This window comes from Podarcis vaucheri, assembly GCF_965113315.1.
Source record: "Podarcis vaucheri genome assembly, chromosome: 2".
NCBI classification, from domain to species: domain Eukaryota; kingdom Metazoa; phylum Chordata; class Lepidosauria; order Squamata; family Lacertidae; genus Podarcis; species Podarcis vaucheri.
In genome coordinates this window covers 36,077,115-36,143,047 of record NC_138760.1, presented here as the reverse complement: position 1 = coordinate 36,143,047, position 65,933 = coordinate 36,077,115, and the positions used below count along the sequence as shown (strand labels likewise).

The 65,933-nt window shown below is 45.2% G+C and overlaps 5 protein-coding genes and 1 pseudogene across 10 annotated transcripts in view; 3 read left to right on the top strand and 3 right to left on the bottom strand.

The window, feature by feature from the left end:
- Nucleotides 1-6,070, top strand: part of DUS1L (dihydrouridine synthase 1 like) — a 14,675-nt gene extending 8,605 nt beyond the window's left edge. The window contains exons 8-13 of the mRNA XM_082214426.1: nucleotides 63-188; nucleotides 523-611; nucleotides 1,715-1,881; nucleotides 2,434-2,471; nucleotides 3,842-3,917; nucleotides 5,580-6,070. Of these exons, the coding sequence (XP_082070552.1) occupies nucleotides 63-188; nucleotides 523-611; nucleotides 1,715-1,881; nucleotides 2,434-2,471; nucleotides 3,842-3,917; nucleotides 5,580-5,728 (645 nt within the window). The 3' untranslated portion in view covers nucleotides 5,729-6,070. The remainder of the gene's footprint in view (nucleotides 1-62; nucleotides 189-522; nucleotides 612-1,714; nucleotides 1,882-2,433; nucleotides 2,472-3,841; nucleotides 3,918-5,579) is intronic.
- Nucleotides 6,071-13,210: 7,140 nt separating this feature from the next.
- On the bottom strand, nucleotides 13,211-33,221 carry GPS1 (G protein pathway suppressor 1). Of its 4 annotated transcripts, none has more exons than XM_082211082.1 (15): nucleotides 33,094-33,221; nucleotides 29,904-30,107; nucleotides 26,941-27,033; nucleotides 25,312-25,493; nucleotides 24,088-24,252; nucleotides 23,177-23,312; nucleotides 22,324-22,401; nucleotides 21,658-21,718; nucleotides 21,275-21,360; nucleotides 20,917-21,011; nucleotides 19,884-19,989; nucleotides 18,412-18,492; nucleotides 18,182-18,319; nucleotides 17,284-17,418; nucleotides 13,211-14,273 (listed from the first exon to the last, which is right to left on the bottom strand). In XM_082211082.1, the coding sequence occupies exons 1-15, from the start codon at nucleotides 33,124-33,126 to the stop codon at nucleotides 14,199-14,201; spliced, it is 1,668 nt and encodes a 555-aa protein (XP_082067208.1). In that variant the 5' UTR covers nucleotides 33,127-33,221; the 3' UTR covers nucleotides 13,211-14,198. The 4 variants fall into 4 exon arrangements, with proteins under 4 accessions (XP_082067208.1, XP_082067209.1, XP_082067210.1 ...); XM_082211083.1 differs by having other exon boundaries at nucleotides 29,904-30,104; nucleotides 33,094-33,206; XM_082211084.1 differs by lacking the exon at nucleotides 29,904-30,107 and having other exon boundaries at nucleotides 33,094-33,218.
- RFNG (RFNG O-fucosylpeptide 3-beta-N-acetylglucosaminyltransferase) lies at nucleotides 33,204-41,862 on the top strand. Of its 2 annotated transcripts, none has more exons than XM_082211138.1 (9): nucleotides 33,204-33,340; nucleotides 35,058-36,202; nucleotides 36,828-36,876; nucleotides 37,273-37,375; nucleotides 37,719-37,872; nucleotides 38,994-39,079; nucleotides 39,168-39,333; nucleotides 40,220-40,305; nucleotides 40,500-41,862. In XM_082211138.1, exons 2-9 carry the CDS (start codon nucleotides 35,702-35,704, stop codon nucleotides 40,564-40,566), a joined length of 1,212 nt encoding a protein of 403 aa, XP_082067264.1. In that variant the 5' UTR covers nucleotides 33,204-33,340; nucleotides 35,058-35,701; the 3' UTR covers nucleotides 40,567-41,862. The 2 variants fall into 2 exon arrangements, with proteins under 2 accessions (XP_082067264.1, XP_082067265.1); XM_082211139.1 differs by having other exon boundaries at nucleotides 33,267-33,403.
- A 3,638-nt stretch (nucleotides 41,863-45,500) lies between these two features.
- Nucleotides 45,501-46,596, bottom strand: LOC309525703 (14-3-3 protein gamma pseudogene; annotated as a pseudogene). The gene has a single exon. The product of its transcript is annotated as a 14-3-3 protein gamma pseudogene (transcript).
- Nucleotides 46,597-48,490: 1,894 nt separating this feature from the next.
- DCXR (dicarbonyl and L-xylulose reductase) lies at nucleotides 48,491-53,080 on the top strand. Its single transcript, XM_082211158.1, has 8 exons — nucleotides 48,491-48,651; nucleotides 48,742-48,839; nucleotides 49,611-49,765; nucleotides 50,255-50,297; nucleotides 50,646-50,745; nucleotides 50,946-51,010; nucleotides 51,524-51,641; nucleotides 52,259-53,080. Exons 1-8 carry the CDS (start codon nucleotides 48,528-48,530, stop codon nucleotides 52,360-52,362), a joined length of 807 nt encoding a protein of 268 aa, XP_082067284.1. The 5' UTR covers nucleotides 48,491-48,527; the 3' UTR covers nucleotides 52,363-53,080.
- Nucleotides 52,654-59,869, bottom strand: RAC3 (Rac family small GTPase 3). The gene is made up of 6 exons (XM_082211176.1): nucleotides 59,518-59,869; nucleotides 56,429-56,500; nucleotides 54,706-54,823; nucleotides 54,271-54,333; nucleotides 53,820-53,979; nucleotides 52,654-53,584 (listed from the first exon to the last, which is right to left on the bottom strand). Exons 1-6 carry the CDS (start codon nucleotides 59,550-59,552, stop codon nucleotides 53,454-53,456), a joined length of 579 nt encoding a protein of 192 aa, XP_082067302.1. The 5' UTR covers nucleotides 59,553-59,869; the 3' UTR covers nucleotides 52,654-53,453.
- Between the last annotated feature and the right edge of the window lie 6,064 nt (nucleotides 59,870-65,933).

Below are 65,933 nucleotides of genomic sequence, written 5' to 3'. Positions count from 1 at the left end.
GTGCTCCACTTGTTTGCATCTATCTTCTGTGCATATTAGTCCTTAGAGAGGGAATAGAATAGAATGTCTCAAGAGTGTTTCTTCCCCTCAGGTTGCAAGTTCACCAGCACCTGCGTGATGAGCTGGCAAAAGTGAAGACCCTGGAGGGACTTGTGGCTGTCAATAGAGAGCTGAAGTTGCATTGCCAGGTATCAGAAGAGGTTTTACTTTGTCGGGGCAAGCCTAATTCTGCTTGGGGAAGAGACTCTTAGGCTCCCTCACTTGGCCAACCAGATGTGTTGACTCTCTTAATCACCATACTGCCCTCTACTGCCTGTCTTATCTCTTTGAGAGAGGAACAGCACTATTTTCAGAATGAGTTTGCTAAGTTCACAGGTTTATTATTATTAGTAGTAGTATTATCATCATCATCATTATTATCATTTTCATTATTATTATTTTCATCTCCATGTTTGTTCTCCCTGTGAATTGAGGACATTAACTTGTGGCTGAATTTGTCATTACTCAATCATTTCTCCACAGGAAGAAATAGCCAGTTTGAAGGAAGACGAGAAGCCAAAAGGAGGATTGCCTTTCTTCCATTGGATTTGTCAGCCATATGTCAGACCTGGGTGAGTAGCTAAGCGTTAACCCAAAACAAAGCTTGTGCAATACATACAGCACACATTCTTCTACCCTAAGTATTATTTATGGTCTTTGAATTATAACTTAGCAAACCACTGTTGCATTCTCTTACACCCTGCCTTGCAACAAAAAGGAGCAAGGTGTGTGTGGGGGGTCATTGCAAATGCTTGGGCACTTTATTCCCTTTCCTTCTGAATACTTACCCTTTCCCTACAACATGTAGAGGATATGCATGCCGCCTTACTCTGGAAGCTCGCTTAAGATTTGAGGACTCCATACACACACACACACACAGCCCTTAGACTTCTAAGTTGTGTTACACAGGTTAAACATGTCGCATTGCCTGGAGACAGACAGTGTCCTTACCAGTGACCAGAGGAGGAATGGTTGGTGGGAGGAGAGCAGAGAGAAGAAATGGCATGGTTCATCTGCAGCAGCGCAACCGTACGCCTTCATCTGCCCCTGCTGCAACAAAACATGTCTCTCCCGTATCAGTCTCTCTAGCCACAGCAGGCGCTGTAACCTTCAAACAGTTTGAACTCGCCCTCAAAGACACACTCCTCCATTGCCTCCCAAGACAGATGGATACCAACATCAATCACACACAGTCACGTTGCTTTATTATGTCTGGGTGCTAGGCAGGAATGTGCTGCAGCTATAAGATAAACAGACACTGTCATCTTTTTATTTACTAGAGCAGCACTGAAAACCCTTTATTTTAGCATCTTGAAGGCTATAGACTCCTCAACCCAAATCTAAAGTCTTCATTTACCATCTCTCTTGAAGAGGACTGGGCTGTGGAATGGGATGTTCCAATGTGTTGGAACTTTAGGTGCCTGATGAAATTACTGTTCCCAAGAATAGTTTGCATGATCTTATCTGGCTCTCTCTGAGTGTTAGTTCCTACTTGCTTCCCCCAGTCAGCAACTAGCCATTTTATGATTGCACATTCTTTCATAGCATAGCATTATCTTTGCTTTTATTATTTTTAAGGTGCCCATGCCATATACAGACTTCTATAACCGTGGGGTTAGCAAAAAAACTAATGATTGGCTTTTGTTTTAAATGCTCTGGTGTTGAACCATCACAGGCCCAAGGAGGTGTGCAAGGAAAATGGCACTAGTGGCATGGAAGGAAGCACCCGGGGTAAACGAGCTTTGGAGGATGAGGATGATGGGAACTCGGACGGTCTCTCAAAGAACAAGCAAAAGAAGAAATTGAGAAATCCTAATAAAAGCTTTGATCCATCCTTAAAACGTAAGTCTATGGGGCTGCAATATTTAGCCTATGGGAAATGGATAGTAATCCCTTTGACCAACGTAAGATGTGTTTCTGACTAATTGGGCAGCACATTTTATTTTCTTATTACCAGTTTCTTTTAATATAAAGATTTTAAAAAGCTGCAAATTGCAAGTGCCATTTTAGAAGGGGCATTCCCTTCTTATTCAGGAGGGAATGCCTCCAGGTTTATTCCTTCTGAATACATGTGCATCCTCTGAAAACAGAGTGTGTTCTTTTAGGATTGGGAGGAACCCCAGAACAGATTTAGGAGGCAGCTGGAGGAGAGGAGGGCAAAATCCAGTTGCTCAGCATAAGTCGTTCTGCTTGTGCAAAGCACTACTTAATGCTGTGTTGAATACAACCCTTCGTTGTTGTTGTTGTTGTTGAGCTTCGTCTCCTGTAGATTTTTTAAAAAATGATGTAAACATTGTCAATACCCAAGATGGAGAAAAATGCTCTTCCTCTGCACATCAGCAGCAGTTCGAAATGACTAAAACTTTTTTTAAAAGTCTTTTTTCCTCCTTTCAGCTAAATATGCAAAGTGTGATCAGTGTGGAAACCCAAAGGTAGGTCTGTCTTCATTTGGTTTTCTCCTTCTAATTCTCCCTGTAATGTAATTCATACATTAATCATTAAATCCCTGGGTAAAATTACATGTACTATAACCCTTCCTTGAGCAAAGGGCTCTGTCATAGTTAAAATGGCAAAAAAACAGCCCGGTGAGAAGTTTAAAGAACTAAGTAGTTTTAACTGATTTACCCTATCTCTCCTGAAAGAGCATTCTTAGTAGTTGTTTTGTCAGTGGGTTCATACCTGTGTTGTCTCCTGCTGAATGAATATCCCTAATGGCTGATGGAGACAACTTACTTTACTGTGAGTTATGTAGGTGTTCATACAAGATCTGAAAGTACAGGTAGTGGTCCTATAATTTTTGTGTACACTTGTGTATGTTCCATGGAGTGATTTTATTACATCATTAATTTCTGTGTTTGGTTATTTAAATAAGGTAGCTGTTTAGAGTGTTAATCTATATGTGTTTAGCATTTTTTTTCTTTTTTCTTTTTTTGCATCCCAAATTGAAATTTTTTCCTTAAAATAATTCAGTTGAAATGAAATCATGGAGAGGATCAGGCTTGGTTGGCACCCTGCAGTGATCCAAGTAATATTGCAGGTTAATAGCCACTTGTGATTTTTGCTCTGCCTGTTCATTCATGCATCCTCAAGACACACACTTCTCACCATACACTTGCATATACACATGTACCCCTCACTCCTTACATTGTTACATACTTCTCGCCTTTACACACACGGCTCACATTCCATACATGCCCAGGATCTCCCACAGTGGTGTACTGCTGACCTTAGTCACTCGCGTTCCTCTGTATATTTGCGTATTCCTCTATAAGGTTTTCTCCCCCTCCATGTACACTTATAATGATGATCCCTTCCTTGCATACAGATAAACTCACCAGCCTTTTTCATTGTTGGTGTGTCCTCTTTGTCACTTTCCTAGAGGTTTGGAGGTGTGCCAGAAGGGATCAAGGAGAGATAGGAAACTACCTAGAAAACATGCTGCTGATATGTGGTTTTCTCAACCTATATGACCAGGCTGTGCTTCTAAAGGTTTCAGAAGGGCCTGGGCAGTATTTAAGCAGTTTAAATGGATTACTTGCAGCTCATGCGCACACCTCATTTAAGTCCCATAAAGCCAGCCTTGTCCTCTTTAATAGGGCACACAACACATGCAACTTGGGGTTGGGTCCTTTTTTCTTATGAAAGGGAAAATCTCTTACCAAAAAATATTCTGAGAAACCTTTGGGGTTTGAAATGCCTTTCATACCCCTGACAAAGCACTTTATCTACAATGCCACATGTTCACTGGCAACTTGGGATGAATATGTAAACTTCGAGCTAATTAGTTTGTCTCTCTTCCCAGGGTAACAAATGTGTATTTAATCTGTGCCGAGGCTGCTGTAAGAAAAGGGCTTTTAGAGAGACAGCAGATTGTCCAGGTAAGCGAAACCCAGTTCAGTTTTCCAGAATACTAGAGCATTTTTTAAAAAAATAACAGAGTATAGATTTCAAATCCTGACTGATTTGGTTTTTAAGTAAAAGCAGCATACTTATTGATGTTGTGCTGGCACTTGTGAATTAACCAAATAAATGTAAGGAATGGGGTTTTCTTGAGCTGCTTTTTAAAATCTTCATAATAGCTAGCTGAGCATTGATTGTTTAAGTCAAGTTATGGTGAACCATTGAAACATTACATTTCCTCTTTTCCATAGACCTTGGCCACTTTTGACATAGGCCCATCTCTCACTGATTACCCCTGAGGAAAGGCATTCCTTGATGGAAAAATGGGTTTCTTCAACCCTGTGTTAAAGCCTAAGCCAAGGACTGATGCCTATGGGACCATTGTGCCAGCAAAGGTCTTATTTGGTGCCCCTGGGATGAATCATAATCTCCAGATTCCCAGCTTTCATTTTTTTAAAGAAAGTCTCTAGCATTTTTAGAACTTGTGATATGATAAAAAATGTGAACACACCATTCTTCTCAATTTTTTTAGTTAGAAATTAGCCTTCTGGACCTTTTCAGTGTTTACTTTGCTTCCTTCTCCCCATGTCTGAGAGAATAATTCCTATGGACACCCATGTATGGGAGAGAGGGGAGAAGAATGGGAGAGCAGGAGGGAGGAGAGTTTATGTAAGAGAGAGCGAGAGCGAGGAGAGCTATGAATGTGATATCTCTCTCTCTCTCTCTGTGTGTGTGTGTGTGTGTGTGTGTGTGTGTGTGTGTGAGAGAGAGAGAGAGAGAGAGAGAGAGAGAGAGAGGTATACATGAAGTGTGTGTATATGAATGAGTGAGAGAAAAAGTATGTGTGTGTCTGAGTCCACATGCATGAGGTATATGTGTGTATGTGCACATGAGAGTAGTATACATGGTAATGGGGAAAGCTCCCTCCTATTCTTAGATAGGAACAGCATGGGGGGGTGAAAGAGAGATCAATACAGTGGTACCTCGGGTTAAGTACTTAATTTGTTCCAGAGGTCTGTTCTTAACCTGAAACTGTTCTTAACCTGAAGCACCACTTTAGCTAATGGGGCCTCCTGCTGCTGCCGCGCCGCCGGAGCACGATTTCTGTTCTCATCCTGAAGCAAAGGTCTTAACCCAAGGTACTATTTCTGGGTTAGCGGAGTCTGTAACCTGAAGCGTATGTAGCCCAAGGTACCACTGTACTGTATAATCTCTACAATCAGAACCAGCAGAAGGTAGCTGACTTCCTATGGTAAACCTGAGGTCATCCAGGGATCAGGGAAGCAGCAGTCACTCATTTTGGGTTATGACATCCCCCATCCCATCCCACCCACACCATGGCAGCCATTTTATGACTGGTGTTGCATAGCACTTTCCCAAAATCAAACATGTGCCCGCTGGCCCAAAAAGGTTGGCGATTCCTTTTCTAAGCTATAACTTTATTCCACTTAAAAAAAGAAAAGTCATTGGCTGATGGCAATTATGTAATATCACTTGATACAGGTTGGAAGATTTTTATTTTTTTTAGTTCTCTGCTCAACCCCTCATTCTCTTAAAGAGTGTTTCTTTCTCTAATGGCTCCACTTTAGCTGCTAATTAACCCAGGCACATTTACCATTTCCCTCCCCCCCCCCCTGCAGGTCATGGTCTGCTTTTTAAAACCAAATATGAGAAGTCCCTTTCATGGAAGAATGGCGAGTCCAGTCTGGAGAATATTGAAGTGGCGGCACAGAAAGGAGAGGTGGAGGAGACTATATTGCTCAAAGAAGCTATTGATGGTGTAGCGTGAGGCATGGAGACTCCTCCTGGTTGCGCTTCCCAGCCACTTGTCTCCTCGGGCCAAAGAAATAATCTGCTTCCAGAACACAACAGTTGACTCCACAGACCTGTTCTTAAACGACAGACAAGTCTTACCTAAGGAAACATGTCTTTCTCAGGGAAATATCCTGTAATGGAAATAAAAGGATGCAACGAAAGCTTTTCATCCTGTGTTCGAAAAACTTCAAAGACTGAGCCAGGAGAGCTGGCCTTAAAATGCTGCATTGGAGACACCTCTACAGATTTGACCTGCCTGTTTTTAAACTGTGTGTGGTTTTAAAATTGGCAAATAAAACTTTTATATCAGAACGTATTTTTGGTACATCATAAGTAAATTGGTGTGGATGTGGGCCAGCCCTAGGCACAGAACAATAGCAAGTCAGCAGCTGTTAAAGGGCACTGAGAATCTTGGGGAGAGCTGCTTCAAGGTTCCTAAATGGAAGGCACACCTATGTAGTAATTGATTTAAAAAAAACCTCCCTCTTGGATTGTAGCTTGCTATGCTTGTACTTAGTGCATAAAAAGTGTGTGCCCTGTGTTGGGATGCAGCAAATGATCCTATGAATGGTAAATGTTTTACACTAGTTTTGAATACCTATAAAACCCTGAATCTGTACACTTATAAGATGCATCAGTTAGCACAAATTTATGTCTAGGTTCAAAGTAGGTCTTTCTAACGGCGGGCACAGAATACAACTCCTGTGGTAGCCTTGGAACAGGAGAATATGAAATGTAAAATTACCGTATTTTTTGCACCATAACACTCACTTTTTTCCTCCTAAAAAGTAAGGGGAAATGTCTGTGCGTGTTATGGAGGGAATGCCTATGGGTGGCATGCCTACGGATTTTCCTCCTCTAAAAACTACGTGCGTGTTATGCTCGGGTGCGTGTTATAGAGCGAAAAATACGGTATTTCATAATTGATATACAAAAAAAAAAATTAGAACAGAGAGAAATCAGGGATAGTGGCATCAAGCGGATGTGCTCGAACCACCAACCTTCTGGTTAACAACCAGATGCACTGATCCATTGCACCACAGGTGCATTGCGGCTCCTTTTGACCGTCTAAAAAGGCAGCCTGCAGTAATAAGTGCTCTTTGGGCTTCAAGACAATCCTTGTCAGTTCATGGTTGGATGTTCTTCCAAGTCTTTTACTAAGAGTGGGAATGTTTTTGCCCCTCCTTCCCTTTTTTCTTTTTCTTAGCAAAAGCTGTCCAGAGTCACATTGCAGGTGGCGCTGTGGTTGCAGGTGGCGCTGTGGTCTAAGCCACCGAGCCTCTTGGGCTTGCCGATCTGGTCAGCGGTTTGAATCCCCGTGATGGGGTGAGCTCCCGTTGCTCTGTCCCAGCTGCTGCCAACCTAGCAGTTTGAAAGCACGCCAGTGCAAGTAGATAAATAGATACCACTGCGGTGGGAAGGTAAACGGTGTTTCCGTGCGCTCTGGCTTCTGTCAGTCACAGTGTTCAGTTGCACCAGAAGTGGTTTAGTCCTGGAAAGCTGTCTGTGGATAAACATTGGCTCTTTTGGCCTGAAGCAAGATGAGTTCTGCAGCCCCATAGTCATCTTTGCCTGGACTTAACCGACCAGGGGTCCTTTACCTTTATTGATCAAGTTAATATTGTCAGCTCCAAACTTCTTAAGAAATATTGTGGTATTTGCCAATTGAGCTGAACATGCCCTTAGGCTATTTAGCTGATTCCCAGTAGAGGTTCCCTCTAATGGCTGTGATTCCCTGTATGTGTTATTTGGAGGCATCTCAAGTATATTTTATGATGGTTCACCCCCTTGAGCTGCACTAGGTATCCCTCCTCCCCGATAATGAAACTGCTTCGTTCTGATGAAGAGTTTGGAGTTTGGATTTGATATCCCGCTTTATCACTACCCGAACGAGTCTCAAAGCGGCTAACATTCTCCTTTCCCTTCCTCCTCCACAACAAACACTGTGTGAGGTGAGTGGGGCTGAGAGACTTCAGAGAAGTGTGACTAGCCCAAGGTCACCCAGCAGCTGCATGTGGAGGAGCGGGGAAGCGAACCCGGTTCACCAGATTACGAGACTCTTAACCACTACACCACACTGAGCAGCATACAGGGTATGATGGTACTTTTGAAGATGAGCAGCAGTCTCCAGGTTCGCTTAGTACCAGGGAGTTTCTCATACTATTCAAGATCTATGGAATACCATCTAATGAATGAGTAACTGTCCTTTTCTTTCCCCATCTTCCTTGGTGTAAAGGGATATTTGCAGTGTTACTTTGTTGTATTAAAATACTAGGACTGATCTCAGTGGAAGCTTGTTGCTTGACTTCAGAAAGCCGGTGTTAGCCTTGGAGTTAAAAGGCCTACAGTTGGTGTGGGCTGCTTGTCATCAAAAGAGGTCAGCTCATCTGAAGTAGCTCCTGTGTGGAGGTGAGCCAAAATTCCTGCCTCCTTAATTGTTATGTCGTGTCCTCTTAGAGAAGTACTTAATCCCTCTAACAATAGGGTGATTTTAGTAAGCTGCTGGAAAATTGACACAGTCAGAAAAGTTGCACAGGCAGTAAAACTTACCAGTTTGTAACTAAGCTAACAGTTCATAAATTATTGGGAGAGCAACATAAGAGAAAGGCTTGTGAGAGCCATGCAGCTGAGCTGGAGCAAGCAGCTTAGATTTCTTCACAAACTGAGCTTCTCAGGTAGACTGAGAAGCTACGCCAATAGGCTTGATTACCTATTTCTTCCCAAAGTGAGTTGACGTGGCATAGTTAAGCCTGGCAGGAGAGCTTAGTCTGTGGTACTAACCCCTTCATGCATTAATTTGACTTAAGCATGTTAGTTATATGAGGCTTGTTATCCTACATGTTGGAACTGTTTTTAGTTGTTTTTAGTTTGTGTGTTTGACACTCTGGGCTGTTCTTGAAGGACGGGTAAATAAGTAACCACATACATACATAGGCACAAAAACCAATAGTCAGGCAGCTGTCTGCCTTAATTGAGCCTCAGTATGCCTTTGGCAAGTTCCCCTGATCTCATACAACCAGCAAATTGGGTGCATTTGAAAATGAAAACAGCTTACAATGTTGGGGTGCATATACTTCCCACCACCACCACCCAATGGCTTTGATAAGGTGGGGAAATACTCTCACTATTTTTATTTATTAAGATTCTAAGGCAGCTGATTGCAGCATCCCAATTCTCCCTTGTGGATGCAAAATAAACTCAATTTTGAAAAATGCCAGGCTCAGCTTTCTTCAGAACAGTGACTTACATCTTAATAAATAACAAGGTAAGGGGGACCATTTATGAATTAGTGTTTATTGTGCAAGAGAAAATATAAGCCACCTGTCACCTATATCCCACATGCCTGCACCTATGTTAATTTCGATGTTTGCTTTCGGCCTTAAGGGACTGTAGCTATTGCTCTGGTGACTGCAACATTTGTTCATTGTCCTTTATAGGGTGAATAGTCATACAACTTGGGTGTTACAGGGCAGGCATTGCATGTGGGCAGGGGAGTATGTTTATCAGTTTCTGGGTACATCAGGTACTCTTTAAAGAAGCAGCCCTTCTTTCCAAACACAGTTGCGTCATGACCTACAGTATGTGTTTAGGGTTACATACTGCAGCATAATTTTCCCTGATGCAGAACCAGGAGCCGCAAAACACAACCCTGGGAACATTGTTTCTGCTTTGTGGACTAAACACTTTAGTCCTCAGCTCCATTTTTAATTTTTGCCCACAGTGGAAGTGAAGAGAGAAATCATGAAGCCACATACAGAGTTAGGTGAGCAAACAGGCCGCAGTGTTCTTGACCCCAATTCTGGTTGCATTGGCACACAAGTACAGTGATTAACTCTCCAGCTAAGGGGTCTTGCCCAAGTGCAGGGAGGCAACTACTGAAGAAATAATGCCAGCAGAGGCTGGAAGCAGTTGGGTTCCCATACCTTTGACCATCTCACCAAAGGTGAGGCAGAAGCTTATTTCAGTTGCAAAACAGGTTTAGGATTGTATGTTAAGCAGACACTCCTAAGAGTTACTGCAGGGTGATCCAACCTACTCACTCCAAAAACCAAGTCTCTACCCACAGCAAAGCATTGTGGGATGAACCATACCAAAGGAAGGTCAAAGTGCCTCAGCAAACCTAGCCTCAGAGCCAAACCTCATTCAAAGTTCATAGTGTACTTTGCACATGATATTGAAGCCATCTTGCTCACATAGATCATGAACATGTAGCTACATCACCCACACGCCTGGGTGCCCCAATTTCACAAACTCCAAAGCCACAAATAGGCAAGGTTTCTCCCAGCCCATGCCTCTCCCATCAAATAACATGATGTGTACTAATTCTCCATCGCTGGGCTGCAAGTAGGGCTAGTTCCAGGGAGACTGCAGCTCCAATTTTGCAATTGATTATTGATGTGTTTTCAGGCGCAGCTCAGAAATTTATTACTTGCAAAGCCCTACATGAATTGGGACAAAGTTTTCCAAGAGACCAGATTTTCTATAAGTTTTTTCAGGACACCTTTTTGTCCTACCAAAATTTTGAAGCATGTCTGGCAATAGCTTACTCAAGAGATGGCCTTCCTTCTATGTGGTTGCTCCAGGGCTCAGACTCCAATTGCCTGGGGAAGCCTGTCCAGCCCCATTTCCGATGTCCTTTTGCTGGTAGTCAGTGTCTTTATTCAGGTGGGTCTTTGGCCTCATAAATTTATGTATTATGGCCATTGTAAAACTGGCTGCTATAAGTTCACACTGGCTATTGATTTGATTGCTGTGTTTTACCAGCCTAATTTTTATGGTAGTTTGATTTCTGTGGGTACTGATGGGTAGCGATTGCACACCCAGTCCTTAACCACACCAGGACAATTTCCTCTATAAGTGATATATTTGACAACCAAGTACTAGTTTCAATTTAAGTTGCCTCTAAATGGTCTAGTCTTCCCACAGCCCTTGGCAACCTGGATTTCAAAACAGAGGTTGGGATAAAGTCACTTGATGGAACTTTAGTGTGCTTTAAAAGTAGCGCCATGTTGTCAGCCTGCTGATCTTCTGAGAGGAACATTGGCTGAAAGGACTACGGAAGCTAGAATAAATAGGATACCTAAAACAGGCGAAGCTACAGTGGTGCCCCGCAAGACGAATGCCTCGCAAGACGGAAAACTCGCTAGACAAAAGGGTTTTGCGGTTTTTGAGCTGCTTCGCAAGACAAATTTCCCTATGGGCTTGCTTCGCAAGACGAAAACGTCTTGCAAGTTTGTTTCCTTTTTTTTAACACCGTTAATACAGTTGCGACTTGACTTCGAGGAGCAACTCATAGAACGCGGTGTGGTAGCCTTTTTTGAGGTTTTTGAAGACTTTGGTGATTTTTGAAGCTTTTCCAAAACTTTTCCGACACCGTGCTTCGCAAGACGAAAAATTCGCTAGACGAAAAAACTCGTGGAACGAATTAATTTCGTTTTGAGAGGCACCACTGTATATGCTATTTCCATAAACAATTAATATCAGGTAATTAAATGCTTCCTGTAAATATTAATTTGTTTCCTAAATAAGTGAAGACTGTAAACTGGACCAATGAAATTTAAACTAAAAATCACTTAGCTCTTTTAGTTTACAGTGGTACCTCGGGTTAAGTACTTAATTCGTTCCGGAGGTCCATACTTAACCTGAAGCACCACTTTAGCTAATGGGGCCTCCTGCTGCCGCCATGCCGCTAGAGCCCGACTTCTGTTCTTATCCTGAAGCAAAATTTCTGGGTTAGTGGAGTCTGTAACCTGAAGCGTATGTAACCTGAGGTACCACCGGATATGGAACTTTTAAAAAAGATTCTTTGCGGGATTCCCCCCCCCCCTATTTCCTCCCTGGTGTTTCTTAAATGGTGACTCTTATCTTTTTCTGTTGGCCCTATCAGGCAAGTGAAGGCTGTTTTCAAGTGCTTTAGGCAACAATGTAAGTTGTTATGTAGTAATTTTTGTCACGTTACCCATTTACTTAGGCAGCCTCATGTTCTGACAACAGTGGTGTAGTCATTCACCACTGTGGCTACAGTCCCTCACAGACTGCTACATTACATAATGTGGGACCCAGAGAGAAATGACTAAACACTGTAGTGTTCTGACGCTATAGTCTTCTGCACACTTAGCCTGAATTTATTTGGATTTTCAGGTATCTTGGGCTGTTAACGAGGCTGTATCTTATTGTGATTACTTAGTAAACAATGCAAGCTACACTTGAATGCTGTCAACACAACCCCAATGTAATAGAAGGCCTAAATGCACATTCTTTCCAATACAAGGCCAGAGCTTGAAATGTTTGGTGTCATTCAAATTGAAGATCATTGTTGTTTTTATTGCAGTTTGCTGTGGGGACCATAGTGGGCTAAAGATGAGGATAGCAATAAAGAAGTCGGAAAAACAAGTTTCCGGAAGGTCTGGCATCTTAATTCTGAGCTCTCTTGTATTTGCTAATAATTCTGCCTTTAAGCAGCATTGGGCAGAGGTCACCACATTAAAAAACTGAACCTATCCTGCAAAAGGCTTCTAAAGAAGCCAGAGAAAACAGCAGTTACACAAGTGTTTCTATTACTCTTCCTCTTTTACTTGCCATCTGAGACGTAGCACACTGTCTGTAAAAGATAATGGAGAATTCTAGCCTCTTGCCTTTAGGTTTCGCCACACACTGCCATGTTTTGAAATAGAAGCTGGTTGACACATCCTCTTGAAACAACCACAGAGGCATTTTTTCTAGTTATCATCCCTGCAAGGACTTGATAATGTGATGCCAAGAAGTGTTAAGCAGGGCTAGCCCATGACATTCTGGTATTTGAGGCAAAGCAACAAATGGTGTTCTCTCCCTTGCCCAATGCTGCAAAAAATAGTGTCAAGGTGCATAGTGCCAAAAGTAAATTATTTTGGCACTTGAGGCAAAAAAATCCCACCTGAGCTGTGTCTGGGTGAGATAATTTCCAGGGGAGGGGGAGAAAGAGAGAAGCAGGACCAAAGCTTTCTTAAACTCCTTTTGTCTCACACTTAAGAGCATATGCAAGAAACAAAAACCAATGGAAGAAATACAGGCCATGTAAATAGATGTCGTGCTACTGATTCTCTTTCATGATGCTTTTCTATGGGAATGACTTAGTCTTCCTAATGCCTGGTCAAGTGCTGGACAAGAGGACTCCAGAGTGTGTTTCTAATTCCAAACCTTGTTCAGAAAAAAATGTGTTCAACACCATTTGAAAGAGCTGTTTTCTTAGATCACAGTAGTTTCTAAAATAGCGTACTACTATTTTAGCTTACTGTATGTAAGCTATGTATGAGGGGGCTATGTATGTATACACTATGTATGAGGGGGTTACTTTCCAGGGATCACACCTAATACAGCTGTTTTTTCCACGGATCCTGTGCAAGGGTATTGTCTTGTTTCCAGTTTTAGGAAAGAAAAAGAGGAGAAGGGAAAAAAGAACCAATGCTCCAATCTGCAGTTTATCTTTACAATTATGCTTTTTAATGCATAGGAGAGAACTTTGATTTAAACTAAACAGCATTAACAGTGCCTGTAGAAAGTTGAGTTGTCAAGGGCTAGGTTCAAATTTGTAACTTTTGTCCTTGGGATAAACACCAACGAATGAACCCCAAACGGAAGTCACTGTGGAATATTCAAACATTTAAACAATGCTCATTAAGAGAAGACAGTCCCGAGTCTGGCCTGTGACCCACAACCCTTTTTCTGTAAGGGATAAATAAAAAGTGGTGTCAGGAGTGCCGACACCCGGGCAAGCAGGTTCCTGCCTAGACGCAGATGGATGTAATTTAATGTCATTTTACTCTCTCTATTAGCGCCCCCAAAGGCTAGAAAGCCACCATACACTACAGCAGTAAAATTGGGTGACGAACATTGAAAACCACAGTCAAAACCAGGCCAGGGATGTGAGAACAAGCCAGAGCGCACACTTTTTAAAACGGGAAGAACAGATTGAAATGGAGCCGACCCAGGGTAAATGCAAACACAAGCCTTGGAGAGTGAGGGAATGGAGCTGACGCTAGGTTTCCTGCTGGATGTTGCCCGAGGGGGACTCTCCGGGTCTGAGACGTGTCGGTGTGAATGAAGTTCTACAGGAACGCACTTGTTCCTCCAGATTCAGGCTACATATCATTTACGGAAAGGAAACCCCAGAAAGCTCTGTTGGCAGCTTAAGATAAGCCCCTGTTTGTGAAATACCCTGGGGGAAGGAGAAGGTGCACCCCGGCACTCTCACATGCTCGCGTATTCTCGACGTGCTGCATCTAATGGAAGTTTCTGTTCTAAGAGGAATTATCAGACTCTAAAGGCAGACTCCCCTGACAGTCCTGCCCCTCCCACACCTAGAGAGTCCGAAAAGGCACCAAGGAACAGTTGGTGGCTTGGATGCTGGATACACATGGCCCTGGGTGTGTGGGGGAAGGAAGAGTCTCTTGGAGATTCAGAGAGCTTCACATGTTGGTGCTCATCCGGGACTGGCTGTTTGCTGGAGTGAGTTCCCCTTGGCTTCCTTCTCTCGGAGGAGACTGCAAGAAAAAGAGAGAGAGAGGGGCTGCAGGCTGCAGGGAGCGATGAGACGGGAAGACACCTTCTCTCCCCAACCCACAAGGGTCCATGGTTGCAGGCAAGTGGAGGAAAACCCCAGACCGGGGCCGAATGAGCAGCAACTACCTTCCCCCAAAACATCAGAATGGTTAGAGGCGGGATTATTCCCTGTATCCAGTTATTCCAATGAGTTGTCCTTTGAGGAAAGGGCTTCCTACCTCAGCAGTGAGCTGCAGGAATCGGTGGTTAAATATGGAAAAGTTTATAGACTTTTCATCTTGGGAGAAAATAACAGGAGATTAGCAATCCAGGCCTTGCACATCTCACATTCTGGTTGGTCCCATGATAAACTGTGGTCAAACTGAATGACCCTTGGCACTTCCTCACCCTGAAGAGGAGCATGGCACAAACGCCTTGCCTCGCAGCAAGATGAGCTTTCCCCTTGTAAACCAGCCAACAAGACTCTGCATTTTGACGACGCTCAGTTTGCTGTGAAAACATCTTGAGGCTCCCCAACCCTGTTTAAGATTTCCCATTCCTGCCTTAAATATTGCAGCTACTACATGAACTGTCATTTTGCCCTGAAGCAAATTTATTTATTTTTAGTCTTATAAATTTATTTTTTTAAGGGGGATCGATTGTATCCAATGCTCTGTGCATTTGGTTGTGCTGGCACAACGGGACTTCTGTTTCCCCTCGCCCTCCTAGAGGGGAGTAGGGGAGCTGGGGGAAAAATAACCTCTGGCAACCAATGTGCCCCTTTGGTTTTGGATACTACATGGGTAGTCAAGTCTAAAAAGCCTCAAATTTCCACGGCCCTCTAGCAGCTATTGGTGGCTCATTTACCAAAAGCAATGTATTTAATGTTGACTCTGGAAGTGTATACTTGATTCTGACTAAACTGACTCCTCTACCCATGTACTACCTGAAACCAAAGAGGTGCATTGGTTGCCAGATGTGAAAAATATTGGTATTATTTTCAGCTCTACTCCCCCACAATCCAAAATAGCCCAAAAATGTGCTCTGGAAGGTTCCCCAAATATCGTCTCTTGAGGACACACGAGAGACTGGACAGAAGAGAAAGAAGAGGTTCCACAGCATTCCCAGAGTTTTGTTACGGCAGCAGAGTTGGAGAATTGGCTACTGCTGTCAGTTTGCATTTCTTGGTACAGAAAGTATTGATTTGATATGTAGAGATCTTTCCTATTCTAATTACCGTATTTTTGGCTCTATAGGACTTAACTTTTCCCTCCTAAAAAGTAAGGGGAAATGTGTGTGCGTCTTATGGAGCGAATGCAGGCTGCGCAGCTATCCCAGAAGCCAGAACAGCAAGAGGGATTGCTGCTTTCACTGCGCAGCGATCCCTCTTGCTGTTCTGGCTTCTGAGATTCAGAATATATTTTTTCTTGTCTTCCTCCTCCAAAAACTAGGTCCGTCTTGTGGTCTGGTGCGCCTTATAGAGCGAAAAATACGGTAATTCAAGAGGGTTCTGAAAGCTTCTCTCTGTGAAAGAAACTGGTGCAAGCTGGAAGTTTCTAGCTGACACACAAAGTTTCTATTCTGCCTAGAAAAAAGCAGAAGGTTCATGATGTTTGGGTTATTCCTTCAGAGAAGCCGAGTACAGCTGGCTTAAACTGGTTCTGTCATCTCTTTCTGTCAAGGTCATGCTGACTATAATAAGGCGGGGACTCAGACGGAGCTTACTGTCAGAGCTGCTTCCAGATCCCAGCTCACAGAGGATCACGCTAGCCAGCGTCCACTTTATAAAAGTCTTTATTGAGTTACAGTTTCCATTTCCAAGCTGCAGCGTGCAGCTCTACGTCTTAGAAGCTAGACCGGCGAAGCTCCGTCTGAGTCCCCGCCTCCTGTACACCAACTTAATACTCTAGCCTTACTCCACCTCTTCCGCCTTTCCTTCCTTCTCTGGGTCCCTCTGCCCCCTGTGGTCTCTTCCTTCCTGGACTCTTCCGACGCCGACCCCCCGGACCCTTCTCCCTCTTTGCGGCGGGCTTTAGGACCTGGCTCCCTTTCCGGGCTGCTTACTGTGCCGCCTTCCTGCGCATTTGAACTTGGCGCGCGCGCCCAACTTTTCACCTTCCTCTTGACCGTTTCCTCACTCCCCGACGGAGGTGTGGCCAATCCTGACTCAAGCCCTCCCGCCTGTGGCGAGTCGCCGGATCCCGATACCTGGGACCCTTCCTCCCTACTGCGCTCTGGTGGGGAAGCTGGCCCCGATTTCCAACTGCTGCTCCCCTCTGGTCCCTTCTTCCTGGGGTGTCCCCCTAGGTGCCCCCCTTGCTCTGACCACTGGCGCTCCTTTCTGTGAATCTTCCGATTCACTGGAAAGACTCGGAGATCTCGGGCCGCTGTCATCGCTCATATTTCCTTCGGATTCCCCCCCTTCGCTCTCTGTTTCCTCCCTTTCCTGTGCCTCAGCTCCTGAACCCCTGACAAGTATGCTTAGTGTTATAAGTTATTCTAAGTTTAAGTTGTTTGCTGCAACTGGATTTCTTATGGACAGTGCCAATCCTGAATGTATTGGATTTTTGCCCATTATGTTCATTTGCCTTTAGTAGCAGTAAAGCTCTGCTGGATGAAATATTAATTGCCTCTGGTCTATATTTTTCAGAATCCTGCAATGTGTTTAAGTTTTGACTCTGCTAACTATATGTTGGAATCTGCTCTGGATCAATATGAGTAGAATTCATGAAAACTGCCCCCTCCCATGTTTACCTTAGTTGCTTGTAAATAGCTACATTTTTAAGGTAAAGCCATTCAGGGCATGTAAGGGAAAAGCTGGCTCAAATGGTATGTATCAGCTTGACCCCAATGCTTCTGACTTATATTCACACACAAAACTCTGCCAGAGTACGTTTAGAAGTAGCAAGCCCCTGCCCAGAATTTAGAGCCTCTTTATTTATTAAATATTTATATGCCGCTAGGTCTGCAATTTACAGCAATGAAACATTAAAAAGTTAACCCTTTGCTGACCTTCACATGGATCTGGTTACGCAGGACAGCTGCTCGTAGGATCATAGCTTTGGCGCGACGCTGAAACTCCTTCCCCATCAGCAAGGACTTCTCAAAGGTAGTACTACGCTGATCGACATCCCGTGCATATAAAATCTACAAAAAAACAGGAAAGTTGAAGGGCTCACAGCACCCTTTAGGACAGCAGCCACCCAAGCCCCTGATGCTCACTGGAGGGACAGTGTCTGATTTGCTGGAAACAAGGACACTGTGAAGTTGCCTTTGTGGAAGAGAGTTTAAAATGAAAAGAGTGGCAGTTTCTAGCATTCAAAAATGAAACAACATGCCTGACGGAGGCTCAGAAGCCAGAATGGAACTGAGGGAGGAGTTCCAGGGACAAGGAGGTATGGCTTGCGCATCTGGGAGAACTCCCTTTCCTCTCCATTGTTTATAACCCCCCCCCAACTAAATCCTCTTTGATAAAAAAACAGCCTTCTGCAATTCCTGTACTAGCCTAAATATCATGAAAACTTTTGTGCAGCATTTAGGATTTTAACCAGGCCTTTTTTAGCACCCAGTTTGGGCTTTAATGTGGCACTGGCTTATTTTTAAATTGGTTTACAGCGAAAGAAATGCATGGAGCATTCAGGGTGATCATCGTGCTATGGCAAAAGTCCCATCTATGCAAGCGTTGCAGCTTGCCAGATAGAACAACGCCCCCAATCCCCTCTTCCAGAGGTTGTCCCAATTTCCCCCACCAGCCAATATCAAGGGTAGGGGGAATCCTCATTGTGCAAGCAGAAGCCCTTATGCAGGCCTTGCATTGGTAATTCCCCCCTCGGGGTTTTATCACTACCAAGCCAATAGCTTTCAGCAGCAGCAGTCAGGGAGGTTTAGTTTGGATGTGACCGGTACTCACTTTGCTGTGAGAGTCTATTCTGGCATTAATCAATCCTTCTAGAATCAGCTGAGTGAGCTCGTCCTCCAAAGCTGCCACCGTGGTGTTGAAGGCGGTGGCCATCTTCCGCATGTCTGCTGACACATAGGGGCTGAAATACTGAGAATGAGAAAGGAGCAGAGAATGAACATGTCCATTAATGGCCCTCTATGCTAGGACAAAAGGAGAGCAGTTATTAGGATGGCAATTACCTGGATGAGGGCGCGGTTTCGAATCTGCGTATAAAGTGTTCTCACGTGAGGTGCCAGGTACATATCCAGTAGCAGATTATCCTGTGCAGAATTGAGTATGTTAGGAAGAGTTGACACATAAAGCTCTCCCCAACCCTTCACCCCCGACACAGCAAGAGACATGTATTTGTGGAGTCAGCAAAATACAAATGAAAAATAATAATCAGGTCTAGCTATCAAAGGCTACAAGGGCATTGTCAGATGCACCTCATAGCCTGAGTGGTGGCTATAGCAACCACACAACATTTATAGTGACTGCACAACATTTGTAGTGACTGCTATTAACCTAGAGAAAACTGAACCCAGCTAGTACTGAGGAGAGAGAGGAATTCTGCCCTCTCTATTTTGACCATTTCCAAACAAGCAACAGTCTTCACAAAACAGCTAAAGAGAGTAGGGAGATGATAAATAAGCATTTATTTTATGTAACTGCTTTCACCATCAGGGCAGTGTAATTTCAGACCAGCAACTAAAGCTACATATGCAAGCAGAGCCTTTTCCTCAAGCGACATTTGTCCCCGTCCCCCCTTTTCTTTATTTAGACACGGAAAAGATCTCTCTATGAATGCAGGTATTTACACACATAGCTTTAAATATTCCTGTGTTTTATTTTGCTGCCAGTCTGAGCTTAGCAGATGCAGGTAGTTTGCAATAAAGCTACTTGGAGAGGCTAACCTATTGGGCTCAGTTCAGACATAATGCCAAACCATGGTTTTGGCACTAGGGGACAAGCCTGGAAGGCACGTTGGGACTCCTTTTAATTAATCAGTTCTTCCTGGTTTGAGGAAACCATAGCTTGACATTACATCTGTCACTATTGTTTGCACTTGGTCTGCATCGTGCGCTGGTATGGATGTAATGTCAAGCTACGGTTTGCCTCAAGCCAGGAATAACTTATTAAGTGGAACACACCATGGAAGGAGGGTGTGCACAAGCCCAATGCTCATTCATCTTGCACCAAGCCATATTTTGCCACCTTGTTTCTGTCCCTCCCTCTGCCTCTCACTGCCTCATTTTCAGTGCCTTCATTTGGTGCTTGTATACTAGGAATAAGTATGCCTGCCAGGAAAGGGCCACCAAGGGCTCACCAATATAAATACTGCTGCTGCAGCCCCTTCTCAAATCACACAGAGGCTAAGCAATACATCTTACTGTACATCATTTCCTATCTGTAATAACGGTAATATTTTTTTGAATATACACTTCTACACAACTTTGTTACTAGATTCAGAAATGTTTATCTGAGTGTTTATGGTTGTTTTATTTTTATTTTTAACCAAACTGTTGTATGCCATATGCTCCAAAGGAAACAAAGATACATCTCAATGCAACCATGTTAAGCAGTTTAAAGATGAAAATGAATAAAAACTATGCTGCAAAAAACCAAACAAACCCAGGAACACACAGAGAGAGCTCAGCTCTCTAGGACTCACCTTCATCTCGTCCAGCATCTTGAGACATGAGGCGTATTTGGATTCGTAGAACTTGAAGATGATGTCCCGCACCTGTGGCTCCAGCTCTAAGAAGAGTTTGAAGGAGCTGCAGATACAGTGCTTTGTCAGAGCACAAAGTCATCCACTTCCCACACCCTTTTAAAAAGAGGCTAGGATCCCTCTCCCCTACAAGAATGACACGTGTTGGTTTCTATGGCGATTGTGCAAAAAAGGTTGAAAAAGGATGAGTCAATAAACCGATAGGCCATCTATCGGGCTGGTGGGCGTTGCAGTCCAAATCTTCCCCTCAGGTTAGGGAAGGCCGCAATAGGTTCCTCTGCATCTTGGGAGATGTGATCCCTAGTTATGGGAAGGCATGTCTGCCCAGAACTCAGCCTTGCTCAGGGGCCAGACAGTTCTATCATTCTTCTTTCAGACTTTTATTTTTTTAATTTGAAAAGAAGTCACAGGATGGATATTGGGAGTAGAGGACTGGTGGGAGGAGAGAAACTGCCTAATCTCTCCTCACCATTGGTTTGCTCCAAGTTCCACACACCCACTGGAAATCAAATGCAATTGCCCTGTATTCTTCCTTTCAACTCGCAAGGGCTTCACCATCCTTTTCTTGTTCTCTCTCACAGTAGCACAGTGCAGACATGTCATTGTTCTCTATTCTCAAAGAGGGAAATTAACACCTAGACACAGTGGCTTAGGAACATAAGTTCATTTAGTCCAGCATGCTGTTTTCAGCAGTGGGCAACTAAATGCCTCTGGGAAATCCACAAACAGGGTCCGACAGCACCAGTCCTCTCCTGTTGCTGCTCCTCAGCCACTGGTCCTCAAGAGTCCTGCCCAAGGGACTCAAACGACGAGCTAGAAATCAAATCCAGGACCTTCGGGGAGTCATCTAACTAAATTGCTTACCAAAGACTAAGAGCAACTCAGAACCCAAAAGGCAAAAAACAAAACAAAACAAAACACAGCTCCAATTCAGTTGGCCTATTTCATGCCCAAGGTCCTGCAAAGCTCTCACCTGCTGGAGATGACATTTCGCTGCAATTCCTGACGGTCAAAGGTGGCTAATGCACAGAGGCCACCATACACGGCCACATTGCTAGGGGACAGCAGCTAGAAAAAGAGAGGAGAGGAAGCCTCTGAAGAAGCAATCTTCAAGGATAGCTACAGGTGTAGACCGCTAGGTAGTCTGAACCCTGCTCTGTTCACATGCTCACAGAAAAGCTGGTCTTCAAGACACTCAGAAAAATCAAGGAAGAACATGGTCCCTCCTCGCAAATCAGGCCATATTAGGAATAGGCCGCAGCTATCTGGCATCTCTCCCCTACCCAACGCCCCAGCTTCCCCAGCTCTCAATATCTCTGCCTATTGCTTACCTCAGGGAAATCACAGTGATCAAATGAGGCCAACAGGAAGCACTTTGCTGCTTGCTTGTATTTCCGGGCAGCAAGTTCCGCCAAGCCTAGAAACCAGACTTAACAATTAGTCTTCTGTCCAAGACATTGCTTGCATGTGTTAGGAGATACACACAGAAGCCTAGAAGAGGAGCTCCACACCTTTCCACAGATCTAAGGCCAGAAGAAGGGGAACTAAAACTCAGCAGCTGTACTTGGGAATTTGCCCTGCTCTATCATGGGGTAGAAAAAGCAAGAAAGGAAGTTTGTTATGCCTAAATGCTGTGCTGTTTCTGCACACAGCAAGTCTGAACAGCACTAAGGGCATACGTTGTCTCTATGAGGCATGCAATTCACTCACTCACCTGCAGCACACTTCAATTTGGTGAGGATTGCCTGTGTCTGGCTGTCACGTTCTCCTCTTTGCTAGAGAGGGAGGAGGCAGAGAATCAGCAAATAAACAGCAGCTTTATTTTTTGGTTAATTCCTTCTGTTAAACCCATCTGAGGAAGCGCGTCTGCTCTGCAATCTCCTTGGCTCCCAACATGACCCAAGTCTGAAAAGGCACCCAGAGCCCAACAAGGAACACCAAGCAGGATGAAAAGGAAACAGGGTCTCTGTTCAAGGGGTACATTAGAACCCCTCAAAACACAGTATTAGTTCATTTGCCGCCACAATCCTGCTGTGGGGCACCGAGGTCCAATGTTTGACAAGGAAATTATGAAGCCTCAGGGCATAAATCCAGGGCCCCACATACCATACTGAAAGCTAACACAGCATAGCAGTTTAGAGTAGAAGTGGGGAGACCTGGCTTAAAAATTCCCATTCAGCCATGAATCCTGCTGGGTGGCCTTTCTCAGCCTGTGCTACCTCACAGGGCTGTTGTGAGGGTAAAATGAGGGGAGGGGACCTCTACTCTCTCTTGCATGTGGCTGGAAGAATGGCTAGATACAGCTGTTAAAAAATGAAGTAAAAATAAATGGCACGGACCTGGCTTGGTGGCAATAGTCATGTTGTAAAAAGCTTACTACCTCTGCAATTTCTGGCGTGGACTCGGCTTTGCTCACATAGCTCAGGACGTGGGACCAGTTCTGGAGGTAAACACTGACCTGCAAGAGGAAGAAAACAGACTGCAGCACTGCAATAAAAGCTGAGTATCAGGCTTTGGGGAATCGGATCCCTTCCCCGGTGGCAGTGATTAAGAAGATCACACAAAAGGAGCGTTCTTACCAGAGTTTCTTTAATAATCACAGCGAGAGTCAAAGGAATGCATATCCCTCTAAAAATGGCGTTGCTCCCACTTAAGGTTCACCCCCTCCATCTCCATTAATCTACGTCAGTGCTACGTCGGGTAACCTGAGCTTGTTGCCTCTGCGCTTTCTTTTCTATCACTCTCAGAGCCTGTCTAGTCCTAGGCGAGGGGGGGGGCAGGAATGTTGTCCAAGGACACTGAATCTGCCAGCTCGCTCTCTCCCGGTGTGCCTTCTTCTAGCTGTTCCTCACCCAGTATTTCCCAGCTTCTCCCCTCTGGACTATGCCCCTCTGCAAACCACTGTTCTAAATCAATACTGTCCTCCTGCCCTTCAGAAGGTTCAGAAGAAGGGGAGGGGGGCTCCCACCATTCCTCCTCAGTCCAGCCCCTGACACTGAGTAAGAGGTAAAGCTCCCGTTCCCTGGGAATTCTGTGTCTCTAATAGGCACATCTGTGAACGAAGAAACTCATTTCTGTTGATGGGTCATCAGGCTGTACGTTCCATGTGGTGGGGGAGAGAAAAGAAGATTTCATTTGATGATGTGCAGCAGGTAGAGTGTATCTTGAATAAAGGCGAAAATCCACAAGTGTGTCCCACTTGAAAAGGACCACTGACATATATTGTACTTTACCTTGATAACATTGAGGCACATGTTGATAACGTGCTTTGCGCTGGTGCAGTAATCGCGGGCTCGCGAATAACATTTGAGGGCATTGCTGAGGTCCCCGCAGTCAAGGTAGTGGTCTCCTAAGTCATCATGGCCTCTCCTAGAAAGAAGGGATGACGGCAGCTGCAAAATGAATAAGCCAGGATGCAAAACACATACCCCACCCCTAAAATTACAACTCAAAACAAGGCCAGAGCTCAGCCCTGACCTAACAAGTCCAGCTGCTGGATAACATGCTCAGGCGAAAGGCTGTGCTTATTCAGAGTTAACAGATGCACAGAATAAAGACATTTCTCTATATTTTTGGCAAGGTGTAGAATATCAAGCACAGCCAGTCATCATTTGTAAAAACTTGAGCATAGACATCAAAATAATCTCCTCAATAGTTTCCTGCTACAAAGCCCTTCTCTGCTCTTCCCAAACAGCTGCTTCCAAACATGAATCTGATTCCAGAATATTCACAAGCCCAACACAACACTAAAGTAATGCAGCTTCTGTAGAAATTATAAAAGTAGGAGGAATGTATAGAACTCCCTTCAATAGCAAAGTATATTTGGGTGGGTGGGACTCTTATTGGGAAGCAGTTCAGAAAGACATGTTAACACTCACAAGGTGGTTTCTAGAATGGCTTTGTGTGTGCGCACATGCGAAAACCTTTTCTCTGAATAGGTCACCTGTGCAACTTGAGTCCTGGACAGGTCTATTTTCATGGGATTATCTACCAGTGAACCGTGCGAATGGTGCATTTCATTAAAACTGTTTTTTGAAGTGCATGCAAATTCACAAAACAATTTGATTCCTTTGGATACAAAATGTTGCTTTGAACTGAGAACTAGTTGTTCCCGAGTAAAGGCATCTTGGTTAGAGCTGATCACCTGATGCTTTCCTTGATTGAGTTCCCTTTATAGTTCTTTAAATCCGTGTCTAGCTTTTCCAGCTTCAGAAGAGCTTTTTTGCGTGTAGCTTCAACCCACGCCGTGTCTAGGGGAGGGGGCTCTATTCCTCCATCTGGGACAGCATCAGGTGTGTTTTGTAACTCTCTGGAAAAAAAGCAGCAGACAGCTAGTAAGGGGAGGCACACAATTCACTGCTATCAAGGGCAATATCAAGGGAGGGGAGAATCATAACCATTAGCAAAGTGTGTCATCCAGCTGGTTTCTTAAGATGTTGATCCAGCAGTCGACAAAAAAACTCTCTTGATTTAGAAAAGTACAAATATCGGTTTGCTTAATGCAACTCTATAAACCAACTGTTTTCTAACTGAAGAAACAGTGGAAGTCCGCACATAACTATAATGCAATAGTTTAAAGTCCAAATACACTGGAAGTTCAGTATAGAAGCAAGGGGGCTTATGATGTGTAAACTATGATAAAATGAGGCATGGAAGGTCACATGGATACAGTAAAAGAGACTGTGATAAAAGTAACAAAAACTGGTTAATGGATAGGAGAGTCACTTGGGAAGATGGAACGGAGAATGGGAATTCAGCCTACTTTGCTTCATAATTAGTTTCAGTTAAGGACAGTAGCATACATGTGACTTAAAATTAGTATTATTATTATTACAGTGGCACCTCAGGTTACAAACACCTCGGGTTACAAACACTTTGGTACTACTCCGCTAACCCGGAAGTAGTACTTTGCCTCAAGATGAGAACAGAAATTGCATGCTGGCAGCAGGAGCCCCCATTAGCTAAAGTGGTACCTCAGGTTAAGAACGGACCTCCGGAACGAATTAAGTGCGTAACCAGAGGTACCACTGTATTATTAAAGATCACAATCAAAGAACCAGGAGGACAAGAAGCTAACTACACTGCCATAATTGCATGAAGTTCAACTTTGGACAGAGCTGCTTCTCTCTTCATGTAGTTTGTTCACAGACATTACTGGCTACGGGTGACTCAAATTAACAAACACAACAAGAAGAAAAACACAGAAAACTCTCTTTTGGGCGATGGGGTGCATGCACTACCTTGCAAGTAAGCACAAACACTGAAATTATAGGCAGTTGCAGGACAAGAGAATTGATCTATGCAAGGTCATAGTATGGGGATTCTCACAAACCAGAGGTTTATTTTCAGTGTTTTTTCATCTTAATACCTGGTGGCTTCAGTCAACTTCCGGTGAATTTCTTCATAAACATCAACATTGAATGTTCTTTGGACAAAGGAGAGGGCCATCTTGAGGGATTCTACTCGCAGCTGCGGGCAGTGGTCTGCAATGAACTGCAGCCGCTCGATCCTCATCAAGCCGCTGTAACTTGCTGCATACTGCTCCAGATCCTGTGGGCCACAGCACAACAAGAAAATGACCATTTACAGCAGAAAGCAATGCCCCAGATATCAAGCTGTCTTCCCCTGCAGTTAGAATTGTAGGATTCTTCCACTGTCATTTGACTATCTCCTGCAGCAAGTAAGAACCATGCAGCAGATTCTGTTCCTTTGTGACAGAGGTGGGGAGCCTGTAGCCCACCAGATGTTGTTAGGGAGTTGGGAGTCCAGCAACATCTGGAGGGCCAAAGTCTCCCCACCCCTGCTTTATGACAATGGTTTAATGGCATTCATCTCATCCTTGCTGTTTTCTCCACTCTGCAGGGCAAGGATCTGTGCATGGCAGGTACAGAATACAACTCCTGAAGCCTTGAAACAGGAGGATTGAAATGTGAGAAATCGGGAATAGTGGCATCAAGGGGATGCGCTAACTCATTTCAGAAGAGGCAGGACTATGTATAAAATTCATGGTAATCTTGCCAGTTGGTCAAGATGCCCGTAATTTCTTAATTTTGTCCAGCTCACATTTGTCCCATGCTCACATCATCCCATGCACACCCTCTACCCGAACTCACGGCAAATGTTTGTGCAGCTCAGGAAGATCATGCAGAAATTGGGTAAGGAAAATATAACAAACAAAATAAATGTCTAGTTGGGAAAAACAATGTAGATGAAACATTTCTCTGTGCGTTGTTTTAATTTGTGTAAGCCGCCTTGAGCCCCAGTCCAGGGAAAAGGCAGAACAGAAATAAATATAATAATAATGAATAATCAAACATTATGGGAGGTATCCAAGCAACACGTCCAATCAGCACAAGGATTTTCAGTTGTGCAAAGAGACTTTCTCCCACTCTCTTTCCCCTGAGCACACCCCGTGCCCTCCTCAAACCTGCTCCGGAAAATTGGAGGACCCCCTGGAAAAGATTTAGGGGGGTGTGGGAGGTGGAGAGGGAGGACGGTCCCCCTGTGCAAGTGGAAATCCTTGCGCTGACAGTACTCATTCCTTTGTGCTACTTTGGACAGATCTATCTATCTATCTATCTATCTATCTATCTATCTATCTATCCAAAGCATATCCTTTGATCACTGGTTATCTAACTTTTTCCTCTGGGCTACACTTTCAGAACAAAAATTTGCTGGCGCCACACCATTTCTTTTATTGATAAGAAATACATTGGAGGGGGAAATGAAAAACAACTCCTAGCATTGCTTGATTTATAAAAAACAGAACACAACTGCTTTGTGATATGATCATAGGACATCCAGAAATTATAACACAATGCAGCCACATAACGTGAATCATTCTCAAAAATGTAATATTGATTATCCTTGAATCTTCCCGCTTTACTTGCCATCCTCTCCTGCCACACCCTTTGAGAACCACTGGCTTAGATGGATAAAATCTAAGTTTTTAGCCGACCTAAGAATTCCTTTCTCATTGTCACGCTCCAACACATACCAGAGTCGGGTTCTCCACCACATAGTTGATATCAGGTGCATTTTGCTGATCTTCTTGTGGGTCTACATCAATCTGCATGGGCTCCACCGCACCCTGTAACAGCAACGTGTATATGTTAAGCAGAAGCTAGGAAGCTCCTTCCCAGCCCATGGGAAAGAGGTCCTCATACACCAGCAGATATAGCATGGCTAGAAACCCAAACATTGCTCTTTCACATCTTTTGCTTGGAGTTCCATTCCCTTGAACTCTAGGCTTGATCTCTAGACTTGCCAGGAATACTGCTCCCACTCTGCATGACTCATCAGATTTCTCTGATCTCAATGTTTTTTTTCCAAAAAGGAAAGTGCAAGGGGGTCTGATGATTTTCTGAACAGCAGCCATCACAGAAACAAAAACCCCCTGGAAGATAAGCTCAGTGGCACCTTCCCAGTAAGAGCCAGGTATTTATAATTTCCACAAAGACATTATGGATGTGTGTTCTGAAGAATCAAGGGTAGCTGAAATAGTTTTATGCTTGGGGTAGGAGTAAACAATTTGAGGAAACCAAAAAGGAGCATCCTCTTGCTTCACAGTTCATTCACTCAACCCTTTTCATTGATTTATATGGCCCACTCCACTGTCAAAGCTCAGAACAAGCATCAAGACACACACATATAATTCCACTAAATTCAAATATGCAGCTGAAAGCAATATTAAAATCTCTAACCACTACCTGCATCTTGGGCAAAATGCTGCCTCTCAAAAGTAAGCCAAAGAAAAAAAAGGATCCTTTGGTTTGTTGAGTGGGGTTATTTCATAATTCTGCAGAACCACCAATCGTGGCTCATGGGTTATCTATTGAACTCATCACTCAGCAGCTGAAACAAAGAATCCAATAAATACAGATTTACAGATCCTAGCAAGCTAATTTATTATCTGGTATGATAGTGCTAAAGCAAAACCATGCATTTCAAAGTCATGGCGTGGGCTACATATGCATTAAGAAATAAGGAATTTGAAAGTGACTAAAGGTGCTCCCTGCCAGGGTGCCATTTCTTCTGGGGTTAGCCTTGATCTTAATTAGAACAGGTCACATCTCTGTGAACCTTCTAAAACAGCAGCGCTCAAGATATTTTCCCCACAGATCACTTGAAAATTGCTGAGGGTCTTGAGTTGTCTGCCTGTTGGAGTAACTGTAATGCGCTGTGCTAGATGCCGTAGGCCTTTTAACTGAATTTTAACAGGCACACTGTGAACCACCTGAATGAAGATTGTGGACCACAGTTTGAGAACCCCCTCCTCTACAACATACCTAGGCCTTACAAATACAAGTCTATCTAAATCAGGCAAAAGGTCCACCTGTCTCAGCTCGCAGTTTCCTACAGTGGCCTCCCCACCTGTCCCCTCAAGCCTCCCGCCCCCATGCTCTCAAAACCAGCTGCAGAGGGCTGGGTGACCCTCCAGAGCAGATTGTGGGGGGTGGGGTGGGGGTGGGGAGACGGAACAGAAGTCCCACTGCACCAGGAGAACCACGCATGCAGAGCACTGGATGCAACCCCTACATATGCATGCGAATGAAATAAGGCTGCTAGATTTTCAGTTTCAACCTAAGTTTTAAGCTTATAGTTTCAGAGGAAACTAAAAATGCAAGAAGCTGCCGGCTGACGTTTTCAGGTACTAGATGTCATCAGGTTGGGGATTTCAGATTTTGAGTAACATGCCTGACCCTTCCATCAGTTGACAGGCCCAGCAGGGACAAACTCAGCTCCCCGCCTGAGTTAAAAGATGTCAGACAACCTAATTGGCTCATTCGCCTGACACCTCAACAGTGTCAGCTCACCTGTTTTCGCCTGTGCATTTTCAAATCAAATTGTGTGGGCATAGGCACAGCAATGTGCAAGTCCCAACACCTGTTTAATCCTCAGGGCTTGCAAAACCCTGTGTACAGCACTCTGGAAGCCCTGATGCAGTGCTTATGAAGTGCTGCACACAGGACTCTGTAGGCGTCACCAATCCTGAAAACTCCCTTCTGGCTCAACTGCAGCTTTACCTGCCACACACCTGACATCATATACTATGGCAGGTGGGTGTGGCTTAGCCAAAACTGCCTCATGGACCAAATGGAAAGGCTTGATGGGCCTAACTAGACCCGCAGGCCAGAGATTCCCCACTGCTGCTTTAACTGAAGATGCCAGGGAATTACCTCTGGACTTTCTGCAGAGAAAACATTTGCCCTATTAAGTGATGGGCTTTCCAGATGCAGAGGTTAGGGAGATGGAGATGTTAACATGGAATTTTAGATCCTGTAGCAATAGTGCACAGGACTGACACTGGAACCCATACTCATACGAAGAACCACCTGAGCCATGCTTTGTTATTATTTAGTTCTTCATTAGAGACCAGGCCCTAGGTGATCCCACCTTCTGAGGCGAGTTGGGTGGCTTCTGTAACAGTAACAGGGTTTTCTCAGTGGTTGCATCTCATCTACGCCATCTCTCTCCTAATCTACTCAACACCTACTTTGCTGGCCTTTAAATGCCAAATGAAAGCTCTTGGTTTCTTGCGATGGCCAACATCGCCATCACATTCAATTTATTAATTGCCTTCTAAACAACCGTCTCAAGGCAATTTACGTATAAGACATGCTGCTGTTTTTTCTGTGGGTGGTTTTGATGTATTACATTTTTATTGTTTTAAATATGTTGCGAGCTGCCTTGTGAATTACAACAGATATTATTTATTTAGGATACATTAACTTCTGTGACAGATTATAGCCTGTCCCCATCATCCCTCTTCTAGATACGCCATCCTTCTAGCTGTTATAAGTTTGTGCTCAACCACACAATGCAAAGTCACTTGTCATTTGAAAGAGATGTACCCACTTCAGAAAAAAAAGAACCTTTTTAAACAAGTATGGCTTAGTGCTGGCAAAAGTCAAGTCATTCTCACTCAGTCATCCTCGAGTGCTTTCTCCTTTGAGATACCTCATAGAGCAGGGTGCAGGCTGATAAGCAGGCACTTAGGCTGAAGTCTCCAGATGTACCTGGGAGGAAGAGTTCTGACCTACTGCTGCGGGGGGTGTTGTATAGATCTGTCACTGACGAGGAAGCTGAGCTCGGAACTGAACTATCCCTCATCCTGTCCTGACTCTCTGTACCCCCTCGCCCTGACACAGAGCTCGCCGGCTGCTAAAGGAAAGAAAGGTAATTAATGCCTCTGCAGTCATAGACATTACTCCTCTTGCTCATGTTAGGCTAGAATAATCAGCTCCAGTTTTCATTGTAGGCGTTTGTTAATTTCACTGTTGTATTACTGTGCTGCATGCCCCTTGGTCCAGCCTCCCACACACAGCAAGGAGTAGGGAACCTTTTTACGTCTGAGGGCTGTATTTCCTTCTGTGCAACCTTCTCAGGGCCATGTGGCAGTGGTGGGTGGGTCCGGAGACAAAAGCAAGCGGAGCAATGAACGTTAATTTTACATTTGTGTCTACACACACACCCAATTCTACCCTCCATGTGGACAAGCAAGAGTTACAGTGGTGCCTCGCAAGGCGAAAAGAATCCGTCCTGTGATTCTCTTCGTCTAGCGGTTTTTTCGTCTTGCGAAGCAAGCCCATTGACGGATTAGCGGATTATCGGATTATCGGCTGATCGGATCAGCTGATAAGCGGCTTAGAAAAAGGGGGGGGAGGGAAAAAACCCGCAGGAACTCGCAAGACATTTTCGTCTTGCGAAGCAAGCCCATAGGAGATTCATTTTGCGAAGCACCTCCAAAACGGAAAACTCTTTTGTCTAGCGAGTTTTCCGTCTAGCGAGGCATTCGTCTTGCGGTGCACCACTGTACTATCAGATTTCAAGGACACTTTCTAGACAGGCAAAATTTAGGGTGTGAAGCAGCACCAGTGAGGGGTGTGGCTTGGGAAGTGTTCCAAGGGTCAAATGATAAGGCTGGAGGGCTGCATCTGGCCCCCAGGCATGAAGTTCCCCACTCCTGCTATGTAGTTAGCATTCCACTGCCACAGTAAGTGAGCTCTAGAAAGACAGGATTGGATATAAAAACTCTGTATTTTGTTGTCAACTAAAGAGCAGCAAATTGCATGACATCATTGGCCTGCATTCAATGCCTTCATAAAATGACACATTAGGTGAAGCAGATTAATTCCTGTAATTTGTCTTCTAGGAAGCATCCACAGTTAGTATCTCCCAATCCTCTATCATCTCACAAAACAGAAAGTATGGGAAACAGAACTTGTTGAGCAGATATGAGTGCTGTTTTGAACCCATTTCCACTGCAAGAAAATTCTCATGACTATCTAAAGGTTTCGAAGAGAAAAATGGGGAATATCTCTGAGAAAGGGTTAGAACATGGCAAAGAATATGTTTATGGACTATTACAAACTTGAAAGACAGGAACTAAAATATTTTAAGATGAACATGCACTGTGATCTAGCTTTGATCTTCACATGCAGCAAGATTTAAGTCACAATCTGCAAAATTCAACCTGAAAATGCCAGCATCCGGTGAGGGGGGAGAGCACAAAAATGTATGCTAGAGGAGAGACACAAATATTTCTTCTATAAAGTTATAATAAAATATGTTGTCAAAACACCTGAAGGGATCAGGTATGCCATGTAGAGTCGCAACACTGTTCTTTAGTTAGACCATAGCTGAGGAGAGAAATATTGCTGAAACAGCAGAAGCAAGTTGTGACGTGAGTTGCTGCTAGGAGACAAGTCCTTGAGAGTTATTTATTTATTTATCCACTGTTTTACAGCTGCTGCAGCCAGATCTCTCAGTATGAAAGACTCTACTGTATTTCAAGCACCATGTTTTTGTTGTTTTTGATCCCACCACTTTTTGGAAGCAGATAAACAATTAAGAGAATCAACCATAAAATAGTCAATTCACTAAAATGCACCACACATAAAAGCCAAATCCTCTTGACCTTTGGTGCTGACCTTTAAAGCTGTAAACTGCCTCAGCCCAGTATGCCTGGAGGAGCATCTCCACCCCCATCGTTCAGCTTGGACACTGAGGTCGTCCTCTGAGAGTCTTCTGCTGGTTCCCTCACTGCAAAAAGCGAAGTTACAGGGAACCAGGCAAAGGGCCTTCTCAGTAGTGATGCCCTCCCTGTGGAACGCTCTCCAGATGTCAAGGAGATAAAGAACTACACAACTTTTAGAAGACATCTGAAGGCAGCCCTGTATCAGGAAGCTTTAAATGTTTAATTTTTTACTATGTTTTTATATATGCTGTAAGCCGTCTAGAGTGGCTGGGGAAAACCAGCCAAATGGGCAGGGTATAAATAATAAAATAATAATGATTATTATTATTATCATTCCAAGTTTCCATTGGTAGAACTAATTTTCTCATAATATGAGGAGTGCAGGATCCCTAACATCCCTGGAGCTGCATTTTGCAATGCAGAGATTAAACAGCTCTGTACTACTCAAGTAATTACATTATAACCGCATTGAGCCATTGCTATCGTAGATCAGGATGTGGGCCGGCACATGGGATAAGATCGTTCAATCCCATCTATTTCCTCTGCAGCACACGATTTCGGGGGGATAGGGTCTTAAACTTAAGGGTCTACACTGAAAGGTATTCAGAAGCATACGAACTCCGTCCACCCACGCCTTTCCAACAAGCTGCAATTTTCATGACACAGTGTGGTTTCCACAGTGCACACTGACATACATTAAAACAGAAACAATCTGCCTTCACTTGTCAGATATTAAACTGCATGTTGCAGCACAGGCCCTAGGAGGTCCCTGTCGCGATTTCTACAAAACCAGAACCGGGTTCCGTGCAAGGGCGGCGGCAGAACCAAAGCCATGAGACGGCGGGGCAGGCCGTAACCGCGGCCAACGGCCTTTCCCCTCGCCCGGGTCAGGGGCCTTGAGCCCACATTCGGGCCCCTCCGACCCTCTTGCGTATCCCGCCCCCCCTTGGCCCCCTTCCTCAAGGGCTCCGCCTGGGAGGGCAACCCAGAATGACACACGCGCTGCTGATCCCCCGCAGGGGCGCGATCCTTCTCGGCGACCTAACGGGATCCTGCCCGCCCGCAACCACAGCCCTGCTCGCTAGACGGAAAGACAACAGCAGTGCCTTGGGGGGGGGGGAAGAACCGGAGCCCGCCGCCGCCGCCGCCCCCCCGAAACTTCATCGGTACCTGCAAATTGAAGACTTGGACGGGTAGCGGCATATTGACCCTCGCACCATGGACTTCCGGGTCGCGCCCTCTTCTTCTTCCACTTCCGGGTCGCGCTCCACTTCCGGGTCGAGTCCGTTCCACAGGTGAAGTCCTTAAAGGGGCCGCGGAGCCTTCGCTGCTCGTTGCCGACGCGCAGCCCCCTGTCCCCGCCGCGCCCCTCGCGATCTGCTCGGCGGATGGCGCCGGATCCTGAGCTGAGCGACGGGTGAGTTAAGACGCGCAGCGAGACGGCTCCCGCGTCCCTCCGCCTTGGAGACGCTGCGCGTAGGTAGGAGGCGAGAGGCGGAGGAGGAGGGTCGGGATGGCCGCGGCGGCGGGAGAAGGGTGGGGGTGGGATGTCAAGGTGTGTGTGTCCTTGTTGCCATGGTGACCAGCCGGGGTGCGGAAGAGCAGTTGTTTCTATGGCAACCGGCTTGAGAGGCCTAAAGTGCTGCGAAGGGCACTTATTGGGCCTCTGGGACATTATCCCTCTTTAATTCCCGTCTTCCCCAGGCGCAGTCAGCTCTTTTGGCTGAAAAGCTATCCCAGTTAAAGAAGCGAGGCCCGTACTAATCCTTTGGGAATGGCTAGTTCATTCCTGTTTTAAGTGTGCCCGTCGCCAGGCAGAGCCTTTAAACCAGAGGCTTCAACCCTAAAACTCAGTGGTTCCCAAACTCTGTCCCCACCCCCGCCTGTGGCATAAATTATAATGCACGGTGGTCCATGGTGTATGGTTTTTAATTGTATTTCATTTCTTCTTTTTATTTCTTACGTTGCATGCATATTTTTTTTTACCACTTGAATTCTAAACATTATGCAAATCAGTGTGAATATTTAATGCAGGCATGCTGTGGGCCAAGTGAATGAAGCTCATGGAGCACTAGTCCCTTGTTTGGGAACCCCTGCTATAAATGCTTACTTGGGAGAAAGTCATGTAGCATCCCAGTGAGAAGAACCTCCTGAGGAAACATGCATAGGATTGTACTGTGAATCATCCTAAGATGTTTTTCTGCTGGTCAGGAGAAAACTTCAATACCCCCCAAGAGCACTTTGTCAGGCTTAGCATTTCATTCTTTGGAACTGCAGTATATTAACTGACTACACATACGCACCTCTTCGCAGAAGCTCAAAACAACTTATGTCAGGCAGGTTTCCACCAGGCATCCACACAGGACTGATCTTTGAAACAGATATGTCTGATTCTTTTCAATGTTAGGTTTGTTCAAGCTCACAGAAATCAATGAGTTTAGGACGGTGCACCTAATATTGTGTAGGTTTGGGCTATAACCTTATTTCAAAGACATGTGATGTTTAGAAATGAGGCCGTTTGTGTGTGTGTTTCCTTCCAAATCTTTTCCTGAAAGAATACCATCTGACTCAGTTTGATTCATACTTACAGTGCAATATGAACCCATGTCTGCTCAGAAGTAAATAGGGCTTACTCCCAGGTAAATGGGATTAGGATTGTAGCTTTAGGCATATTTAGAGCTTTACCACTGAAATCAAGTCCTATTGATTTCAGTGCATCTATTCCAAAAGTACTATATCTGTATCCTATGTTTTTTCATCTCATTTCCCAGCAAGGGAGGTGATAATTCTATGAAAAAATAAATTAAGAAGCTTTTATTCACAACCATTTCCCTTCTGTCAGTGTATTAAATACACTACAGATTATACTGAATAATTGGTTTCTGGAACATGCACAGCTGCAATATTTAAATAGATTTAAATTGACAGGCCATGTGACAGATACTTGCAGTGCAATAGCAAGTTTAAATAACCATGCTTTAGTTGCACTTCTGTCTCTTGCAACTTGGTTCACAGAGGTTGTTAAGAATGTATGTGTAGTTTTTTAAAGAATTACTGGTTCTCATGTTCACGTACAGAAAACTCTAAAATGTGTTTGTTTTTACGATATTATAACAATGTCCTTTTTTTAACAGAAAAACTTCATCTTATTGAAAGTGTGCCTATCACCTGAAGAAGGGTGCAAATGGGACACTGATAATGCACGTTAATAAGAAGTGGCTGTACCTTAGTGATAGAGCACATGCCTGGCATGAAGAAACTCTGAGATTCCGTCTCCAACCAAAGGACCAGATAGCAAGTGACAGGAAAGACCTCTACCTAAGACTCTGGAGAGCTGCTGCCATTAAAAATAATACTTTATCAGATAGTCCATCTGACTTTAAAGCAACTCCATGTGTTCATAAAGAGTAAAGCTGTGTGTGCACAGACTTGTCTTGATTTTTACTTCATGTTGTCTTTAAACATTCAGCCTCAATACTTGTCAATATACAATTTTAAAGTTGATTAAATGAACTTACATATACAAATAATACAGTGGCTTAGAGACTTCCCTTTCCCTGTGGAACAGGTGCCAACTCTGTGTTTTACTGTTAGGATGACAAGTCCAGAGGTTAGAAACTGAAATATAAGTAGGTGTCTATGGTATTTGAGTGCCATAAAAATTATACTCTGTTGCTGGGAAATTCCTAGGCCTTGACAAATGTATCGGTTTCTGTTTTTCTCACCTTAAAATAATGTCACAACTTTACAATATGACAAAGGCCCTTGGGGCTGAAGAATGAGCTTTTCCTGCATTAAGCTCAGTAAGATCTGCTTCCTGCTCTCAGTTATCTTTTGTGCAGTTCTCCTCTTGCTAATCCCCAAATTCCAGGCCATTTGGAAACCTAGAAGTTATCCGCAGCCACAGCCACCACTTCCTTTTAATGGTTCCAGCAACAGTGACATCACTTTGCAGCTGGTGGAGTCCAGTTCAATTGATCATTTGGATGATGAGGCGAACAGTATAGTGTCCTTGGTGAAAGAAGAACTGGTAGAAGAATGGAGTCACTATATCATAACCACTGGGAGATCTGGTCTGAAGGCTAACAGAAAGATGAATGAGAGCCCAATTAATCGATTGGACAATTTGATGAAAGACCATGAGGAACCTGCTTTAGCCTCTGCTAAGGAAAAGCTGCAGTTGAAGGATATCTTTATTGCTGTGAAAACAACAAGGAAGTACCATAGAACAAGGCTGAACTTGCTGTTCCAAACATGGATTTCTCAGGCTAAGGGGCAGGTAAGAACACTTTCCCCACCAAGCTAAAATACTAACTTGTTTAACACTGAAATCTCATAATCTCTCATCAGGTATAATTCATAGAACTTATTCAAAGACCGCATGAGGAGGGTCATGGGGCCATGCAACCTAACCTTACCCACATCAGTAACATAACAGGCTACCATGCCATCTGGATATTCAGCATGCGTGAGAAGGGACTGTGTGGGTAAACTGACATACATGTGTGTAGAGATCTTCTATGTGAGGTGGGGGATCTGAATGGAACAGAGCTTTCCTTGCATGGAGGATCTCTTATGTTCACATACAGATTATATGCAAGATACTCATGGGGAATGTGAAATCCTTGATCCTTGTTTTGGTGGAATTTTTCCTGGATTGAGCAAAAACCTGCTTGTACAATGTTAGGTGACATATTTGGTTCTCTTTCCACCAAATTAGGTAGCCAAATGCTGATTAAACTTCCACATAGGAAAGAGAGACTGATCCTTTCCTGATTTTTAGCTTGCTGGAAACCAGTAGAATGTCGTCTTGCTCAATGTTCAGACTAGAGCTTAACATTAGTGTTACTTCAAAATCTTCAGGATATAAAGTCTTTCTTTGTTGTTTTCCATGTTTCCCACAGACATTTATATTCACAGACTGGGATGATCAGGAGCTACGTCTCAGGGCAGGTAAGCTGCTTCCCAAGTTTCTGAAAGTTGTAACAGGTTTATATTTATAGGTGACACATGTTAAATAAATTTGCTGTCTTCCTTGGAGAGGGACGGTAGCTCAGTGATAGAGCATGTTTTGTGTGCAGTACATCCCAGGTTCCATCCTTTGCATCTCCAGTTTTAAAAAAGGGGATATAAAGTAGCAGGAAATATAAAAGACCCCCTACCTGAGTAAACAATATTTGCTTCCGCACTGCTGCAAGGTCTGAATTCTGCTTTGCTTGTATCAGATGTCTATGTAATCCACACCGAATATTACCCAGAGCATTTCTTCATATGCAAGCCCTACTGTATTTGTTATTTCTCTCACAAATCATGCATCTTCCCCTGTTTTAATCATTTTTTATTTTATAGGGGACCATGTAATCAATACCAACTGCTCAGCTGTTCACACTCGCCAAGCTCTCTGCTGCAAGATGTCTGTGGAATATGATAAATTCCTAGAGTCTGGGCGAAAGTAAGTGAGAGTCACTATTTCCATTGGTGCCTATTTTTTAATTCTCCTTTCTGGCATCAGTGAGTTAGCATGAGCTACCTCCAGCACAACTGATGAGCATAAAAGAAACCAAATTTGTCTGAAAGGATGAGTAGTGAATCAAGATACTGACTTCTGATCTAACTTTCTTCAGTTGTGAAGAGCTTCTCTACTTTTGTCTTCTCAGATTGTGGCCTCATTTGCCTTTTCATGGTTGTGATTCTGTGAGGTGGAAACTTTCACCAAAGAAACGCTGGTAGAAAGAGCCATCTTGTCATGCCTTGTGACCTCCTCTGTGTCTCTCCATGTCTTGTTTTTTCTGCAGGTGGTTTTGTCATGTGGATGATGATAACTATGTGAACCTGCACAATCTCCTGCATCTCCTGTCTGCTTTTTCACACAGCCAAGATATATATGTGGGGAGACCAAGTCTAGACCATCCAATTGAAGCAGCAGACCATGTTCGGAATGACGGATCAGTGAGCATGTTCTATAATTGAGTCTCTGTTATCTCAAACTGAACAAATCAGATTCTTGCACTCGCTATGTATTCCTCACTTAAATATCCTGGAAGTCCTCCCCCTTCTTTACTATTTACAGCCAGGTTTCCCCATCCCATTGCAGAATAAAAAAATTCCTTCCAGTAGCACCTTAAAGACCAACTAAGTTAGTTCTTGGTATGAGCTTTCGTGTGCATGCACACTTCTTCAGATACATGCACACGAAAGCTCATACCAAGAACTAACTTAGTTGGTCTTTAAGGTGCTACTGGAAGGATTTTTTTTATTTTGACTATGGCAGACCAACACGGCTACCTATCTGTAACTGGAACCATTGTAGAATGCGACTTGGGAACACTTTCCCAACACATATGGTGCTCAGGAAGTTTTCTGCCGCTGCTTGCACTCAGAGTTAGACCCTTTCTTAGGTCTCATTATCTTATCCTATACTAAACTGAGATGGCAGTAGAGGGACGTGGTGTGTCATCTGTAATTCAGCTGATACTCTCTCGATTTGCTCACATCCCCCTGTAGTCTAAATATGATATCTTTGTAAATTACACTCGGAGGGTTGTCAGCTTCAGATGCAAGGGACATAATTTCCACCCCTCTCTTCATATACATCTCAGTGGTCAGCACAGCTACCTAAGGAAGTATTTGTGAAGCAATAATTATATGGCTTCTGCTGCTTCCTAACTCATCGCTACTCTGGGATGGAAAATCACCTTACAGAGGTGCCTTAGGAAAATAGGCACCTTCCTCTGCTTGCAGATTCTGTCCTTCAGATCCATGCTTCGTCCTTGTTGTGCTGTCGCATTGTGCTGCTCTTCAGGATAGCTCAGTTGGTAAAGCAAGAAACCCTTAATCTCAGAGTTGTGGGTTTGAGCGCCAAACTGGGTAAAATATTCCTGCATTGCAGGGGGTTGGACTAGATGACCCTTGTGATCCCTTCCAGCTGTACAATTCTACGATTCTATGATCTGTTGAGAGTGTTTGGATATGGAGATCAAACAACGTAAGCATTCCTGATGCATGGATAGGATCTGACTTACCCAGGTGACCATAAAGCTGACAGAAATATTCTTTGTTTATCTTGGTAGACCACTGCAAAGTTCTGGTTTGCCACAGGTGGTGCAGGGTTCTGCATCAGCAGAGGTCTTGCCCTCAAGATGAGCCCCTGGGCTAGGTATGTACCACTTGGACAATTTGCTCTTTTTCTGCTGCCATACTAGAATCTAGAAGATTTCATTCTCTGATTTATTGTCTTTTGACAGCCTAGGAAGCTTCATCAGCACTGCAGAGAGAATTCGGCTCCCCGATGACTGCACCATTGGTTACATTATTGAGGGGCTGTTGGAGGTGAAACTCTTGCGCAGCCCCTTGTTCCACTCTCATCTGGAAAACTTGCAGCAGCTGCGTGGCGAAGCTGCGCTGAAACAGGTATGGTCAAATCTTTCTTAATCCATGCAGATATCTCTTCCGCTTGCCTGTCCATCAAAATAGATACATGTATGTGGATTTGTGACTGAAGCTATTCTAAGAGTTTGGTGTGTGTAACAATTTATAAAAGTACTGTAATACATATGCCTTTTCCAAAGGCTTGCCACAACCATGGAAAAACCAAGAAGGGGAAAATTATGGAAAACAAGTATATCTCTACACATATTTAAACAACATACACAAATATGGATAGTATTATTATTATTATTATTATTATTAGGTGAGGAAAGCCTTGAAGGCCTGAAAGTGGTGCAGTGAATAAAAGCAGGGAACGCCACTGAACTTCGGAGCAGGCTTCAAAGAGGCATTTAAAAGTGGTAGCTACACTGCTGCTAACAGAATGGAGAAATGGAATGAATGAACAAGCAGGATGTAAAGATATCTAGTGCAGGAGAGGGGTTGTGAAAGTATAATAGAATTGGTGGCTTGAGAAGCCCTAAATTCAGGTCTTGGGTGGTTTGATGGTTTTGCTACATAATCTTTCTGAACTGTGACAAGTCCTAGCAGGTGAAAGTAAGGGGCAGAAACACTAATGACCTGCTTCATCCTGGTCACCTTCATTCTGGGGGAAATGTGCTCCTTTTGACACATCTAGTCTGGGCCTAAGCTACGTTTGCATTATCCTGAATGACAGATAGGGATCACTCACCAGCAACTTATTTGTTAACCATTTATTTTTACATGATTTCTGCTATTTGTCTTGGAAATATCACAAGGCCACTATCCCTCCCCTGCCACTTCTGCATTTGCCACCTCTTTATTCTTGTATTGTTTGCCATGCTCTGGCAAGTGCCGTTTCTAAGCACGTGTTTCCCCCCGCTGTCAGGTTACCTTGAGTTATGGTGGTCCCGAGAACAGGCGCAATGTTGTAAGCGTGGGTGAAGTGTTCAACATACAGCAAGATCCAACTCGGTGCGTATGTAACCATTTTTCAAATGAAATCAATTTGACTAATAAATCCAAGCACAAGAATAAGAAATGGCTTTTCCCCCCAGCAAAATATACTGACAAGATATGGCCAATGTCCCTGCACTGGTGGCTTTGTATATTTCAGGCCAGATTGTGTTAACTCCTCTGACAGTTTCTAATTTTCTTTCTATTTGCAGATTCAAATCTGTCCACTGTCTCCTCTACCCTGACACTGGATGGTGCCCCAGTCTAACAGTGAACTGATATCTGCCCTAACATTCAGCAAGGACTCTTGCTGGTCCTTTTTTTTTTTAATGTGCAGCCAAAGCTGTCTTTGGGGAGAAAACGGAAGACAAGGTCAAAGCAAGTGTCGAGGTGCCCTGGCCACTATTGTAAATGGTCTTTGGACATATCTTTAGTCTTGAAGCACATCATAAGCTATATCTGCAATGCTCTTCTCACTCCTTTTCCGATCACATATATGTCATGTTAGCCAAACCTGTTTCCTATTGCATTGCATTTGTACAACCTCAGGAATGTTACAGTCTGGCACTGTAGCAATATAGTTGAGGGCTAATCTTCTTTCTACTAGAATGCTTGGAGTAAAGCACAAAGCTTTGTTTTAAGACTTCACATGGGAAAACGAGAGGGTTTTTTAAATGGAAAAATAGTGTAATCAAGAAGTTGTCGCCTGTAGTTTATTCTGCCTCAGCATCTGTATCCGTGTGGACACTAGAAATGCTAGTGACTGCTTGCCTACTAATGATTATAATGTAGACCGGTATTTACAGAGTGCATATTCTCAGAAATACCCTGAGAGGTGATACGATAGAGCCATCTTCAAATATCTAAAGGGCTGTCACATGGAATAAGCTTTTTTTTTTGTTGCTGCTCCAGAGTGTAGTACCTGAACCAATGGATTCAAATTCCAGAAAGGAGATTCCAGTTAATCATTGGGAAGAACTTTTCTGATAGGGAGAGCTATTTTGACAGTGCAACAGACAACCTCAGAAAGTGGTGGGCTATCCTTAATTGGAGGTTTTAAAGAGGTTGGGTGGCCTTTGTCAGGGATTTTTTTAGCTGTGATTCCTGCATTGCAGAGGTTTGAATTAGATGCCCATCGGGTCTCCTCCAACACTACAATTCTTTGATTCTATCCTGCTCCTGTGTTTCATGCTATAGCAGAGCCACTTGCCTTTATGGCCATTTGAAAGCTATCTTATACATGTACTGTATTTCACATTTGTCTGGCTGAAAAACATATACATACACAAGTTCCCCACTATTACCTCCAAGTCCCACACCTATTTGTCTTGAGCATTCTGTGCCCTCACCACTAACTAATATAATTGAAACCCCCATTTATCTTGGCTGGACCACTATACGTTTATTGCTTTTTGTATTGTAGCGTGTCTCCTCTTCTTGATGCATTCCACAATCAATATGCTGGATATATGAGGAAAGAACATTTGTTAACTCATGATGTATGTGATACTATTTAAGGACTTTTTCGATGATGGACTGGATCAGCTCTATAAAGGACGTTTTATAATCCTGGAACTGTGAATGTTTAATATTCTCTGCAATCAGTCTTCAGCTAGCATAGAATAAACTACAAACTTATATCATCCTGGCATGGTATAACCCTCCTTGTAAATACTGTCGCAGCATTCGCCAAAAAGTTAAAAGGGGGTTGCATTTTGGGGAAAGGTGAAGGAACCCTGTGTGTGCAGCCCTGAGATGAAATAAGTAATAACTGAAATGTTGACAAACCATAAGTTTATCAGGCCTCTCAAAGAATCTATCCCACCTTTGCGACCATAAAAAAATGAAGGCACCACACATCCATTTAAGGAACTCATACTACTTTATTAGTCATGAAGACAGTTTGTTAAGAGCCTGTTAACAACTCTCAGCATCCTTAACAAACAACAGCAGCAATTTATTTCTTATACCCTGCCCATCTGACTGGGTTGACCCTGCCATTCTGGGAGGCTTCCAAGAAAAACACAGGAAAAACAACAACTACAACATCAAACATTAAAAGCTTCCTGAAACAGGGCTGCCTTCAGATTTCTATGAAGAATTAAATAGTTGTTTAACTCTTTGACATCTGCCCAGAGAGCACTCCACAGTTCCCAGGATTCTTTGGGGAAAACCATGACTGTTAAAGCGGTACAAGAGTGCTTTAAATGAACAGTGTGGATTTGACCATAGTCAGATCCCTAAAATGAGAGTATTTCTGTGCAAAGTCTTAGGGATAATATGCTAGGAAACAGTTTTTGGAAAACACTTAAGTGAGCATCTCTGGTAAAGATGAAAGTAATGTACGTTTTACTATCATCCTTTCTGAAGAAATATCACATCCCCCCTTTCTTCACAAAGCAAAAGGAATTATCCTTTGCTCATATAATAATTGCTGTGTTTTTACAGCCTCTGTACCCAGTATATATAATGGTCCTTTAGGAAGCATGACTGCAAGATGTGTTCATATGTAACAAGCCTCAGCAGAACAGTTGTGATTATGGTTATTAGCCTATTGGTGTTTGACGGTAGTACAACTTCTCTTGGATCCTATAGTGGCAGCTGCATGTACCATTGTCTTCATGTCAGGCACTCCTATACTGGATGCATCTCTTACTTTGACAAAATTCTTCCCTAAATGCTGAAATTGGAAGACAGTATGTTCTATGAACCTTTTCCAAAGCATGATGGTATGAAATCAGGTTTGGAACTGGAGAATTTATCCCTTTTTAAACACTGGTAATTGCAGAGTCAGGGAGTACTGGATGTAGGAATGGGCTTACAATTGCCTCAGATCTGCCTTTCCTCGTTGTTCACACTGCTTGTATCACAATAGAAATAAATATGCAACTCTCAAAAAAATTGGCAATGGGGCAATACTCAACTAAATTGTGTTTGGTATGGACCACCCACAGTACGTAGGACTGTGCACTGGATTTGTCCTGAGACCTGAATCTCAAGCGCAAACTGAACTAGTCAGAGGAATCTGGACCTTGTTTGAGTTGGATTGAGACAGCCTCAAATCTCTGTAGGTTGGATTAAGTGGCCCAGTGTCATCCAGGACTGTTGGGATGGGGGTGGGGCATCAGGCAGGAAGGAGAGGCAGGCTTGAGGAAGGAGAAACTGCAAAAAGGAGGAACCTACTGGGTGGCTCCATCTTCATGGTGGAACGAGGTGCTCTCCTGCCAGGCCTGTCCTCCTTCCTGCTTCCTGAAGCAGATCCTGTGTGGCTCTAGTCACTGCTGTTTTGCAAACAGCTTCCCTGCAAACAAGCTTCCTTTGTGTGCAGGGAAGCTGCTTAAGCAGCATCTCCAACTTCAAAGCCGCCTGCTCAGGGGTTTTTAAAAGAAACCCTTAATAACCGAGTTCTAACTCCTGAATTGCCTTGGGGGTGGAACTAGGGCAAGGTGAGTGGCCCCTGAGGTTCCACAGGGACAGTCAACTCTCACCCTATGGAAATAATGCAAATTTTTTTAATGCACATTTGCATACTTATTTCTGAATTTGGTTTCCTTGACACCTAATTTCCCATTCTAGGCTATAGAGCAGGTGTTCTGTGGTGCTCTATGGATGCTGGACTCCAGCTCCCATCATCCTCAGCTAGTATGGCTAATGGGCAGGGATAGTGGAAGTTGTAGTCCAACCCCATCTAGAGGGCACCATGGTGGCTATGCCTGCTATAGAGTATACCTGCTTATTGTCTGTGCAGAGCACTGGCGAGAAGTGAAGTGCTTGGAGTGTTGAATTGTTTGTGCATGATTAGACTGCTGCAGCCTTTGCTGCTATTTCTGAATGCAGAGCATTCCCAGTGAAATCTTTCCCCCGCAGAAATAAATATTTTATTGTAAACCACCCTGTGATCATCTAAAGAAGGGTGGTATAGAAATTTAATAAATGATAATGAGAAATAGCAATTTTTAGAAGTGTGGTTTATTTATTCTCAATTGTGGAAAAACCTTGGAACACCCAACTGCCTCTCTACACAGCACTGAAGGAGCACTGAACCCAGTATAGCTCAGTTGTTGGAGCACGAGACTCTTAATTCGAGGGTCATGGGTTTGAGACCCACACTGGGCATAGGATTCCTACATTGCAGGGGGTTGGATTAGGTGACCCTTGTGGTCCTTTCCGACTCTATGATTCTAATATCTTTTTATAAATACCACAGCTCTTAACATTTTATTAGAGTAAAATGAGGAGTCAAGTCTGCAACTAGCTGTGATGTCTGATTGAGCGTCAGTAAAGGCTTGAAGATGGTTTTGAGGCACAGGAGAATAAACTCAAGCCCTGCAATGCATAAGGTGGTGGTGTCAGTTTTCCAGACTTAATTGGGGCCTTAAGATCTTCTGCTTTGTTCACATGTACTTCTTTTTGTACAAGTGTCAATTTGTAAATTTGTAAATTTAGCCATGCTCAATTTGCTTATGTACGAGTTTTCGCTTTGAGCAAATGATGTTGGCACTTACTGGTTTAGCAACTACCACATTTCTTTTATAGAAAATGAATCTAAAAAATAAAGTGTTTCACTGACTCTCCTTTCATTCTGAGTTGCTGTACCATGTTTTTGAATGGTATTCAGGACTTAGTTAATATACCGGTACATGCATCCTCATAATGGGCCCCTGCTGAAAACATGCATTTAATACATTTTCCCTATCTAAAATGCAGTATCAGAATAAACCTACATGCTGATTATCTGAGAGATTGTAAGCATTTCAAAACCTTTTTAATGTATGTCTAAGAATTTAGAATGGTTCACATTCCAGTGCTTAGTTTTAACGGGGGAAATGTATGTTTAGAAACAACCAGTGCCTCTTGCTGTGACTCAGTCACCCTGACCATGTTATAACAGTATTAATCTAATGTCACAGGAGTGGTTTTTTCAAACAGTTTGACAAAGGTGATTCAACTCTTAAGCTCTGCAAAAGTATTTTGCACAAAGTACTAAGTTACCATGGTTCCTTCCAGCATTAACCAAAGCCATAACACAGTGTTTACCCGTGTGTGTGTGTGTGTTTACCCATCTCTGAACATTCGCCACAGTATATGTCTTAACACACTGAAAGATACCAGTCTGTTCTGCCAATTTCTTCTAGTTGTTGCCAGTAGTCTATCTGATGCATGTATTTCATCTACTCTCAAGCGGGAAGTAGTAAATGGCACGAAGAAGAGGATCAGGGTGCGATGGCAAGATTTAATTTTTTTGTTAGTCCCTAGCATTACATAATATCCTGTAAGATTTAAACCTTTTCAGCAGTACAGCCAAAGTGCATTAGGAATGGACTATTATTTCTAGCAGGGACACCTGCATTTACATGAGTCATCTATGGAATGGGTCTGGTACCTGGCAAATGTAATACTGTACAAAGGCTGAGGGAGTCTGTATTGTTGCTGCTCCTCATTGGATTCTATGGTTCATTTCACTGTGGTTAAAATGCTAGTTTCAGGACTCCAGTTATTAGCCTTCAAGCTCTCCCCCGTTGCTCTCCTCCTGCTGTGGTTGGGTACCAGTCCACTGCACAATGTTGTCCCTCAGGTGCTGCATGATGACTGTGGATTCCTTGTAATACTCTAGGCTGAGAGTCTCCAGTCCAGCGATTGCCTTATCAAACGCAGCCTTGGCCAGTTTGGTTGCCTGCTGAGGGTTGTTGAGAACCTCATAATAAAGGATGGAGTAATTCAGAGCCACAGCCAGAGCCAACGGATGAGTAGGTTCCAAATGCCACTGACTGATTTCCTGAGCCTCCCCATAAACTTTCTGCGCAGATTTCACAAGCGTCTCCTTGACATCGGGCAGGGCCACCTCAGCTAAGAAGCGGTAGTTGTCCCCTTTCATCTTCAGGTAAAACGCCAGGCTTTCATAATCTGTGTCACTGCAGTGCTTCAGCAGTACGTGGTCTAAGAGGCTGAGGATCTCCCGACACTCTGCTTCCAGCTCCTTCTTTATGGTCTCGCGGTAAGCTAGTGCTTGTTCCTTCTGCTTCCCGACCCCTTGCTCCACGGAGTGCTTTAGCCGTCGCCAAGAAGAACACCGCTCCTGTGTTAGGAGCTTGTAGGCCTCAGAAAGCAGGGTCTTCTCCTCGTGGGTTAGTGGGTCTTTCCCTTCCATCACAAGCTGCCTCATGGCAGTGGCCATGTCCTTGTACCTGCCACATTGTTCTGCTAGCTGTGCTGCCTGCACCAGCTGCTTGCGGCTCAACATTGACAGGGAGAGGCCAGCAGTCGCAGGCTGGCCTGAATGGGCCAGGGGGAGATTCTAGCTGTGTGGCAGGCAGCAAGTGATGTCACAGGGACAGGAATGTTCTGGAATGTTCCGAAGCAGCCAATTTTATTTCCACAAAAAGCTGGGTGGTAGATTAACAGAAATCCTGCCGCCTTTCGAGTAGGAAATTATGTCAAGTGGCAGGCCTCAAGTAGACCCGTCATCTGTTGTGTTTGGAAATGTGGTGTGGTGTTCCAACACAAGTGTTACAGAATCAAAACACAGACGATAATCAAAAAGTGTCATGGCGCAATCACACGAAATGTGGGTTAGTAAAGATAATGCCAGCCTTGTTACTAAGGCCTCAAAAATTACTGGGGCCCTTTTTACAAATAAGAATTAGGCTGGTGAAGAATAGCAGGCTAGAAGCACAGCTGGCAGGCAAAGGAGAAACACTGTCACCAGTCTGCTGTGTTTGTGGAAAATGCAGAGGCGGCTTCACTTCCTCCCCATCCAAGCTAATTTCCACACTGACAATGGAGGACGTTACTCCCCGTCCTCCAAGTATGGAAGCTGAGTCACCTGACAAAGGTGAAACAACGCTCTGTCCCTCCTCGCCTATGTGGAATTCCTGGTCACCAGTGGTGACCAAGGAGGTCTTTATCCAGTTGCACCAACCCTGCTTATAGAATTTGTTCCTTATGGAGACTCACCTGGGCCCCACATTGATGCATGTGTTTGCTTATGTTGTGAACCCCTTCTGAGATCCATTGATGCAGGGCAGTGTAGATATTTAATGAAGGTAATGCTTCTTTATTATTAAGTTTAAATTAAACGATATTGTATGTGTTATAGTGTGAACCCCCTGTTATGTTTTATGATATGGTGCAGAATACTTGCTTCATATAAAAATATTCCCCTAGGTTTTTTAACCTGATATTTCACTGCTGTTTGTTTATTTTACTGTTTATTTATTTATTTGTGTGAACTACCTTGGACATGCGTAAAGATAAATACTGACTGCACACTGATTCAGAATCCAGCAAATACGATATCCAATAGCTTGTTTTCAGTCCTGTGATGATGATCTGGGTTCACGAAGCAGAGTTGAGAACTGTCTTTTTTATTTTTATTTTTAAGAGGGGATGTCCAGTAACAATGGGATTATGGAAGTGTAAGAATGGACCATTAAATTACCGGAGACCAGAGACGTTTACCTGAATGTTGCCAGTAAGAATCACCCATGATCGGTGTCCCTCAAGGACAGTTTATTTTATTTGAGATCATTTGTAAAGACGGGTAAAAGCGCAAAAGGGCCAGCGTGAAAATAAATGGAATATACCACACTCAGTTGAACTTGGGTTTTTATTTCTTTCTTCTAGGCACTTGCTTGAGGCGAGGCAATTTAGCAATTTGAGGATTAACAACACCCAGCGGGCAATACTAAAGGGCTGCCACAAACCGCTTTCCTTCTCAGCCCTCCCGACATGCAGTATGAGGCTGATAGTAATAATATTAAAAAATGAAATACATTGACAGGCACGTGTGACATCCTCTCCGGTCCCGCCTCACCCCGCCTGCAAAATGGGGTAAAACAAAACAAAACACCGTGGGCAATATCTGTGCAGGGCAATTTTTAAGATGTTGCCAGAAAACGTTGCAAACTGAAAGAAAAAGAATGACCGGAACTGGGGAGAAGGTCCCCATGTCTAGGGAGGAAAAGTCTTCGCATTCTCCATTGCCTCTTAGGGAACAGCAGCTGCAAAATTCCTCAGGCTTAATAAGAAGCGGAGAAACATGGCGTCAGAAGTAACAGAGCAGACCCATCTTTAGACAAAGGAATGGCTAGTCTGCTACTGTTTACCTCTGTGTGGGCGGAGTAAACCTGAGACTGGAGAAAAGGAGCCCCGTTTTCAAGCGGGAGGGAAGGGGCGGTTCCGAGGCGAGCTGTGATTGGCAGGGTCCGAGAGGGGCGATCCCGGTCTTGCCCCGCCTCCGAATGCACGCCCCATGCTCTGATCTTCGCCCCGAGGCGGGGACTCCGGACTCCAGACTTTCTGCGCCACGGAGGGAGATGGAGGGCTTCTCGGGACGCCGGGCTCTGGTGACGGGGGCGGGCAAAGGTACCGGCCAGGGGCCTCCGGCCTGAAAGCAGCGGCCCCCGCGCACCCTCTTCGTCCATTTAAGAGGCATTTCCTTACTCCTTTTTGCAGGGATCGGCCGGGCTGTGGCGGTGGCGCTGAGCCGTGCCGGGGCCCAGGTGGTCGCGCTGAGCCGGACCCAGGCGGATCTCGACCACCTGCAAAAGGAGGTAGTCCTTCTTCAATGCCTCTTTCAGAAAAGCTCGTGTAGGGTCGTCAAGCTTCTGAGAGGGCTCTTACTGGCTGGGGTTGCCCACACTCATGCTCCCCCCGACCAGCTGATCCCTGATCCTATATAGTTAGCTGATCTTCATGGAGACCCGGTGCTGAGAAAAGCTTCACTTGCTGAATTTCAGATCAGGGTGTAGGAGCGTTACTGAGAAACAATGTGATAGCTGGGGGGGGGGGGATTATCTGCCTGCACAAGTTTTGCCTTCCATGCAATTTTCACCTGTGGCACCATTTGTGTGATTATTATTAATGCAGGGAACAAAAGGCAAAAGGCACATTCCAACATGTGTAGATCTTACATAGAATCGTACAAGTTGGAAAGGAGCACAAGGATCATAATTCTAAGCCAACCCTGGTCATTCAGGAATCTTTCGCCCAATCTGGGGTTCAAACCCACGACACTGAGTTTAAGAGTCTCAGGCTCTCTACCAACCGAGCTATCCCTCATCCAAGATGTTACATTCTCATATGAGATGCAGACGATGTCACACACACTTGTGTAAAAGTGCCCCTAATGATACAGAATTAATTTCAGGGTGAAGATAGGATCTGACAGCCCTAGTCTTGAACCATCAACCACATACGTCTTCAGCCTATTCTGTGCGTCCTTATGTTTGTTGGAAGAACAGGAACTGGGGCCCCAGCAGACCCAGATTCTCTTCTGCCCCACTAGCTTAACCCTGATCTCTATCTGTTTTCTCTGTTCCTAGTGCCCTGACATCCAGACGCTATGCATAGACTTAGGAGACTGGGAGGCCACAGAGGCAGCACTGAGCACAGTGGGGGATATTGACCTGTTGGTGAATAATGCTGCTGTAGCACTGCTGCAACCATTCCTACAGGTGACCAAGGAGGCCTTTGACAGGTAATCCCAGATCCGGGGCTACAGGCAGGTTCCCTTGTTGGTATCTGGTGGTTAGGGGAAGAGATGCCTAATTTCACATTGCAAGCTGTCATACAATTACATTGCAAGCTGTCATACAATTATGTACCTTGCAGATTCTCACTCTGAGCCCTGGAGGCTTTCTGCATCCAATCCTGAAAGATGTGTAATAAAACCTTTATCCTAGATTGATGTTTTCATTTTAATCTGTCCCAGTTTGCCAAATAAAAGAGCTGGCTCACAGAGGCGCCAACCACAGCTCTTCCTGCCACTGGAGAGAGAGACAGAGAGGCTTGTTTTATTTTATCTGCTTGGTTATTGTCAAGGCAGATCCGTTGCTAAAATAGGGGGGCGGTGCTCTGTTTGCAGGTTACAAGTGTTGTCCCTGCATATTTTGGTCCCTAGCAGTAACCTCAAGGCATTGCTGTCTGCTTTGCTTTGCATATTTAATCTGACTTTGCTTTTATGTAGGTCTTTCAATGTCAACCTTCGGGCCGCACTGCATGTCTCCCAGGTGAGAAATCTGCGCGGTTTTGGGAGGGCAATGCTCACTTCTGAGCAGCCAGGCAAAAGGTTCAGAGGCTGGGCTAGTTCCCCTAGGAATTCTAGCTCAATCCTATGCATGTTTACTCTGAAGTAAACACTCACAAATAAACAATGGGATTTGCTCCCCAAGTAAGTGCATAGGACCACAGCCTTAAGATGGTAAACATGTAGAGCTTTGACCATGCTGTCGCATGCTCCTTCAGGGCTGAGGTACATTAGAACTTCTCCATGTAACTGCTCCTCTGTGCTCGAGGCTTGCACATTAAACCCCAAGCTACAATGTCCTCACCCCTTTATCGGGTGCCATGCGTTTCAGATTGTTGCTCGGAAACTGATTGCCAGGGGAGTGCCAGGTGCAATTGTGAATGTCTCGAGCCAGGCATCCCATCGGGCTCTGACCGATCACACAGTTTACTGTGAGTAAAACTACAAGGTTTTTGCTGCTGTACTTCCTGCTAAACACAGGTGGAATCTGCAAGCAGTGATTGCAGTGACAACGTTGCCTCAAGCCATGCTTGTTCAAGATAGCCATGGATGAGAGCATGAGGGGCAGGATTGGGGTGTGGGGAGGAGTAGGCAGCAACCCAGGACACTAAATTCTCTTGTTGTGTTGAAGGTTCCACCAAGAGTGCCTTGGATATGCTGACAAAGACAATGGCTCTGGAGCTGGGTTCCCACAAGGTAAGAACTGATCCTTGATGAATTATTATAAGAATGTGAACGTGGAAAGGGCCATGCGAAACCTTTCTCAATCAGAGCAGAGTAAACAGAGACTAATAATGGTTGAATCAGGATATATGCCTATGGCAGTGTTGAGAAACCTGTGCCCCCCCCCCCATGTTGTCAGACTATAATTTCCATCAGTCTCAGTCAACATGGCCCACATGGTCAGGGATGATGGGAATTGTAGTCCAAGAACATCTGGGAAGGCCACTTGGTTCACCATCCCTGATGTAGGCCAAAGAAGAAAACTCAGCTGGATCCTGCCCTGGAGGTAATCAGGTTGAATAAGTCAGAGTCACATATATTAGTACATGCCAGTTGGGACAGAAAATCTCTGTCTCTGGAGCCTGTTTATGGACAAGAATGGTTATAAAAGAGGGGGAAGATCTGAAAGCCCCAGCAGGTGTCCTGCTGGCATGAATGGGCTAAACCTGCATTCATTATCTACTTTCCTGTCCTTGCTTTTTCAAGATTCGGGTGAACAGTGTGAACCCCACGGTTGTCATGACAGACATGGGCCGCCTCAACTGGACTGATCCCCAGAAAGCTGGACCTATGATTAGCCGCATCCCATTGGGGAAATTTGCAGGTAACTTGAAGCATCAGTTTCCCACAAGGAGCGCAAGTGGGGGTCTCTGTAGCTTTGGAAACCTAGTAGAAAAGAGAAGAGCATGGCAGCCGCCTCTGAGTAACATGGAACAGTTGAGGTTGCCTCTGACTTCCCCAAAGATACCCTGCTTCCACTGGGCTAAAGGGATTGCTTACCATTTAAGAAGAAGGATTGCTTATCATTTAAGATCATGGCAAATGGGCATCCCTCCAGGGACAGGCAAAACTGCTATTTCCCCTTTTCCTGATAGACATGTAACTAGTCAGTACATGCAGTAGTCAGGAGAGTGCAGTTCTCACACAGGGGCTATACTACCCCTGTCCTGTATGGATTTGCTTGAAAAGCACACCAACCATTGAAAACTGCCTGGGAGATATCACATGCAGGAGTCCTATCACATGTATAACTGGTTGACAGACTCCAGCTAGTATCTGCCAGAGAGAACAATCTTGGGACGGGGCTACAGCGCATGTGGAAGTGCAAGGACGGGGAAGATCTTGTTTGGAGTGTGGGGCATTTCATCCACCTCTGAAAGCCCAAGGGGATTCCGTGGACTTGATTGCCTAGAGCTGTCTCTGGTCTATCTATCATTACAGAGGTGGACGATGTGGTGAACAGCATCCTCTTCCTGCTGAGCAACCAAAGCAACATGACGACAGGTGCCATGCTGCCAGTTGACGGGGGATTCCTTGCCTGCTAAAATCCAGCATTTGCTTCCGTCTTCCCTGTGTGATTTTTTTCCCTACTGAGTTATCCGGAACAGACTGAGACGTGGAATGAAATTCTGTGGAACGTGGATGGGGAACTTGCCGCAACTCCAGATCTTCATGGGCCCCAGCTCTCATCAGCCCGGCCAATAACCAGGGATGTCGGAAGTTGTGGCCACAGAGAGAGAGAGACCAAGTGGGAGGTTCCATTAGTGGATGCATGTGGAAAGTGAGGGCTGTAGGATGCTTGCTTCTGCCGCTGACCCTGAAGAAATCACACTTCCTTACTTATGGAGAAATGTTTATTGTATAAAATAAGAGGTGTTCAGCTCATCACTCTACACGATGATTAAAAACTGGACCCGTCTCCATCCCAACCCCTCCAAAGCTCTCCCTGCTCCATCCCCCAGTCCATCCCACCTGGTAAAAGGAAGGGGTTGGCCATAACCCTTTCCACCTGCATCATCTTTGATCTTACAGAAAGGTTCCTGCCATCTGGCCCTGTCCTGCTCAGGCTGGACAAGGTAAAGAGGCCTTCCTCCAACTCTCCATCTTTGGGAGAGCTGATGGTCTGTAAAACCAGCTGAGGAGCAGCACACAGGCTGATATCCTGAAAGGCAAAGGCAGCTTGGGATGGCACAGAACTGCACTGATCATTTAGCTTTGATAGTGTCTCGTGCAAATAAAGCACTATAAAGGCTACTTCTTCAACCTGTGTCCCGTTTGTCTTTCCCTGCCCCAGCTGGGGTTTGTTACCTGCTCCTGCCACAATGCTCTAGCACCAATAGAAGTAGTAATAAAGGGCTGGTCTTTCCATTCACGCATTACCCCCCCTGGCATGGAGACACGGGGAGCATGCACCTCCCACCGCTCCGCCCTGGGGGTGGGACAGCATTGAGCTCCTCCTCCTCCCATGCGGCCCTTTTACATCGACACAGACGTTAAATCAAAGAGACATTTAAAAAACACTGACTTCGTACATGATGAAGGGCCCCGCCTCTCCCATTGCGGGAACACCCAGCGAACGCTTCCTCCTGGCACATACAAGGAGGAGACACCCATAACATGCTGAACTCAGACGCCCTTAGAACACTGTGCACTTCTTGCCAGGCTTCTTCACGGGGGGAGGACAGAGCACAGCACGGATGGCTTCATCAAAGACAGTCTTGAGGCCACGCTGTGTAAGGGCAGAACACTCTAGGTACTTGACTGAACCTGGAGGAATTCAGGAGACAACATGACTTAGGGAGAGTTGTGATTTCTCTGCTTCCCCCTCAGATCCTTAAACCTTGATTATAAAATTCTTTTTTGGGGGGGAAGCAAGGTTCTAGTGCATATGATAGATAAAAAGATGGGAAACCACAGAAGCTAACACTTCTAATTGTTGGGAGAATGCTGTGTCCCCCTCAGTTCACCATTGCTTCCTGTAGCCCCCGCTTCCAAGACTCACCAATTTCCCTGGCCATAGCTAGACCTTGAGGGTAGGTAATGGGAGCCAGCTTCTTGTCACGCAGCCTCTCAATGGTGTCCTTGTCATCCCTCAGATCCAGCTTGGTGCCCACCAAAATGATTGGTGTGTTGGGGCAGTGATGTCGAACTTCTGGGTACCACTGAAAATGAGAAGCAAGGGAGTGAATCTCCTTGACGGCAGAAGTTACTCTGCGCTAGAAGCAAAATGGTACCCAAGGATAGGTGGCCCTTCCTGGCTCTTTGCTTTGCCAAAGATGCCTGGGAGAGGCCTTTAGGAAAATATCCTGATTCTACTTCCTGTCCTTGAGGCATCACTCATGTGCTTTGGGCAGCAAGATGAAAGGCACCCTCTGCCAATTTGTGGCTAGGCTGCTACGAACAGGCCTACCTCTTAGTAGTCACTTCCGCATTCTTAAGAGAAAGCCTCTTACCTTGGCTCGGACGTTTTCAAAGGAAGCTGGGCTCACCAGTGAGAAGCAAATCAGGAAAACATCCTGCAAGGATACAAGCAGGATAGATGACGAGGGTGGTATGTAACTTCTGATGAAACAACAGGAGTAGCAAATGCATCTTGTGCATCTGCAAGCTCTTTGTGTCCCAATACTGTCCTCTCTCAATTTAGTCCCCGCCCCAAAACAGCAGATTTCACAAAAGGGATGTGTAATATTGGCTTAATTTTTTATTGAACTGACTGAAGATTTTGCTCGTGGTCATGTAATTCAAACTTGTTTGTTGCAGAAAGAACATGGAATGCATTTGGTCATAGTCTACAAGAGTACTGCCTAGTTTGGTAGACGTGGAGGGGCCTTTCTCTAAAAGGAGATATAATCCGACTCCACTTGTGGAGGGGCAGCCTCATCGCTTACCGTCTGTGGGTAGGAAAGAGGCCTTAGCCTGTCATAGTCTTCTTGTCCTGCTGTATCCCACAGTCCCAGGTTTACTGGCTTCCCATCTACCATGACGTTGGCAGAATAATTATCAAACCTGGAAGGGGAAATGTTCCATCAGCAACAGAGAATCACTCTCTACTCCAGGGGTCAGCAAACTTTTTCAGCAGGGGGCTAGTCCACTGTCCCTCAGACCTTGTGTGGGGCTGGACTATATATATATATATATTTTTGGGGGGGATGCAGAAATTCCTATGCCCCACAAATAACCCAGAGGTGCATTTTAAATAAAAACACACATTCTACTAATGTAAAAACACACTGATTCCTGGACCCTGCGCAGGCCGGATTTAGAAGGCAATTGGGCCTGAGCTGGCCCCTGGGCCTTAGTTTGCCTAACCATGCTCTACTCCATCATCACATGTCACACCCTCCGTATCACAGTGCAATCCTATACATATCTACTCCCACTGAGCAATTTGGATTACTCCCAAGTAGGTGGGTTTCAGATTGCAACCTTAATTACATGCTAGATTAATTGTGCTGGAATACTTCCCACTAACTACTTCTCTCTTCTAAAGCAGTAACTATTCACTACACATTTTAGAGCATCGCCTCAATTGCATAGCTTTATTTCTTCCTCCACCACACTTAAATCACATCTGTTGTCTAACCTAATGGTGACTAAAAAGTAGTAGCACAGTCTCTTCTTCTACCTACCTACCCCTGCCTGTCTTTATTAAAAATATTATTTTCCTCCCATAACATTTGTTCTTTTTGTTTTTATATAGTGAAATAGCTCTGTTTTCTAATGTTAAACCCCGTTAATTTAAAAAGCCCTCAGGAGAAACAGGCACCAATAATGAGAGGCATTTAAGAGGGGTGATTAACATCAGCAGCCCCACTGTGGAAGCTATATTAGGACAACCTGCAAGCAGGACATTTTTCAATGATGTCAGAAGGGCCATTTGCTGAATGGGACTTACTTCTGAGGAAATAAGAAAAGATCACAGCCATAGTGGTGGGCATTGCAGGATAATATATTAAGTGATCTGTTGAACTTCCCTTTTAATTCTGCTTCCAGTTGAGAGCAGAAAAGCAGTGCCTCAGGATTGTTAAAGTGTGCTAGAGCAGAAGTAACCTGAGTTAATCTGTATATTACATTTCAGTAAGTTACTCAACAGGCAACCTGTACAGAGGTGGAGAATAAGTTTAACGCCAACCCTTTCTCTGTTACTTTCCAAGCGAAAGAATGGTAGAAGCATGTAGATGATATGACTCTAGTGAACATTTCCCATAGCACTATTATTCTTAAGCACAATCCTTGAGGGATACTACAGCCATCACAACCAGGGCTATTTTGCCCAACAAAATTCCACATAAGAAAAACAGGCATAAAGATCATCTGTGATTTTTTTACTATGTGTGTGGGGAAAAACACTGGAAAACAACGGCTATTTACAGCTTCACTGCAGATGTGCTTACAGCAAAATACTTATTTTTATTTTTAAAGTCATTTGTGCTTAACTTTTTCCGGTTTAGTAGACTATTGCTCAATTTGTCCCACTTCAAGTGCCCCTAGGAGTCCCAGTTCTTTCAACACCCAGAGAAGCAGCATCCCATTGTGGGACTTCTACAAACCGCCATATTATCTTCGCATGCATGTTATCTCACAACTATGTAGTAGAACCTCTATACTCACACAGTGGGGATGTATTCTCCGGGGAAGGCATTTGTCGTGTAGCTGATCAACAGACAGGTCTTCCCCACAGCCCTGAAGAAATGAAAGCACAGCCGTACAGCATAGACACAACAGGATAGCATGGAGTAGGGCTAAGAGGGGGGAAATGGGGTGCACCCCCACTGGATCAGATATAGATTTTTGATCTACCATTAACACACCCAAACTTCTTCCTTCAGTGACTTTGTTCTATGGGGCAGGAAACACACCTTATACAGCAGGGGTATCCAATGTACTACACTCATCAGCCCCAGCCAGCTTGGCCATGATCAAGATAACTGGAGTTGTAGTCTGGCAACAACTGGAAAACTACCCATCCCTTATAGTGAGATTCTTCACACACTACTAATCTGGGCTCATAATAACCTAAAAAAACCAACCCTCATTGTTGAGACTAACAGGGTGCACTTGGCTTAAAAAGTAAAAACACAATTAATAACCAAGGATTTTGAGTTCCAACAGGGAAAAGGGTGTTCTACGAACCAGCATTTACGCTTGGTTTTTGCCCAGCCAGCAAGCACAAAAGCCAAAGGGACAAATTTTCACCTATATGATCTCATGTACATGAGAATACATGTGAAAACCATTTGGTAGGAAACAAATGTACTGCTCTCTACTGTCCTTTCTGTGCAGCACACATTAAAAAAAATGCTTGTGATATAATGTCTGTGGACTGATTCTGTTAAGATCAGCACCAGCATTGTCTAATGGCAAGCCATTGCATAGAGAGAGGTCACACATCTTGTACCCAGTCACAGCATTCCCTTCCCATGTGCTGGAAATTTCATTTGCATGCTCGCACTTCTGACTCTTAGCCATTTACCCATCTCACTGGGTATGGTTTAAAGCAGGCAGTGTTGTGTGTTTTTCGTCTTCAGGAGGTACTCAAGAGCACGCAGTACCGGAACCTTTTTGTTGTTGTTAAAAAGCGTGGCACTTACTGTAACAACTTCATGCTGAGTACCAGCACCTATTTTTCTAGGGGGCTGGGAAGCATTGAAAGCAGGAATTGCCAACATCTGCCAACAGGGAGATTATTTTAACTTTTCTTTGAGTAAAGGTCTGAACAGATTGGGTGAGAGGTGCAGTTTGACCATGTTAGAATTATGCACTGTAACGTTTTAATTTATCTTTGTAAGCATGCAGGAAGACGGTCTTCTCATATCAGTGGAGCAATGAGGCACATAAATGGGGATACCCCAAATCAATGGGGGCAGGGAAGTTGGACCACCCAATGCCTTGCGATAAATATCACGTGGCTTTTACAGAATGCTTTTTGAGCATTCAAAGTGATTCGTGTGCATCGCCTAAACAATACTAAGAACCCACTGCAAGATAGGTCAGTGCTACTGAAAGGGGAAGCCAGGGAACCTGAAGCTGAGAGATTGGGGTGGTGGGAGATTGATTTGCTAGGGCAACAATGAGGTGGGGAGGGGAGAAAGAGAGTCAGAAGAGGGCAGACAACCGCCACAAAAATAGCTGACTGTGTTTGAAGCTGAAGGGCCAGTCACAGAGTTCACCGTTAAAGTGATGTCTGAACTAGGGGCTCCTGACTTCACACTGCCATTTATCACATCTGTATTGCACCCTTCTTTTAAAGAGCTAAGGGAGCATGCCTGATATCACCTCCTCTTTCTTACCCCTATGGGGTAGGATAGGCTGAGACTCTGTGATTTGCCCAACCCGCCCCCCAGCAGGGCTTTGAACCCAGGCTTGTGTGTTCCATGTGTTACGGAAGGGGGGGGCACCCAGATTTTAGCCGTAACACATGACTGACATGCCTTCGACAGCACACTACATGCTGACGCCCTGGCACCAGGAAAGTTCCCTAAATCCCTGAATCCATCTACCAACATAGTTATTTGAGCACAATACTGTATTCCTTTGCTGGCCCGAACATTTGAGGTGGCTGGTAACCATCCTTGGGATTTACCCTGCACCAGGGCTTATTGCTGTCAGCTTGCCAAGCTATCTTCACACATCCTCCTGGCTGGTGGCACTTAAACCTGCAAGCTGGGGAATCACAGCATTTGAAACAGCCATGGATCTGTGTGTGTGTGTGTGTGAGAGAGAGAGAGAGAGAGAGAGAGAGAGAGAGAGAGAGAGAGAGAGAGAGAATGGCACTCCATCAAGACTGGGCATTTGCCCATCTCTGCCCATCTGCAAGGTGGTCATATCATCTCAGGATTCAAAGAAGGAAACACACCGTATCTCAGCCCGCCAAGCTGAATCGGTATCAGATCCCTATCACAATAAAAGCAGCCGCCCCGCTCCTCGATCCAGCTGCGTGTATGTGCGCGGGAGAGGCGGGGAGGCATTGTGCCAAAGGGAAGGCGAATGGCTTTCATAAAGGCTCCCACCAAACCACATGGCGATGCTAAGTGCGGAAACCCGGAGGACGAACAGAGGGGCAGATCAGAAGCATGGGGTGGGTGGAAGCCTTCCCTGGAGACCCTAGGAGCCAACTCCTAGGGGGCCGAGGTCCCTTCGCCCCCGCCCCCATAAAATATTTGATGCCCCCCCAAAGTTGACGAGCGTTGCCATTCAAATGGTATGCGTGCGCCTTGTCTTGGGATTGAATACGTGGGGTGGGGCTTACCTGCCCCCCCCCATATTTTTATTCAAGTTGGCACCCCTGCTGGAGACTGCAGCAGAAAGGGGGGGCCGGCAGCATAGAAGAATGAGAGGAGAGGGGCGGCGGGCAGCTATGATCAGGGGCAAAGGCTAGCAAGGCAATGGGGGGGGGTTCGTAGGGCAACAATAGGTGCGTGTGTAAGGGGCGGGGGACAGGCATCGGAAAGCAGGCGCCTCCCCAAGAGGCAGCTAGATGGGCGTGTGCTCAGGTCCCCTAGGCTGGTGGAAACCCACCCCCCTCTTCCCCCAGGCGCCCCCCTCTCCCTTCCAGTGCACCATCCTCTTCATCTCCGCGAGGCGTTCATTCTCTCCCCGCCAGCCCAGAGCCCCACCCTTGAGGTCCCCTGCCGCCTGGGCCGAGCGCCAGCCTCGCCCATCCGCGCCCCCCGACGGCGATGCCTTCCGGCGGCACTCACCCGTCTCCCACGACCACACACTTGATGGCCTGCATCTAGCCCCGGCTGCGATGGCGGCGGCGGCGGCGGCGGCGGGCGCCGGGCTCCGTGTGCCTCGTCTTCTTTGGCGATGGATGCCGCCCGCAGCCGCAGTGAACGAGAGAGAGGGAGGGAGGGAGGAGAGGGAAGAGAGGGAGCGAGCCAGAGAGAGAGAGAGAGAGAGACCCGGGCGGGGCCAGGGAAGGAGGAGGCAGCAGCAGCAGCGTGGGAGTCCTGTGGCCCCTCCCTGCCACCCCTGGACTCGCGTCGGCGGAGCCGTGTGGAAGGACGCGGGGCAGAGCAGAGGCACCTTGCAGGAGATGCCCAGATCTTAGGACCCAGCAGGCGCCTTGGGAGCAACCCGCGGTAGCTTAGCAACTGACTGGTGCACTGCCTGGTGGCGCCTGGGACAGCAGCAGCCAGCACCGTCGGCGACAGGGAGAGGGGGGGAGAGATGGTCAGAATCGGGCCCTTTGCAGTCACAGAACCCGGGAGTTGGAAGGGGCCCCCCGAGGGTCGTCTAGTCCAACCCCCTGCAATGCAGGAATCAGGGCTACAGAACCCCTCTAATCCACCTCTGTTTAGAAACTTCCAGCGAAGGAGAGCACAGCGCCTGCAGAGGCAGTCTCTTCTAGTCTAGTAGTTATTTGCTGCCTGCATTTATGCCCTGCCTTTTCTGCCAAGGTGCTCCAGATCCTGGAAGGAGTGGAGCCCCGGCTGGGTCACAGCAAAGATTCGTTCTGGTCTCCCAGTGGCCAGTTAGGCACCCATAAGAAGCCCCATAGCAGGGCATGGCCTCAACAGCATTGGCCCCACTTGTGTTTGAGTGGCAGATTATCATCACCTCCAACATAGGTGTAGCCAGGATTTAGGTTTGGGAACCTAACCTCAGTTAGTTAAGTAAAGGTAAAGGTAAAGGTACCCCTGCCCGAACGGGCCAGTCTTGACAGACTCTGGGGTTTGTGCGCCCATCTCACATCTAGAGGCCGGGGGCCAGCGCTGTCCGGAGACACTTCCGGGTCACGTGGCCAGCGTGACAACGCTGCTCTGGCGAGCCAGAGCCGCACACGGAACGCCGTTTACCTTCCCGCTGGTAAGCGGTACCTATTTATCTACTTGCCCCCGGGGGTGCTTTCGAACTGCTAGGTTGGCAGGCGCTGGGACCGAGCAGCGGGAGCGCACCCCGCCGCGGGGATTCGAACCGCCGACCTTTCGATCGGCAAGCCCTAGGCGCTGAAGCTTTAGCCCACAGCGCCACCCGCGTCCAGTTAGTTAAGTATTTTGTATTAATTTACTTGATTTACCCCCTGCCCCCCTTGGCTACTCCCATGACTTCCAATACTAGTCTTATTCCGCCAGCACCATGTCATCCTCACAGCAAGCATGTGAAGTGGGTGAGGCTGAGAAAGTGTGGCTGCCCCAAGGTCACCCCATGAGAACTTAATGGCTGAATGGAAATTCAAACCCTGGCTTCCCTGGCCCTAACTCCAAGAGGTGGGCAAATATGTGAGGTGGGATGACCATCTGTCATAGATGCTTTAGCTGAGATTGCTGCTGATGGGAGCTGGATCCCAACATTACCTGGAGGACCAGAAGTGCCCTATCCCTGTGGGGAGTCAAACACTGCAACCACTACATTGCCGTAGGGGGTTGGCACCTTTCTGCTGGCATGGCCATTGCGCCTTTAATGTCTACAGCAGTCTGATGCTGCTGTTTATCTTCTGAGTCAGATTGAAGTAAATGTTATGGGTGCACAGTATGGTTATTCTGTTGTGAACCACCCTGTGGCCGCAAATAAAGAGTGATGCTGACATTCCTTAATAAATAAGCATGCAGGCATCCGCAACAACAGAAAGGGCTGTGGCTCAGATCTGCTTTTGCTTTGTGTGGAAAAGGTGCAAGATTCACTCGCTGGCATCCCCAGGGTAGGGAATGTCTTCTGCCTGAAATCCTGGAGAGCTGCTTGCCTGCCAGTGTTGGCAATACTGAGCTACAAGGCTGCGTCTTCATTGCTATTACAGTGGTACCTCGGGGTACAGATGCTTCAGGTTACAGACGGTTCAGGTTACAGACTCTGCTAACCCAGAAATAGTACCTCGGGTTAAGAACTTTGCTTCAGGATGAGAACAGAAATTGTGCGGTGGTGGCATGGCGGCCCCATTAGCTAAAGTGGTACCTCAGTTTCAGGTTAAGAACAGACCTCCAGAACGAATTAAGTTCTTAACCCAAGGTACCACTGTGTAATAGAATGAGGGAGGCATCTATGGTGAGTTCTGGCACCTCTTTTTCTAGAAAAATAGCACTGGATCATGTAGCCATTAGTGTCTTGAGGGGAAGTGGCAGCCCTAACCCTGCACTGCAAGTGTAACTCTGTGGCTATGGTCAGTAACTTGTTTTACAGAGCTACTTTGAGGGCATTCTCTCAAATGGGATGAAAGAGGTGAGGTCAGTCCTTATGCCCCATTACTGCAGCCACCAGCCTTTCAGTGCATCTCTGGAGTGGTACTTCCAGTTGTTGGTTCCTCCTAAATTGTGACCTGGTGAGGAATTGTGATTTGAAGCCTCAGTGCTCCACCTGGCAGCTATATTAGGGGTTGGTTAAAAGCCGTGATAAAGGTAAAGGGACCCTTGACCATTAGGTCCAGTCGTGGTCGACTCTGGGGTTGCGGTGCTCATCTCGCTTTATTGGTTGAGGGAGCCGGCGTACAGCTTCCGGGTCATGTGGCCAGCAAGACTAAGCCGCTTCTGGCGAACCAGAGCAGCGCACGCAAACACCGTTTACCTTCCCGCTGGAGCGGTACCTATTTATCTGCTTGCACTTTGACGTGCTTTCAAACTGGCGAACCAGAGCAGTGCACGGAAACGCCGTTTACCTTCCCGCTGGAGCGGTACCTATTTATCTGCTTGCACTTTGACGTGCTTTCAAACTGCCAGGTTGGCAGGAGCAGGGACCGAGCAACGGAAGCTCACCCCATTGCGGGGATCCGAACCGCCAACCTTCCGATTGGCAAGCCCTAGGCTCTGTGGTTTAACCCACAGCGCCACCCATGTCCCACAAAAGCCCTGATACATAACCTCAAATGAACAGCCTAGTGGAGGCAGCTTCCCAGGCATGAGTGCAGAAACACCCAGCATCTTTCCTTGCCCTGGAGGCCAACTCAGGCAAGCACCCTAACTCAATACAAGGAACTGCTTTTGCAAATCGCCATCTTTCCACAAAGCTGCTGGAAACCCAGGTGCCTGAGAACAGGTAACTGACACCCAGTATGGTGTCATGGTTATAGTGTTGGACTAGGGGCTTGGAGACCAGGGTTCAAATCTCCACTCGGCCATGAAGCTCCCTCACGGCTTGACCTTGGACCAGCCACTGTCTCAGTCTAGCCTTCCTAACAGGGCTATTGTGATGATAAAATGGAGAGGGGAAGAGCCCTGTACACCACCTCGAGCTCCTTGGAGGAAATGTAATTATAACTCAGTTTCATCACCTCTCATGTAGGCACCATTGCCATTATAAGAGAACAAGGGAAGCGTTCATGGTGAGTTCCGGCACCTCTTTTTCTAGAAAAATAGCACTGCGGGTGGCGTTGTGGGTTAAACCACAGAGCCTAGGACTTGGCGATCAGAAGGTTGACGGTTCGAATCCCCTTGACGGGATGAGCTCCCGTTGCTCGGTCTCTGCTCCTGCCAACCTAGCAGTTCGAAAGCACGTCAAAGTGCAAGTAGATAAATAGGTACCGCTCTGGCAGGAAGGTAAATGGCGTTTCCGTGTGCTGCTCTGGTTCGCCAGAAGCAGCTTAGTCATGCTGGCTACATAACCCGGAAGCTGTACACCAGTTCCCTAGGCCAGTAAAGCGAGATGAGCGCTGCAACCCCAGAGTTGGCCACGACGGGACCTAATGGTCAGGGGTCCCTTTACCTTACCTTTGTGTGTGTGTACATATAACGTTTTCTCTCAAACTCCACCCAAGAGAACTTATGAAATTATGGCATTCTCAGGGCCTGAGGGGGTGGAGTGGGGGAGCTGAATTGTGTCTTTAGGATTGAAAATAGATTTGCCAACCATAGTTGCTGCTTGCTGCAGGCAGCATCCCTGGGGGCACATTTCTTCTGATCTTTGCTATATAACTTCCTATCAAAGTCATGGTCTAGCAGTCAAGAGTAAGTTCAGGAAACCAATGTAGTTCTTTGGATAGCAGCCAAGCTGTGACCTAAGAGATGCAAAGCTAATTTCAACCATGTGTCTCTAGGCAAGTAATCATGTCTCTCCAGGGGCACCATTTGGGAGGCGGGGAGTTGCCCCCTATAACTCTTAGACCATATGCAATTATATTTCCAGTCAATGTACTGGTTCTATACACGGAGTATTATAAGCAGTTGAAAGGCCTTTGTACCAGCTATGCCTGTTTATTTTGCATTATGTAGAAAACCCTTTGTTTTAATGCTGTTATTGTTTAAACTGTATGTTCTTTTCTTGCAGCCCTTGCTAGGGCAGTGAATAAATAAATGCAAAGGTATTTGTTAGACAGTATCTTTGATTTAATTTTTTTTTAATCTTGTGCGTTTTTAATCATGTAATGGCAACTTTAGTGTGCATTTAAAGTGTGACACGAGGCTCAAAGTCACTTTTAGTGTCATATATGACTACTCATCAATTGCCACCCGCACATTACGGAAACCTCAAATTGGCACTGAGATTTAGTAAAATAGCTGAAGATGGTTGCTGATTTGCTGCCCCTTTCGATTAGCTCCCCAAAATGCAGGACAAGCCTAAGAGGGAACAAATTTCTGCTTTCCCACAGAATCAGTCAGATCCCATTAAACACCCATGCAAGGATTTTATTTTTTTTAAGAGTCTGCCTCATAAAACCTGACGCCTGGGGCACTGTTGATGTGTGCATGGGGGAAGGGATGTCCTTGCCATTGGGCAGAGGGTTGCAGGGCACTGATTACTCCAGACAGACATGAGCAAACAGCACTCAGGTTTCCTCCCAAACCACATAAACAAAGCTTTGAAAGAGCAAGAATAAACTAGGGTAGCTTTGTCCTTTTTCTCACCCCGCTGCCTTTGCAAACACTCTTCTCTAGCTGAGCTGTGTCCTTTCTGTCGCCAGCTATGTTGTTTTGGTATAAGCAGGAGGACACCGTGTTAGTGAAGGCAGAAAAAGGGGCAGATGATTGAAATCCCACTTCAAGCACATGCAGTTCTCAAGCACTATTAAACCCACCACCAATAGATCATCCCTAAAACAATAAGAAACTTGAAAAGCTACTGAAGATGTACAAAACTTTACAATTACAGTGGTGCCTCGCAAGACGAAAAGAATCCATTCTGTGATTCTCTTCGTCTAGCGGTTTTTTTGTCTTGCGAAGCAAGCCCATTGACGGATTAGCGGATTAGCGCTATTAGCGGCTTTTAGCGGCTTATCGGATCAGCTGATAAGCGGCTTAGCGGCTTAGAAAAAGGGGGGGAGGAAAAAAAACCGCAGGAACTCGCAAGACATTTTCGTCTTGCGAAGCAAGCCCATAGGAGATTCGTTTTGCGAAGCACCTCCAAAACGGAAAATTCTTTTGTCTAGCGAGTTTTCCGTCTTGCGAGGCATTCGTCTTGTGGGGCACCACTGTATATCCTCATAGAGTACATCTGCCACAAGGAAGCCACCTGCCGTTGGCTAATAAGCCAAGAAAAACTAAGCAGGCCTGTCTTGACCTGTTAGAAGACCCTGTCTTAACAAGCTCTAAGTTCAGGCCATCTTCATACAATGCGTTTCATATTTTAACAGGGGCTTGGAAGAGAAGTGATAAAATATTTCCTTTAGAAAGCAGTTTTGGATTTCTGCCAATTTTGGGGAAATGGAAAGTGTAAGAGTGGCATTGCTTCCCCATACAAATGGTGGCAACAATCTGAAAAGAAACAAAATTATTTCCGCACATAATTTGTATTATTGGAAGCTGCAAACACACACCCTACTGTGAAGTTTGGTACTATAGGAGGCTCCAGACTATAGGAGGGGGATTTTGCCTCCTCCTCAAAACCCACTGGAGCACAATTTATTATTATTATTATTATTATTATTATTATTATTATTATTATTATTATTAAAATTTGTATACCATCCTTCACCTGAAGATCACAGGGTGGTTCATAATAGTATATAAATGAGCTACCTCATTTTTGTAGCATGTATGAAGGGTGGGTAGACATACATGGGTCTTGTTTGCATGACACAGGAAGCCAAACCTTTGCATAGTGAGAGATGGCAAGAGTGTGTAGCTCTTGGAGAGGAGCTCACAGTTGCTGTATTCCTCCCTGGTGCTTTTAGCTGCTGTGCTGAGCTAAGTCAAGATGTGTCATCTGAACCGGGGCTTGTGGTTAAGTAGCCTCATCACTAACCACAGTT

Excerpts from the sequence above, each read along its gene's own strand:
- GPS1 (XM_082211082.1), bottom strand. The coding sequence starts at position 33,126 with ATGCCGCTACCCGTCCAAGTCTTCAATTTGCAG. Across the intron at positions 24,253-25,311 it reads AAGTTGACTGAAGCCACCAG|AGAGTTACAAAACACACCTG; the intron begins GTATTAAGATGA and ends CTTTTTTTCCAG. Across the intron at positions 17,419-18,181 it reads GAATAGACTCTCACAGCAAA|ATTTTATATGCACGGGATGT; the intron begins GTGAGTACCGGT and ends GTTTTTTTGTAG.
- RFNG (XM_082211138.1), top strand. The coding sequence starts at position 35,702 with ATGAGCTTTTCCTGCATTAAGCTCAGTAAGATCTGCTTCCTGCTCTCA. Across the intron at positions 36,877-37,272 it reads GGAGCTACGTCTCAGGGCAG|GGGACCATGTAATCAATACC; the intron begins GTAAGCTGCTTC and ends TTTATTTTATAG. Across the intron at positions 37,376-37,718 it reads TTCCTAGAGTCTGGGCGAAA|GTGGTTTTGTCATGTGGATG; the intron begins GTAAGTGAGAGT and ends TTTTTTCTGCAG.
- DCXR (XM_082211158.1), top strand. The coding sequence starts at position 48,528 with ATGCACGCCCCATGCTCTGATCTTCGCCCCGAGGCGGGGACTCCGGAC. Across the intron at positions 49,766-50,254 it reads ACCAAGGAGGCCTTTGACAG|GTCTTTCAATGTCAACCTTC; the intron begins GTAATCCCAGAT and ends GCTTTTATGTAG. Across the intron at positions 50,298-50,645 it reads CCGCACTGCATGTCTCCCAG|ATTGTTGCTCGGAAACTGAT; the intron begins GTGAGAAATCTG and ends CATGCGTTTCAG.
- RAC3 (XM_082211176.1), bottom strand. The coding sequence starts at position 59,552 with ATGCAGGCCATCAAGTGTGTGGTCGTGGGAGACGG. Across the intron at positions 56,501-59,517 it reads TGTGTGGTCGTGGGAGACGG|GGCTGTGGGGAAGACCTGTC; the intron begins GTGAGTGCCGCC and ends TCATTTCTTCAG. Across the intron at positions 54,824-56,428 it reads GGAGAATACATCCCCACTGT|GTTTGATAATTATTCTGCCA; the intron begins GTGAGTATAGAG and ends TTCCCCTTCCAG.